The 67,912-nt window shown below is 32.9% G+C and overlaps 11 protein-coding genes and 1 non-coding gene across 20 annotated transcripts in view; 6 read left to right on the top strand and 6 right to left on the bottom strand.

The window, feature by feature from the left end:
* The window catches only part of LOC114421892 (protein CELLULOSE SYNTHASE INTERACTIVE 1-like), an 11,302-nt gene extending 5,543 nt beyond the window's left edge, over positions 1 to 5,759 (top strand). For all 3 annotated transcript variants that reach the window (XM_028388009.1, XM_028388008.1, XM_028388007.1), the window contains 4 exons: positions 121 to 2,665; positions 3,678 to 4,132; positions 4,840 to 4,956; positions 5,225 to 5,759. In XM_028388009.1, the coding sequence (XP_028243810.1) occupies positions 121 to 2,665; positions 3,678 to 4,132; positions 4,840 to 4,956; positions 5,225 to 5,365 (3,258 nt within the window). In that variant the 3' untranslated portion in view covers positions 5,366 to 5,759. The remainder of the gene's footprint in view (positions 1 to 120; positions 2,666 to 3,677; positions 4,133 to 4,839; positions 4,957 to 5,224) is intronic.
* Positions 5,760 to 11,758: 5,999 nt separating this feature from the next.
* On the top strand, positions 11,759 to 13,241 carry LOC114421889 (heavy metal-associated isoprenylated plant protein 23-like). 2 transcript variants are annotated; one of them, XM_028388004.1, is made up of 3 exons: positions 11,759 to 11,966; positions 12,381 to 12,545; positions 12,644 to 13,241. In XM_028388004.1, exons 2-3 carry the CDS (start codon positions 12,383 to 12,385, stop codon positions 12,940 to 12,942), a joined length of 462 nt encoding a protein of 153 aa, XP_028243805.1. In that variant the 5' UTR covers positions 11,759 to 11,966; positions 12,381 to 12,382; the 3' UTR covers positions 12,943 to 13,241. The 2 variants fall into 2 exon arrangements, with proteins under 2 accessions (XP_028243805.1, XP_028243804.1); XM_028388003.1 differs by lacking the exon at positions 11,759 to 11,966 and having other exon boundaries at positions 12,199 to 12,545.
* A 1,351-nt stretch (positions 13,242 to 14,592) lies between these two features.
* Positions 14,593 to 16,599, bottom strand: LOC114421888 (photosynthetic NDH subunit of lumenal location 4, chloroplastic-like). 3 transcript variants are annotated; one of them, XR_003668587.1, is made up of 6 exons: positions 16,227 to 16,598; positions 16,047 to 16,139; positions 15,902 to 15,962; positions 15,735 to 15,803; positions 15,321 to 15,457; positions 14,593 to 14,892 (listed from the first exon to the last, which is right to left on the bottom strand). XR_003668587.1 is itself a non-coding variant. In XM_028388002.1 (5 exons), the coding sequence occupies exons 1-5, from the start codon at positions 16,548 to 16,550 to the stop codon at positions 15,375 to 15,377; spliced, it is 630 nt and encodes a 209-aa protein (XP_028243803.1). In that variant the 5' UTR covers positions 16,551 to 16,599; the 3' UTR covers positions 15,051 to 15,374. The 3 variants fall into 3 exon arrangements, 1 of the variants encoding a protein (XP_028243803.1); XR_003668586.1 differs by having other exon boundaries at positions 14,593 to 14,897; positions 16,227 to 16,597; XM_028388002.1 differs by lacking the exon at positions 14,593 to 14,892 and having other exon boundaries at positions 15,051 to 15,457; positions 16,227 to 16,599.
* A 270-nt stretch (positions 16,600 to 16,869) lies between these two features.
* On the top strand, positions 16,870 to 18,430 carry LOC114422962 (fasciclin-like arabinogalactan protein 21). The gene is made up of 2 exons (XM_028389534.1): positions 16,870 to 17,412; positions 17,563 to 18,430. The coding sequence occupies exons 1-2, from the start codon at positions 16,912 to 16,914 to the stop codon at positions 18,382 to 18,384; spliced, it is 1,323 nt and encodes a 440-aa protein (XP_028245335.1). The 5' UTR covers positions 16,870 to 16,911; the 3' UTR covers positions 18,385 to 18,430.
* Positions 18,431 to 19,592: 1,162 nt separating this feature from the next.
* On the bottom strand, positions 19,593 to 22,649 carry LOC114424489 (L-ascorbate oxidase-like). The gene is made up of 5 exons (XM_028391347.1): positions 22,287 to 22,649; positions 22,094 to 22,186; positions 21,708 to 21,914; positions 21,431 to 21,607; positions 19,593 to 20,739 (listed from the first exon to the last, which is right to left on the bottom strand). Exons 1-5 carry the CDS (start codon positions 22,581 to 22,583, stop codon positions 19,783 to 19,785), a joined length of 1,731 nt encoding a protein of 576 aa, XP_028247148.1. The 5' UTR covers positions 22,584 to 22,649; the 3' UTR covers positions 19,593 to 19,782.
* A 3,285-nt stretch (positions 22,650 to 25,934) lies between these two features.
* Positions 25,935 to 29,549, top strand: LOC114421887 (bifunctional aspartate aminotransferase and glutamate/aspartate-prephenate aminotransferase-like). The gene is made up of 10 exons (XM_028388001.1): positions 25,935 to 26,188; positions 26,256 to 26,475; positions 26,542 to 26,635; positions 26,712 to 26,815; positions 27,619 to 27,867; positions 27,963 to 28,076; positions 28,210 to 28,293; positions 28,537 to 28,707; positions 28,819 to 28,932; positions 29,237 to 29,549. Exons 1-10 carry the CDS (start codon positions 26,085 to 26,087, stop codon positions 29,375 to 29,377), a joined length of 1,395 nt encoding a protein of 464 aa, XP_028243802.1. The 5' UTR covers positions 25,935 to 26,084; the 3' UTR covers positions 29,378 to 29,549.
* Positions 29,550 to 31,553: 2,004 nt separating this feature from the next.
* LOC114424477 (protein NEN4-like) lies at positions 31,554 to 33,384 on the top strand. The gene is made up of 5 exons (XM_028391333.1): positions 31,554 to 32,068; positions 32,173 to 32,219; positions 32,460 to 32,523; positions 32,637 to 32,810; positions 32,942 to 33,384. The coding sequence occupies exons 1-5, from the start codon at positions 31,616 to 31,618 to the stop codon at positions 33,032 to 33,034; spliced, it is 831 nt and encodes a 276-aa protein (XP_028247134.1). The 5' UTR covers positions 31,554 to 31,615; the 3' UTR covers positions 33,035 to 33,384.
* Positions 33,385 to 33,970: 586 nt separating this feature from the next.
* LOC114422856 (sulfate transporter 2.1-like) lies at positions 33,971 to 41,044 on the bottom strand. Of its 2 annotated transcripts, none has more exons than XM_028389403.1 (12): positions 40,575 to 41,044; positions 40,399 to 40,447; positions 40,080 to 40,287; positions 39,820 to 39,994; positions 39,126 to 39,191; positions 38,792 to 39,022; positions 38,487 to 38,613; positions 37,024 to 37,310; positions 34,975 to 35,168; positions 34,769 to 34,860; positions 34,505 to 34,588; positions 33,971 to 34,418 (listed from the first exon to the last, which is right to left on the bottom strand). In XM_028389403.1, the coding sequence occupies exons 1-12, from the start codon at positions 40,899 to 40,901 to the stop codon at positions 34,381 to 34,383; spliced, it is 1,878 nt and encodes a 625-aa protein (XP_028245204.1). In that variant the 5' UTR covers positions 40,902 to 41,044; the 3' UTR covers positions 33,971 to 34,380. The 2 variants fall into 2 exon arrangements, with proteins under 2 accessions (XP_028245204.1, XP_028245203.1); XM_028389402.1 differs by having other exon boundaries at positions 34,512 to 34,588; positions 40,575 to 41,043.
* Positions 41,045 to 43,273: 2,229 nt separating this feature from the next.
* Positions 43,274 to 45,311, bottom strand: LOC114424643 (protein UPSTREAM OF FLC-like). Of its 3 annotated transcripts, none has more exons than XM_028391504.1 (5): positions 44,790 to 45,311; positions 44,632 to 44,701; positions 44,426 to 44,538; positions 43,665 to 44,343; positions 43,274 to 43,596 (listed from the first exon to the last, which is right to left on the bottom strand). In XM_028391504.1, exons 1-5 carry the CDS (start codon positions 44,983 to 44,985, stop codon positions 43,485 to 43,487), a joined length of 1,170 nt encoding a protein of 389 aa, XP_028247305.1. In that variant the 5' UTR covers positions 44,986 to 45,311; the 3' UTR covers positions 43,274 to 43,484. The 3 variants fall into 3 exon arrangements, with proteins under 3 accessions (XP_028247305.1, XP_028247306.1, XP_028247307.1); XM_028391505.1 differs by having other exon boundaries at positions 43,665 to 44,340; XM_028391506.1 differs by having other exon boundaries at positions 43,665 to 44,337; positions 44,790 to 45,309.
* Positions 45,312 to 52,469: 7,158 nt separating this feature from the next.
* On the top strand, positions 52,470 to 55,219 carry LOC114423035 (probable glucan 1,3-beta-glucosidase A). Its single transcript, XM_028389637.1, has 8 exons — positions 52,470 to 52,743; positions 52,905 to 53,024; positions 53,145 to 53,342; positions 53,494 to 53,655; positions 53,745 to 53,914; positions 54,020 to 54,169; positions 54,362 to 54,705; positions 54,856 to 55,219. Exons 1-8 carry the CDS (start codon positions 52,561 to 52,563, stop codon positions 55,035 to 55,037), a joined length of 1,509 nt encoding a protein of 502 aa, XP_028245438.1. The 5' UTR covers positions 52,470 to 52,560; the 3' UTR covers positions 55,038 to 55,219.
* A 2,929-nt stretch (positions 55,220 to 58,148) lies between these two features.
* TRNAA-AGC lies at positions 58,149 to 58,221 on the bottom strand. Its single transcript has one exon. It is a non-coding gene; the product is annotated as a tRNA-Ala (tRNA).
* A 3,739-nt stretch (positions 58,222 to 61,960) lies between these two features.
* LOC114421884 (inositol-3-phosphate synthase-like) lies at positions 61,961 to 66,330 on the bottom strand. Its single transcript, XM_028387992.1, has 10 exons — positions 66,025 to 66,330; positions 65,821 to 65,889; positions 65,545 to 65,680; positions 63,732 to 63,979; positions 63,405 to 63,631; positions 63,203 to 63,318; positions 62,837 to 63,013; positions 62,560 to 62,748; positions 62,408 to 62,470; positions 61,961 to 62,306 (listed from the first exon to the last, which is right to left on the bottom strand). Exons 1-10 carry the CDS (start codon positions 66,210 to 66,212, stop codon positions 62,187 to 62,189), a joined length of 1,533 nt encoding a protein of 510 aa, XP_028243793.1. The 5' UTR covers positions 66,213 to 66,330; the 3' UTR covers positions 61,961 to 62,186.
* Between the last annotated feature and the right edge of the window lie 1,582 nt (positions 66,331 to 67,912).

The following is a 67,912-nucleotide window of genomic DNA, read 5'->3' as shown; positions in this document are numbered from 1 at the left end:
AGTAAATATTTACTTCTTTGCACATTAAGGCATCCTTAGCTGTAAAACTGAAACAATGTTACTATATGACAATTATTTCTGTATATAAACCCTGTTAGCTCCCTTATGATGAACATGCAGATTGAATACAAAGAAGATAGCAGCATGTGGATTCATGCTTTGTTGTTGGCAATATTATTTCAAAATAGAGATATCATACGGGCACATCCCACCATTAAATCTGTACCAGCACTTACCAGTTTATTGAAGTCAGAGGAATCAGCAAACAAATATTTTGCTGCACAATCAATAGCTAGCCTTGTCTGTAATGGTAGCAGGGGAACACTTTTGTCTGTGGCAAATTCTGGGGCAGCAGGTGGACTTATCTCTTTGCTTGGCTGTGCTGATACTGATATACAGGATCTTCTGGAATTGTCAGAGGAATTTTCTTTGGTGCGTTATCCTGATCAAGTGGCTCTTGAGAGGTTGTTTAGAGTTGATGATATAAGAGTGGGAGCCACTTCTCGGAAGGCAATACCTGCTCTAGTTGATCTGCTCAAACCAATTCCAGATCGTCCAGGAGCACCATTTTTGGCACTTGGGCTTTTGACTCAGCTTGGTAAAGATTGTCCTTCAAATATGAGTGTAATGGTGGAGTCTGGGGCCTTAGAGGCACTTACGAAGTATCTTTCACTGAGTCCACAAGATGCAACTGAAGAAGCTGCTACAGATCTGCTAGGAATCCTGTTTAGCAGTGCTGAAATACGAAAACATGAATCAGCATATGGTGCTGTTGCTCAACTTGTAGCTGTTCTACGTTTAGGAGGAAGAGGAGCAAGGTATAGTGCTGCAAAAGCCTTGGAAAGTTTGTTTTCTGCTGACCACATTAGAAATGCAGAGATTGCTCGGCAAGCTGTTCAACCATTGGTGGAGATTCTCAGTACCGGTTCAGAAAAGGAGCAGCATGCTGCTATTGCTGCATTGGTTGGGTTACTGAGTGAAAACCCATCAAGAGCACTTGCTGTTGCTGATGTTGAGATGAATGCAGTGGAAGTTCTTTGTAGGATCATTTCATCAAATTGTTCAATAGACTTGAAAGGGGATGCTGCTGAATTATGCTGTGCTCTTTTTGGAAATACGAGGATTCGGTCCACAGCAGCTGCTGCATGCTGTGTCGAACCACTTGTCTCTCTCCTTGTGACTCAGTTCAGTCCCGCTCAGCTTTCAGTTGTCCGGGCATTGGATAGGCTTGTTGATGATGAGCAACTGGCTGAATTAGTTGCTGCACATGGTGCAGTTGTTCCTCTTGTTGGTCTACTGTCTGGTAGGAACTATATACTTCATGAGGCTATTTCCAGAGCTCTGGTCAAGTTAGGAAAAGACAGGCCTGCTTGTAAAGTGGAAATGGTGAAAGTTGGAGTTATTGAAAGCGTACTTGACATCTTACATGAAGGACCTGATTATCTATGTGCAGCTTTTGCTGAACTGTTGCGTATATTGACCAATAATGCTAGCATAGCTAAAGGACCATCTGCTGCTAAAGTGGTTGAACCCTTGTTTTTGTTGTTGACAAGACAGGAATTTGGGCCTGATGGACAGCACAGTGCATTGCAGGTTTTGGTTAATATCTTAGAACATCCACAGTGTCGTGCTGACCATTCATTGACTTCTCGCCAAGTTATTGAACCACTTATCCATTTGCTTGACTCTCCAATTTCAGCAGTGCAACAGTTGGCTGCTGAGCTTCTTTCACATCTACTTGTAGAAGAACGCCTTCAGAAGGATCCAGTGACACAGCAAGCCATTGGCCCTCTCGTTCGAGTTCTTGGTTCTGGTATACACATATTGCAGCAAAGAGCTGTAAAAGCCCTAGTTAGTATTGCACTAACATGGCCTAATGAAATTGCTAAAGAGGGTGGTGTTATTGAAATTTCCAAAGTGATATTGCAAGCTGACCCTTCCCTTCCTCATGCTTTATGGGAATCTGCTGCCTCGGTTTTGTCAAGTATTCTGCAGTTTAGCTCTGAATTCTACTTGGAAGTTCCTATTGCTGTATTGGTAAGGTTGCTTCGATCAGGCTCAGATAGCACAGTTGTTGGTGCTTTAAATGCTCTTTTGGTGTTGGAAAATGATGACGGAACTAGTGCAGAAGCTATGGCTGAAAGTGGTGCTATAGAGGCTCTCTTGGAGCTCCTACGATCTCATCAGTGTGAGGAAATTGCTGCAAGACTTTTAGAAGTATTGCTGAACAATGTGAAGATTCGAGAAACGAAAGTAACAAAGTCAGCTATCGTACCATTATCACAGTATCTTTTGGACCCACAAACTCAAGCACAGCAGGCAAGGTTGTTGGCAACTTTGGCTCTTGGGGATCTGTTTCAGAATGAGGCTCTTGCTCGAACAAGTGATGCAGTTTCAGCTTGTCGTGCTTTAGTGAATGTGCTTGAAGAGCAACCAACAGAAGAAATGAAAGTTGTAGCCATATGTGCTTTGCAGAATCTTGTGATGTACAGTCGATCAAATAGGAGAGCAGTTGCAGAGGCCGGTGGTGTTCAGGTTGTATTGGATCTGATAGGTTCAAGTGATCCAGAAACATCAATTCAGGCGGCAATGTTTGTTAAACTTCTCTTCTCAAATAATACTATTCAAGAGTACGCTTCTAGTGAAACAGTCAGAGCAATTACTGGTGAGTTTTTCTTTGCTATTCTTGCAGTTTTTACTGCTTGGCTTATTGAGCATCTTAATACTTTTTTCCCCCTTCAAAATTCCTACAAAAAGCTGCATAATAACATGCCCTCATTTTACTTTCTAGAAAAGGCAGCCTTGATACTGGTGTAAAGAGAAAACCTGATTTTATTGGAATAACGAAAGTTTTAGAAACTGAACAAAACAGATATTTAAACAATAGTAACGATTAGTTCTTTGACAGTAGGAGTGAATATAAGTGGTGAGTCTTTGTGTGCATTTTTTATGATAATTTTATGCTGGTTTAGTTATAGTTAAAAGTTAAAACATAATATTGAACATTTTGGGAAAGTTAGAGTTATAAGGTTGGCTTGGAGTTGGAAGTCATGGGTTTGAATCCTCCCACTAACAAAAAATTAACAATTAACAACTAACATTTGCCAATAAAAAAACATTTTGAGAAAGTTAAAAATACACTAAGTTAGGGAATACACTTCTACTTTTGTTCGAACAAATTGACATAAAATGATCTTTTTGCTATTTTTGATGTTATGATGAACATGGTAAATGATTTTTGCCTTGCTATCATAAAACAAGGCATAACTTGATTGCTAAAAAAGAATTATATCAAATACCATTACATATGAAGAACAAATCTTTTGATTAATAGAAGAGCTAATTTTTAATTGATTGTGCACCTAAAATTTATGGAAGGAAACATAAATTAAAGAACTTGTGTCCTGTGAACTTCAATCTATTGTCACATTATTTAAACATCAAGACTGCAGTTGTGCTTATATAGCCTCTTGTAGCAAAAATAGACACTTATTGCTTTTTAAGTATTCAATTAATGTAATTTGAACAATTACAGATTGCACTTCAAAGCCTAATTTACATGTATATAGTTGCAGTTTTTTCACAGAATTGATTGATGAACAATGGTGATTCATTTAAGCAGAAACACATCTACCCCTCCCCACTTTATATTTCTAACAAGGTTTTTATTCTTATAGCCGCTATTGAGAAAGATTTATGGGCTTCTGGAACTGTGAATGACGAGTATCTGAAAGCCTTAAATTCTCTATTTACCAACTTCCCAAGACTTAGAGCAACTGAACCAGCAACCCTTAGCATTCCCCATCTGGTTACAGCCTTAAAGACAGGTTCAGAGGCTTGTCAGGAAGCTGCATTGGATGCACTTTTCCTGCTCAGACAAGCTTGGTCAGCATGCCCAGCTGAAGTTTCTAGAGCTCAGTCAATTGCAGCTGCAGATGCAATTCCATTGCTGCAGTACTTAATCCAGTCTGGGCCACCTCGGTTTCAGGAGAAAGCAGAATTTTTATTGCAGTGTTTGCCAGGGACATTGGTGGTGATCATCAAGCGTGGTAACAATATGAAGCAGTCTGTTGGAAACCCAAGTGTTTACTGCAAGCTTACACTTGGCAACACTCCACCAAGGCAAACCCAGGTCATTTTTTTATATTTATGATTTCATATTTTTCTATTAGCTTTGAATCTTTTGTGTTGTTATGGGGAAGAGGGGCCACTTGATTTTGTCTGTGTATGCACTAGGATCCAGTGACATGGATATAAAAGTACATTTGGGTTTTGTCTCTCCATGTCAGTCATCTACAAATTTAACCTATGAATGTGTTTCTTTTGAATGACTTAATATTATCTTCCTCTTCTCAATGAAAACCATGTCAATACCAAAAATACTCAATTTGGATATTTATTTTTAGAGCTGTTTCCTAGATAGAATTTCAGTTGATCATCTACCTATTCTGCTGAGGTTTTGCTACACATTTATTGGCAGAATAACCGATTCATTTCACTTAACCAAAATCATTTTTTTTCTGTCCCTTTAGAATAGGTTTGCCTTAATTGTTGGTTTAAAATTTTTCTGGTCCCTTGCTCTTGGGCATCCTATCTAATGCCACTTCCAAATTGTATTTTGACCTTGAGTTTCACGATGTACATGCTAGAGTTCGAAGCTTGTTGAATATCATAAAGGCAAAGAACATTGTGTTTTCTGCTGAATATATATAAAAATTGAGGTTTTTTTTTTTATGGAGCTTTATTTATTATTATCACATGTTGCATGCTGTATACTCTTTTCCTGAAAAAGTGAATATACTAAATTACTAATATCCTTTATGATGATGTGCTGATCAGGTGGTTTCAACTGGCCCTAATCCAGAGTGGGGTGAGAGCTTTTCATGGACCTTTGAAAGTCCTCCAAAAGGCCAGAAGCTTCATATTTCTTGCAAAAATAAGAGCAAAGTGGGAAAGGTAAAATGTGCAAAAACATGAACTATATGCACTGTATTCATCTTCAAATATTTTGTTTCTAGGCTTCACTAACGAGTGTCTTAAAGGCACTAATTAAGAAATATTTAATCGGTTTTATTAAATATTTTTAATTACTTTAAAATAAATATAAGTTTATTAAATGTCTTTTATCTTTGTTTTTCTTAATCAGTGTTTTAAGACCACTTGTGTGCATTTGGTCTTTGTTTTTACACTTCCACCTGACCCCTCTTTTGTGATTTGATGACAGAGTAAATTTGGGAAAGTTACAATCCAGATTGATCGAGTGGTAATGCTTGGATCAGTAGCTGGAGAGTATGCTTTGTTGCCTCAAAGTAAAAGTGGCCCCCCACGGAATCTAGAAATAGAATTTCAGTGGTCTAACAAGTGATACCATCCAGCTTTCAAATTGGAACGTTAAAGATCAAGCTGGAAAGAAATTTTTGGATTTTTTTTTTATTACACCACATGTATATAGCTGTTGTTTATTTTTGGTCAAAACAGATTCTTTTGTCATAATATTCTTTTGTAACTTGATCTTTCATTCCTAGGATAAACACTAGGAGCACGAAGATCAGGCCAGCTTCGAGTTTCTTGTATGATTCTTTGCTTGTTGTCAATTTAAAGTGATATAGCGAGTCTGTTTTTGTCTTTTTTGCTTTGGGGCTTGTATGAGTACGACGACTTAGTATAATTATTTGACGCTAAATTGAATGTAAAATAACAGTGACAAATATTGTCGTACTTGTAGTGTGGATCCATAATGGAGCTTGTGCTTGCCTTTACTTTTGACTGCTTTATGTTTTAGTTTTACACTGTTTTGTTTTCACACATGTACGTATAAGCATGCATAGTATTTAGCAAGAGGTAAAACAGAGTTAATCTTGATTATATACTTACATATGGATGATTAAACTTTTTTAAATTTAATTTTGATTATCCATTTTGATCGCGTGCTCAAAATTTACTCTTTTTACACTTATATTTGTATGGTAAGCAGCATACATTATTTTGATTGCGTGACCAAATTTTAATTTGATTTTTCATTTTGATTATACCAATTTAAAATCCAGAGTTCGTATTCTATGGCAATCAGGTGGGTGTGGATGGACTTCCAAAGTGATTTATCTTTTTTTTCCCCTCTTATGCCATTTTTTTGGTAACAACTTACGTAATTTAAGATAACTTTTAGAGAGATTAGTACATACTTCCCTAAAAATTAATATATAATATTGAAATTATTTTGATGGATTTTTGTTGTTCAACTTTTAATATGAATAACTTATCACGGATTGGATTGCTAATGTTGTGTCTGTTGAGGGATTCCTAACAATAATAAATTACTATCCTATTAGGCAATTTAAAAAGAGACGGCACTTACACTTTGAGACAGATGGTAGTCCTCTTTAACATTTTAGGTAAATAGAGTAGAGAATTAATTAACGAAGTATAAACTTTCTTTCCACTCATAACACAAAGGCAGCAAACATGGTGAGCAAATACCTTGCATCATCTGCTTCAAGTATGTATACCATATACGTGGTGTGACATATTTGGGCGAGAAAAACACTGCTAGAATGACATTGTTTTTTATTGTATTATAGGAGTATATGATATGATGCATCAAATGAATCCTAATGTGACAAAAGCATGGATCCATGTTGTGGTTTTGACAAAAGCATGAAATGTGACAAATTGAGGAGTTCATTATGTATAATAGAGGGCAAATCCGAATGATGATCCTAGAAAGGAAAACCCGATTGTGACCATTAGCGAATCCATGAATATTGCATTGCGTTATACTCTCACCTAATTCTGTTTAATATTGCGTGCCAGCTGAACTTTACGTGTATTTTTATTTTGTTTCTTCCATAACCAAAATGATTCATTGGACAACTGGTTCACAACATTTAAGAGGGAACAAATAACCATTGAACAGTCTTAAAAAAAAAAAAACCCATTGAACTAACTTGAATGCGTTTCGCAATTTGATTATGACCTGAGATTGAGGGCACCATTTACACACGTTATAGATATATATGTGATGTTGACTTGTATTTTTCCATTTTCACTCATGAAGATGCTACTGCATGCTAAGGTGTTATTACTCATTCTGAGTTCTGACCTTTAAAAGACAGAAAGGACGGAATAAATTAAATTACGGTTGTATGATTTTAATATCAAATCATGTTTCATATATATAATTACTTTACATTTAATTATTCATTTTTATCGTTTCATATACATATATTTTAGAATTTATAAGTTTGATACATTACTTAGTATAAATATTTTTACACTGTCTACTAACTGTGTCATTTTATATATGATTTTTAAAAGTAAATATTACAAAATTGAGAATATTATCACATATAGCTATCCAGATTAGATAATATCGTAGTCGTGTAAGAAAAAACTTTTACATTGTTAGGATGTGTTAGTTTAGGGGCAAAAAGTGAAAGAAAAAAAAAGTAAAGGAAAAGAAAATGGAAGAAAAAAAATTAAAGAGTAAAAGTAAAATAATTTTTTAGATTGTTTGGCAGGGAATAAAAGAAATAAAATAATTTATTAAAGAGATGCATATGGTTAAATAATTTTAAAAAAGTTTAAAGAATGGAATTATTAATTTTAAGCAAAAAAAATTATGAAAAAAGAGTTGATCTTATTGAACCAGGACGAGGCCTCATTCTTAAGGAACATGATACTTATCAAAGCTGAGGAAGAATAAAGTACAATATAATGAAGAAGAAAAAAAATACATTTCAAAACTTTTTTCCCCTATACTTTATCCTAATTTAGCACACGATGTTAAGAAAAGTATGAGAAAAAAAAAGACGTTCAAACTTGATTTTTCTAAACAAGTGTGTAATTAAGTGATCGTTCTGGGAGGGGATTGGGAAGAGAAAACAAAACACTTCTTGATGCAGCCTTTAGCTGCACCTTCCATCCCCATTTCCTAAAGTAGTTCCTTTTTCTCATAATAAGAATATAGAATCCAAAAAGAAGAAAATAAAATACAAAAAGCTTGATGCAGCTTTCCCTTGTTAGTACTCTTCCTGTTTCCTTCAAACACGAACATCCAAAAGATATATGAACAAGTAATTGCTAATATCCTATCCCCACATGTCAATATGCCATTCTAGGCATTGCATTCCAAAGGTTTTTTTTTTTTTTTTTTTCTGTTCAAGAGAAAATCATCATCAATAGAGAACCCGATAAGAACATATAATTGGTTTGATCTTTACAAAACTATAGGTTCTTCTTCTTCACATTATCATTGTAGTAATAATAATAATAATAATAAAGTTTAATTTGTTATTGTTGTTGTCCTTGAGGTTAATTTGAAGGGTTCATGCTCCCACCTAAAAGCTGGCTATGAGGGACGTCAAAATGTTGACATCTGTGTTTGTTACTTTGATTTCAAAAACACGTGCTTATATATAGTTTATGCTAAATTTTTTAGCGTATGTCACAGTTAATCCACCTCTAGCTAGTGGCTAATGTTTTATATTTCCGCCACTAAAATTAAGATTGCATTGATGTTCTGGTGTTATGATACTTGTTTCTCTTCTGAGTTCCCACCTAGCTAGCTACCATATGCTATGAGTTCATTGGTTTAGTTTTTATTTATTTTTTTGTTTGCCTTTCTCTTTGCATCCTACTTTTCCCAAAAGTGAGAACTTTCTGTGCAGTGTTGCTTTGAAGTGAAAAGGTTCTCATGCAGTTTGGTTAAATTATTCAATTAATTGCTTCATTTGGATCCCGTCTGAAAAAATATATATAAGCAATGAAAGTTGCTGTTATGTTAGCTTTCGTTAAAAAGCATAATTGACTAATCAAAGCTAATAAACAAGAGGATAATTTTATTTTATTTTTCTTATGAAAACAGAGATTATTTATCTAGCACCAAAACCATGGTTGCCCCTACCACCCCGCTCTTTATGCTAGAGAGAAAAGGAAATATAGTACTTGAAGATATAAATATTACTAATTAATTTAATTTTTTGAAATTATAAAAAAACTATTTTAGTTTTTAAACTTAACTATTAGTCATTTTACTTTATTTTATCAAATGATGAATGATGAGGTTATATGTTCTAATCCCAATCAGACTTTTTGTACACAAAAGAAAATAAAAAATAATGATCTTTTTCTTTTATTATTCATCACTTTTTCCACAGAACCATGATTAATTTTCATGGATACTCACTCTAATAAGACTTCAAAGGTTATCGGTTTTAGTTTTTTTTTTATATATAAATTGAACTCAAATCATATTAAAAAGATTTATAATAATTCATACAAGTTATTCAACTCAATGAAATAATTCATTTTATATATTATAAGATGTTTTCACAATATTTTTTTCGTTGATGTTTTCACAACTTAAACCTACAACATTCAATTCAATTCTCCACCAAGTCTTAATCCTCCCAAACTATGAGCCATTTATTTTGGAGAAAGAATAACCAGGACTTACTATAGTGATGGCTTTGTCCATATGTATCCACTATCTATCTTTTAGGTGGAGGCAACAATTTCATTAGTGCATCGACACTTTTGAAGAAATGTTTATTTTAGGTATATTGATCCATCAAATAATAGACTAAGTGACCAGTCATATACTAGAGTAGAGTCTATCACTGTAGTAATACATGCATGGGAGTGTATGATTGAGTGGAAAGATATGTTCATGGGGTTGGTGAAAAGAATGGGGCTTTGTTAAATCACATGCATTCAAATGGATATCTACTGCCATAATAGCTGTAAGAGGACAAAACCAAACAGAGAAAACGACATGCTACGTACATTTATTATGTCTTATTTATCCATTTGTTATTATGTATGTTATTATGTGTTCGAAAGTTTTAAGAGACAGGCATCAGGACATGCTATGAGTCCAGCGACATGAATAAATAAATAAAAGGGTAACAGTATTATATAGTTCTATATATGGAAACCAATTATTGAAACTAGTAAAATAGGTAACAGGAAAGCCAAAAGAAAAGAAAAAAAAAAAAAGAGGTTAAGTTTGTAATGATGTACTTGTAAATTAAGTGCAAACAAACTGATTAATTTTTCCCCTTAGTTTCTCCCGTTTTTGACGAGAGAAACCATAGTAACGGACAGGAGATTCTTAGTTTAACACATTATTCAAAATATAGTATAGATATTAAAAGATATGCTATTTAAAAAAAAACTTAAATTTAGAATAACTAATTAATTAGTTTTATTGTATTTCCCCCCTAATTAAAATAACTAGTTATATTTTTTTAATACAATAACAACAATAAGATTAGAATGAATAAAACTTATGACCTTGTGCAAATTACCTAATCCTCATCGGTCTATTTGATTTATAAGTTATTATAAATCTCATCATACTTGCCTTTGATTTGATTCTTAATATGATTTTTTTCCAACCCTCCTTCGTTAGACCAAAATTATTAGAAATTAATTAATTGAATAATTTAAGCAAACTACATGAGAGCCTTTTTCACTCTCGATAACAATGATCAAATATCAATCAATATATAAGAAAGGGAAGCAATTTTATCAAACCACTGATCCTTTCCTTTTCTCCAATTAAACCTTAAGAACCAAAAAAATTAAAGATGCGTTTTTTTTTTGGGCTGAGAAGGGGGATCAAAGAACCTTCCAAAACAGTAGACTTCCTCAGATTGTTGGATTAAAATGATTTAAATACTCGTTTTTGAATTCATAATTGTGCAACAACACCTCGCAACAGCTGTGCTGTGTATGAATGCTCCCAACCAAACGCGTTCGTGGCTTCTGTCATTGACCAAGAATTTGTTACAAAAACAACTTTGTAAAGTATAATGAATCATTTGAAATTAATAACTCAACTCTTGCCCTCATTGCTAATTATACTGAATCGTAACATAACAGCTCTGTAGTGGTATTCAACTTATGAAGATGATGAATTCAGTGTGCGCTGAAAGCAAGAATAATATAGACATCAAGCATTTCGTCAACCATGGTATTCACGAAAAAGAAAACGCAAATGTGATCCGACATTTGCATCAAGAGCCAAAGATATTCTATAGGGTATCAAAATATAATGTGTATTTGGTTGTCAACTTCATTGGCTTTAACGTGGAGTGAATTGCAGTGTAATTGAGATAAAAGAACATATAATACATGCAATATCCTTCAATTACAAATGATTATCATATCACAAATTTATTGATTTTTATGATAATTATATTAAAAATTATATTAAAAGTAACTTATGATTAATTAACTGTGTAATTTTCTTCAGTATATATGTACTAAATTCATTTTTTAATTAATTATTATATATGCTATTTTATTTTATAAAATGTAAAGAAGTTGAATTTATTTTTCTTCTAGGCTTTTAAGAAGGGCGCGGCATGTAAGGCTGGCCATTTTTACTTTTTTCACAGAATATTTCCTTTTTAAAAGGGCACTATGGTTTAAATTTTCTCCGGTAAGAATCCTCTTCTTTTTATGTTAAGAATTAAGAGAATTATTTTTTATTATCATGATATTGGTATAATATTACAAAATTTGGCAATTATTGTCATTTTAAAAAAATCTAATTATCTTTATTAATTCTCTCATCTCAACTTTTTTTTTTTTTTCATTCAGGGTACTCCAACTCCTCTGGAACATCAGTTTTACTTAAACTATTTACATATTGATGAGAGAACCCATTTTATGAACTAGAATTAATTAATAAATATCAGCCAGCAATGTATTGTTTTCCGGTTATCGTAAGGAAATAATATCTGTCGAAGGCAAAATCTGGGGGTACGATGAAGTGTTTTATTTTCCGGTGTTGTGGGGGCCACGATCTTTCCTCTGTTTGAATCTGATTAAACGTCTCTATAAGTAGGCTGCATGTAGGTCTGTGACTCCCTGTAAGTAAAAGATCTCGAACGTAGTATGTAACTTCTCCACAGCGCAGAGCAGAGCAACGTTTTTTTATTTATTATTATTATTAGAAGGTAAGGAACGAATCCATTTATTTTTTAAGAAAGAAAGTAAGTTCGATGCAACTACTTCTTTTTTGTTTCAGAAAAGAGTCTCGGATAAGATAATTAAAGGGACAGAGAGATATAAAATAATAGTAATAATAATGTTGTAAAAAACATTGTACAAAGTTAGAAAATGATCAATCTATGTGCTATATATATATATATATATATATATATATATATATATATATATATATGTATGCTCCCTTGCTTCACTCTCATCAAACACCACCTTTACTCAACTCCTCCCAATTAAAGTTCTTTGGGACACATTCAACAAGTTTAGTTCACCAATCAACCTTGTTCCTATATTCACATTCATATCATATTATAAATTACATTGACAAGCCTTCTCCACTTTTTTTTCCACTTCTAAACATTCAGAAATGGGAGTTGGAGGCACACTAGAGTACTTGTCTGATCTAATGGGCAGTGGCCACCACCACCACAAGAAGAAGAAGAAGCAGTTCCAAACCGTGGAGCTAAAGGTGAGAATGGATTGTGATGGTTGTGAGCTTAAGGTCAAGAACGCTCTCTCCTCACTAAGTGGTGAGTGACATAAATTGTTATCATGATCTACAATGCATTTATCAGTACTGTTATTCAACATGAAGATGATGAAATGAAATGTTGATTAATTATTGCAGGGGTGAAATCTGTGGAGATAAACCGAAAACAGCAGAAAGTGACAGTAACTGGGTATGTTGAACCAAACAAGGTGCTGAAGAAGGCGAAATCAACAGGGAAGAAGGCTGAGATTTGGCCCTATGTGCCTTACAACTTGGTGGCTCATCCATATGCAGTTCCTTCTTATGACAAGAAGGCTCCTCCCGGTTATGTGAGGAGAGTGGAGGCCCCTGCTCACACTGGAATCATCACAAGATATGAAGACCCTTACATCACCATGTTCAGTGATGACAACCCAAATGCATGCTCTATCATGTAGACAAAAAAAAGATATGCTTTTTCTCATAGCACTGTAAATTTTCAAATTTTAATGCAGTGTTTTTTTTTTGTTCTGCTCTATTTTCAAGTTCTTGTTGCTTTCCTGGAGTGTTGTCTTCTTTTTTGGTTTTTACATAAAAAGATGAGAAGAGACGTTGCTGTGATCATTGTTTTTCTATTTTTTTGCTTCAGTGTTCCAGATTGTACACTGTACTTGCCTCCTTGTAGGTTAGCAGTAGGTAGTTTCGGTGGGCCTTGACCTTGACCTTGAGATATAAATATGATATTGTTTTTTTGTGGCTATGGCCTTCTTTTCTTTCTACCGTAAATGAAACCGGTTTGGGAGTAAAACATCAAAATTCATAACAATCATATATGTGAATTAAGCCGGTAAGGGTGAAATAATGGTGAATAAAAACAATGTCTGCTTGTAATTTAAGTTTTTAATTTTTCTGTTTGCGTGCTTGGAGTTAAAGAGAAAAGTAGCAAATACGTATTAGTAGTGGAGGTGGAGGGTGAAAAAAAAAATGCTATAAATGAAGTCAAAGAAAGGACGAAGAATATACTGTTAAAATACTCAAAATTGCTCGCAGTTACAGGCATTGAACATTTTCTTGTAGACTATAATATACATTAACAGTGGCATTCCGGAGCATTTGGACCCCCCTTATCACCAAAAAAGAAACATTGACAGTATGCATTGGCATTGGGGCTATTGTTGAAAATGCATACATAATTTAAACTCAATTCCAAAAATACGCTTGGTTCCCAGAAGAAGCTGGAGCAAAGAGGAACAATGATGCTCAAGGAAGGCATATCCTTTTCCTCTCAATTAACGTGAGGCAGGAATCGGCTTTACTTTTTCCGTTTCCCTCTCCCTTTACCAGATCCTCACAAAGTGTAAAGGCACATGCAACCTCGGGATAGTATAGACTATAGAGGATTTAACTGAATTATACAGATGATTATTCTCATCATCATTATTATTATCACCACACCAAACGTCATCATTTGTAAGAAGATATTCAACGGTGCAACATACGGATACGGATATGTACAAGTGTTTAAGGTTGAAACAATCCATATATGCTTACCAATATCAAAACTAGTCAATCATACCAACTGGTGAGCACAAGATTGGGGTGCTGTAACTTTTATTTGGCATTTCCAAAATGGAGAGACATAAATTTTAGATTTAAAATTTGCGCTACTTGTATAAACGTATAAAGGTCTAATTACGATCCAAATGTATTCACAATGAACTATTGTTGTTCAAAAAAAGAAGAAATTTTAGTTCGGCAGGGCCATGCTTATGACCTAGTGAATCACTAAGATCAAGCCACGGTCACTGAGTTAGCTAGTGTGTGCCTGGGCTAATTAACCTAATAAATTGAACCAGACACAGGAGCACAATTTGCATTTGAGAAAATTACAAATTAGGATATCTTTATGAACATATTTCTAACTTTAGATGAATTACCTGCAAACGGGTGATTAATCAATTCAGCATAGAAATCATATTTGAACACGTTTAACTGCTAATTCTGTTAATCTTTTGAAATTATGATTCTCCCTTTGCATTTTACTGCTCTAAGCATGTAGAGCCATGCCTATTTCAGACAGGAAGGTGAAAAGGGTAAAGCATATCTCGTATTAGAGACAGGCATTTATCAAATGAAGAATTAACAATTTTTTATCATTCAGAGCAGTATTGAAATTACATTTACACTAAAGATGCACAAACTGTTCGCATGTCATGTGCAGAGATACACATGAATTATCTTAATATATCACCAGGAAGGATTGCTCATTACTCTCAAAAGGGATATCCAGGTCAATCATGTACAACTCCACTAACCAGGAACAGTAACTTGAGGTAGTTGTAATCAGGAAGAAGATTCTGCCAAGCAAGTTGATCCATATTCTCAAGCAAAATGTCCATTTCATTGCTCTAAACTATACATAAGAAATTAGAATTATACCTAATTTAGATAATTCAGGCCAGAGATAAAAAGACAGCATACAGTAAGTGTCACTATCATCATTTCCCCCTTATATGTTACTATAAGAAGATATATAAATTTATAAATACGCTGGCCTACTTGTACCTGCCATTAAACATATATATAATCTTAATTCTTAAATATCACCCGGTCATTAAACAACATGTTGTAAATTTTACCCTTAGTGTATGTTTTTATTCACGACAATAAGGAAAGAAAGTAATCTGAACACAACAATATATAAGGAAAGAAAACCAACAAGTTTAGGGGACAAGCATACACAAAGTAATCTGAACACAACAGTATGAATGATTTAACTATCATTTCAACCGTTATTTTAAGAACATAAATATTCTAAGGAGATCTTGAAACTCACCCCATCCATCTGTGGTTCATATGTATATATGTATCTGACCAGTTTTGACTGACTTCACTTTGATCTGTTCCCCGAATAAACCTCAACAAAATTAATATCATACAGAAGAGTGGCATTGGCGGGTATATTGCAGTCACCTATTGAATCAGTGACAAGCATGTCAAAATCTCACAAATTTAAGGCATCTTTTGATAACATTCATAATACACTTATCTAAAACTCAAGTAATGAACTAGAAAATGCATGCCCCCTGTGATAAAATATAAAAATTAAGCAATGAAAAATGATTTCTCCCTTCTCTCTGGTGTCTATTCTACTACTTTATAGGTGTTGCGGATTGGCGAAAAAGAGTATTTCCTTGTTTAAGACTAAATTAGATGATATAGCAATTTCCAAAGTGCGATGAAACATAACCTGAGAAGCACCCTGCAGGTTCAGGGCCATATGCTAAGTGCGGAGGAATCTGCAGTTTGCGTTTCCCACCTGGGTAAAAAAGGTAAATTAGAAAGTCTATAAAGGGACTAGAAAATTATGAATCATGATTAAAGAATCTTAAAATGCTCCAAAATTAAAATTGGTACCTATCCGCATTGGAGGTACTCCTTCACCCCCTAAAATCCCCTGATCCAGTCCCTTGATTACCTGGAATCGATTGATACACTCTGATAAGTTACAACATAGCAAAACGATGTTAGAAAATACTTTAGGATAAAAAGAATTGTATACCTTGCCCACACCAATGCGCATGGTGAGAGGTCTAGCACGTTTATAGCTGCTATCGAATACTATCCCATCAGCGAATCTCGCAGTATAGTGAACCTGTAGTGTATAAATATATATAGCATTCATTCATAACAAACGAACTAAGAAACATGTTTGCATGCTGAAAGTGAGTGAGTAACTAACATTGATAAGCTCACCCAGTGGAGCTTCGTCACCGAAGCCCTCAGCAATATCGCAGTAGCCGAGGCCAGACTTAACATAGTTGTACTCACACAAAGGCTCTGCCACTGTTGCGTAGTATTCGATTCTCGTGGCGTCCGCATCCAATGCAGTTAAACCCATCACACAAGACGTTACAACCCCAATACCGATTCCAACCAACGGATTCTTATTATCATTGTGAGCTGCACATGACACCTTAGTACGCTCTTTGCAACTCTTGCCATTTGGTTTCCAAAAACATGAAGGAACGCGTACGCATGAGGGTGAGGAGACTGAGAGTGCCATTTTCCTTTCAGTTTCACGTTATCTGTATCTCTATTAATTCAACTCTTTCTATGGCTCACTCAGGATATCAAACCCAGCCATGGGTCCACCTTCAGCCAACAATTAACGCTCTCTTTTTTCATTTTCTTTATTACTAAAATATCTTTTTTTTTGGGCTACAAAACTTAGTTGGGCCAAAGCCCAGAATACAAATAATTATTAATTATTAATTAATAAAAAAATCAACAACGTTCTGACCTCTATCAACCACGTAACTAACGAACTTCTCAAAGCCGTTGCGTTCCCTCCCTCACTCGCTTCATTTCCCGCTATTATATTCACTCTGAAATCGAATCATCACTTCTGCAATTTCCTCTCCACCATGGAAAACTCCTCTTTCCCTCGCCGATTCGCCCTCCTCTTCGCCATCTCCTTCACCCTCATTCTCTGCGGCCACATGATCACCGCCACCACCGAAGGATTCGAAGCTCCCCTCGCTCACTCAACTCCTCCACCGCCTCCGCCCGCTATCCATGAACACTCATTCTTCTCCCACACCGCGCTCCTTCCTCCGATCTTGTCTCACCTCGGCTTCCACCAGCTCGCAACGGCGGCGCCGTCGCTCTCCGACACCGCTGCCACTGGTTCCGCAGCCTGGACCGGTCCTTCCACTATTTTTGCTCCCTCCGACGCCTCTCTCCGCACATGCTTCTCTTGCTCCGTTCCGAACCTCCTCCGCGAACACATCGTTCCCGGCCTCTTCACCATCGATTATCTCCGGAAACTCGCTTTCGGCACTAAGATCGAGACCTTGAGTCCAGGCCATTGCATCACCGTAACCTCCGATACGCTCCATCGGAACACGAACAACACCGCCGCGAAGGTATTCCTCATATGTTAACTCATAGTTAGAATCAGTTTTATTTTCTCTAGAGTTTAATTTTTTCAGTTATATATTTCCACGAACAACACCGCGCGCGGCGAAGGTATTTTTCAGTAGTGTTTTAGTTATTTTGTTTCTTCTTTGGCGAAGGTCTTCGTCGGAGGCGTCGAGATCACGCAACCGGATCTGTTCAACAACGGCATGGTCGTGGTTCACGGTCTTCAAGGCTTCGTCTCTCCGTTATCTCCGTTCTCTTGCGACGTGGAGAGAATGAACTCGCTCTCGTTTCCGTTCCATCCAGATCACCGATCCGGTCACGCTCGGCATCATCTCCACCACTCCAACAGCCCCACGGCGCAGCCTGCTGCTATGATGCGCCTGATGCTCCGAGACGCGATGCTTCGTCTCCGCAACAACGGCTTCAGCATCCTCGCCCTAGCGATGAAGGTGAAGTACGCGGAACTCGTGACGCTGAACAACATGACCGTGTTCGCCGTCGATGACCTCTCCATCTTCTCCGGTTCGCACGCATACATCAGCAACGTCAGGTTCCACATCGTGCCAAACCATTACCTGTCCATCGCGGATCTCGAGAAGCTTCCGGTCGGAACTGCTCTGCCGACGCTGGAGCAAGGCCAGTCGCTGCTCATCACTACCTCAGGGGGAGGAGAGACCTTGGCGCCAATGAGGATTAACTACGTTAGGGTTAGGGTTTCGGATGTGATTCGCAACGTGAAGATCGTGGTGCATAGTGTGTACTTGCCGTTTCCGCATATTAATCCTGTGGCTGCCGCTCATGACAGTATCTTAGGCGGCAGTGAAGGAGCGGAGAATATTCCAGATTCTGCAGAGCAGACGACGCAAGGGACGTGCTCTGCTGTTGACGGACGTGGAAGTTGCGTCGTGCCTCCTATGCCTGATCAGGTTCAGGTCAAGCCAATGGTGGAGATCGAAGACCACCATGGCCTGTGAATAATGGATCATCTTCTCTGAAGTGAAACTTTGTCACATTTGTAGTTAGTTCAATCTGTGTGTTGGTGTGAAATGTGAGTGTTGTTTAGTTTGAGCGTTTGTTGTGTATACGGCATAGTCAATACTGTTGTTGACTGTTGTTCTTCAATAAAAACTTGTTGATTCGAACTTCACGAATATTGGTGGCTTGTTTCCATTATCTTGTTTTTCTAAAACTGTATATCATGCATACTCAATGAAGCTTTTTTATGGCAGATAATAGATTTTCCGAGTGGTAGTTGTTTCTTTTGCTCTCAACTTTCGATTCTCATCGCAGTGTGCTTATTAATATTGACTTGAAAGGTTCTCTTCTAATTTGTGAGATATTTTACCATGTCATTAATTAATTCGTCCTGAAAGTCGTTTGGTTAAATGTATTTTATTTATTATTGTTTAAATTTTGTGGAAAATTACAAAATTTGAGTGAGTATGTTTCTTATTTAATGAACTCGTAATCTTATAGTTTTTAATAATTTCTTATAAAAAAATGTTAGAGTGTTATTGCCTCTTCTTTCATTTTTTTTTTAATTTTAGTTAAAATAGAGACTTGTTAAAAGGATAATGTTTTTTAAGATAATAAAAAGTCGTCACTTCTAATTTTAAAGTAATTTTAATATACATTGTCATATTTTTTACGTAAAACTCTCCTAAAAGGCCGAACTGATAAAGGATTCACTTACGAAAGTATAAACCTTTCCCCTCACGTAGAGACTTTCTTTCAGTCATCAGGTAGACTTTTCTTTTTCTTGGTCCTCATTAGGTTCTGGTTGGGCCGATCCCAGATTAACTTTGGTCTTGGTTCAGATCTTGTCCTACTATAGTTGTTATGTATTTTTAACTTTGAAGTGCAAAACCTACTATAGTTGTTATGAATATTGGAAATGATATAATACAAGATGAGCTCAAATGTAATTGGCTTTTCAGTCAAACAATTACGCAAGGGATACATCCAGTGTATATATGTATACATGCAAGTTGGTACTCGATGCCAGGTGCCAGAGACCGTGAAGTTACAGATTTTGTTGATCCTATTTCAACCTTTAATAATATATTCACTAGTTGATTATTTTTTTATAAAATAAATACTGATTATCTCATTCTTTAAGATTATAAACACAAATTAGTACATTAAATGAAAAATATTTAATAATTTCTCAACTGCCATATATAATCAAGAAATTACTAGCACAATTACAATTTACAACCTAATGAAGGCACAATTTGTATAATACATACACACTTCTGGTAAAAAAAAAAAATACATGTCATGACAATTTTTTTGGGCACATTGCAAAAAGAATTGAATTAAACCGAATACAAACCAATTTCTCCCAAGAAATTGAAAAACAAAATGTTCGATTATGGCCCGTGAAAACCTCTGGTTTGACCACAACCCATGATAGATGAAGGCAACTTCCCAACCCTCTCTACCCCTTCTTCAAAAACCACTCCCATCCCCATATAGAAGTGAGACTCTATATGGCAATGAAAAGCCCAAACTCCAGGATTATCCGTCCTAAACCTCAATGCGGTCCAACCAAAGGGGTGCACCGGAACCGTGTTCTTCATAATGGGGTTCTCCAAATTATATTTTTTGGTGTCATTGTTCACGTCAAACTTTCCCTTCCCATACCCAAGAACCCAAAAGTCATGCCCATGAAGGTGCCACGGGTGTGTCTCGCTATTCGTTTTGGTCATGGTGTTGGCGTTTTGAAGTATAATATCCACCGTGGTGTTGAACTTCAGTCTATAAATGCCACTACTAGAAGTTGCATTCGCGTTACTAGCCACACTGAAAATGTCATAGTTTGCAAAGTCATAGCCATCAGGTGGAGAAGTGGAGTCAAACGCACCGTTAATGTTCTCTTTAAGGGCAATGAGGTAAGGGGTGTGAGGGAGTGTGAAAGAGACGTTGTTCACTGACCAATGGCGGTACTCGCTTATGTTGTTCTGCGTGTTGAGGAGTACTATGACTCTGTCCGAGGTTGTCGGGGGTTTGTGGATGTACCCTTGGCGTGCCTTGATGGAGAAGCTTTGTGCCAGCCTTGGCTCAACGTCATCCCAAGCAGGAGGAGAAGGTGGAACCGTTGGAGGGGACCGTTTTGGGTGGTTGGGGTAGTAGTTGAACATGCCTAACCCTGCTGGGGTGCTTCTGTTTCTGCTTACCACGTTTGAGGTTATCCAATAGTTCCTTGATGGATCTTGATCGCTTTTCACAGTAACTGAATAGGTCTCACCAGAGTATATGAACAGCTTTTTCACCACAAATGGTTCCACATAGTGACCATCTGCTTCAACCACTGTCATGTTATGGCCCTGCATTATAACATATCACAAGTTATTGGAGATATAAGATTGAACTTACCAAGAATGATATAAGAAAGAAGAAGAAAAGAAATTGTGTGTTCCAATCTTTCTAATTAATATTTTTAACAAAATTAATATTTGTTAATTAAAAAATAAATCAAAATTAGAATTACCAAGAATAAAGTAACAAGCAAAAGAATAACATGATTTTTGTCTTCTACAATATATGATAAACTTATCAGTTAAGAACTCATATAAGAAAAGAAAATAAATTAAACTTTTATTATAAGTTAAAATTTTAATTATTCATTTAATCTTTATAGTATCTAAACTTATTTCTTTTAGTCTCTATAGTTTCTAAACTTATTTCTTTTAGTCTCTATAATTAATAAGTGAATTTTTTAATTCTTAAAATTTATATTTTAATTCTAAAAAGTTATTTGCCGTAAAAATTAATGAAGTTAAAAAAATTTAAAGATAAAACCTTTTCAGAATTAAACTTCAAATATTAAAAAATCCACTAAAAAATCCACTTAAAATCAACTTTTACACCAAAGTTACACAAGAGAGCTTCAATCAAAATTAAAATTGTAACACTTTTACCTAAACTTTTAATTTATTTTACTTCCTTATTTTCTTGGATTCTTTTGCCATAATGTTTAAGAAAAAGTTTGTTTAAACAAGACATTTATTTGATTACCTCTATTTGGAAACTAAGTGCTGATAAAGCAGTCAAACTAGCAATTCTGAGTCGGTATGTTTTTCCTGGGATCACAGTTTGTACAAAGGGAGAACATTTTGATGCGTCACAAACATCAGTGCTTAAGCTTGGGGATTTAGAGCAGTTGAATATTCCTTTTCCATGAATCAGAAGTGACTGAGGAACCAAATATGCACAAAGAATAGACAATTGAAGAAAGAAAGAAAAGAAAAAAGGAGGCCAGGTAGATTTTGAATTGAACCGTTAATATATTTACCTGAGGTTCTCCCACCCATCGAAATGGAATTGAAGACAATCCAGCAGCTTGTTCATAAGTGCTACTGTGGTACCAATCGTTGAGAATAATGCTTCGGTCAAGGTCATAAGCAAAGGGTTCAGGGTCACGGGGTGCCACCCGCATCATCCCATATAGCCCTGCTTCCCTTTGCATTCCATAGTGAGCGTGGTAAAGATATGTTCCAGGCTGTGACATAAAAGGTGAGAGTAAATTAGATACCATAAATTGTTTTCATGTTATGATGAATGGATTACAAATATAGCTTGTTCTGTTTACTTTCAATTTCTAGAATTTAGATTAGAAGACCAAACAAAAAATAAGGAATTAACATAATTACTCATGTGGGTTAGAATTTTATAACTTACCCTGTCTACAACAAACTGATAAATAAATGTGTCTCCAGGCAATATGGGACACTGAGTTACCCCTTCTGTTCCATCAAACCAAGGAGTTCCAATCTGCCATGCACATACAAAGTTACAAACCATACACATGATTAAAGAAAAAGTCTATATTATTTAATATTTATATTTTGGACCAGAAAATTAAGCCCCCAACCTGTCTGATCCCGTGCCAGTGGATGGAAAGGTTTTCTGTGACTAAACTATTGTTAACTTGAACAATAATGGTATCACCCTCCTGTGCCTGGATGCTGGGTCCTGGAGTTTTGCCATTGATTGTAATAACCAGCTTCTTAAAGCAATCAGGGGACCTAAACTCATACTTCGCCTCCCATATGTAATGTCTAATTCTGGCCTCAGCTTTGTGAAAATTCCCCAAAATGACAAAGAAACACAGAATCAATAGTCTTGGCAATTGCAAAGCCCTTAAGCTAATTAACCCAAGCTCAACCATGCCTAGCTACTAGCTAGTCAAGTATATATATATATATATATATATATATATATATATATATGTGCGCCCGCGTGTGTCTGAGACTGAGATTGAGAGAGCTGATAGAGTTTTAGTTTAAGATTTAAACTTTTTGGTGTTTGATGTGTGTACATTTATGGAGCCAGGATTGCCTTTATATAATGGATCGGCACTATGGAATTATATTATTTATGTATTTTATTGTTGGCCCTACCTTTTCAAACTAAGTTGTTCATAGAAATATCTCAAGAGTGAATTTTTTACTTTTTTGCACCGTGTTGACCATGAGCTAGCTAGCTCCTCCCCTTTGCCTTGCCTCGAAGTTTATCTGCGATTCATTGTATATAGTTTTGTTTTGACTGTCTCTATGTAGATTGGAAAAGTACTGTATTGATTCCTAACGTTGATATTGATGTACTTTCCTATATATAAAAACGGTGATATTGATGTTTTCATTCACAAGAAAAAAGAGATATAAATCATGGAAGTGTAAAAATATAAGAAATTGTTAATCATATTTTTTAATATATTTCTTCTAACATATGTTATCATTAGTTAAATTTATTTGAAATTATAAAATAAAAAATATAAATTATTAAATAAGATGTGAAATTAAAAAAAAAAATATTTTTAATTCATTATAGTTAATAATGATATTGTGTTAAAAAATGTGTTTAAAAGATTGTGTTATTAGTATTTCTCAAAATATAATGTAACTATCTTTCTTTACAAAATAATCTTTAAGCCTCTTTAAAAATTAAAAGAGTGTGTTTTAGATTCTTTAGCATCTTCGATAATTATTTTCTTTTTTCTCAAACGTCAAGTGTGCTTTATTATAAGACAAGTCAATCAAGATGTTTATTACTCAGCAAGAACATTTAAATTTCATGTTATTCGCCATGTTTTTGAGTCTATTAATTCCTCATTGTATTAAAGGTCTTATGAAGAATGAAATAATTAATTTTTTCTTGGTGTAAAAAAAAAATTAAAATAGCAATCTTCTTTTATGCTGATTTTAATAATTGCTAGCCCTCTATTTCTGACTTGGACCTTACTTAGCTATCAATATATATATACCAAAAAATGAAATTGTAAGCATATAATTCAAATTTCCTTCAAGCACCTCTCTCTCTCTCTCGGTTACATCTTTCTCTCTTCTTTGCATAATGGCACAGTGCGTAAATAAAAAAAAAAACAAAAAGTTTCGGTTGCTCAGTGTCTCATTGACGCAACTTGTAAAGTTTTTTTTTTTTTTTTTTGTAAATTAAGTATACTCCATAAATAACCTTAAAAAACTATACTCCTTAAATCATTAAGTTAAATTCTTAAAAAAATACAACATGGTACTTATCTTCAACAGTATTGTTAAAAACTTAAAATAGAGTACGACGCCCTCAAGGAAATCGCAGGTTCGCAATATGTGACTTGCATATAAACTATGAGAAAATCTCCTTTCGGAATGAACACCGGAACACGCTTTCCGCATAAATATATATAATATATGCAAGGAATAATTGAAGATACATATAAACTATTTATCTTTCTCGAAGTCAAGAAATAGTTTTTTTATATAATTTTTCATAATTTAACTTGTAACTTGTAACTTGCAACTTGTAACTTGTAACTTGTAACTTGTTATGATGTTTGTCACAAGGCATAAGAGGTTTGAGATTCAAAGAAGTGCAGAGAGGGAGAGCAGAGACACTTAAAGAGAAAAGTTTGCGTGGGATGAATGAATGACGAATGAAATTTTTGATGGAGATGAAGGAAGGCCTACTCTCCATTACAGTATATAAAGAAAATTAGTTTTTGATGCCGAACGACGCTAATGCATGTGCTGCGTTTTTTAACGCGGGTGGCGATGATGACGCCACGTCGTATTTGCCGGAAGGGTTTGTTTGACGTCCTACAATTAATAAAATAACGTCATGTTTGGTTTCCCTTAAAAAAATTCTGTGTTACGTGGAAGTTAACTGGGTTTGCTTCAAAAGCAACAAATATTGGGGGTTGCTTCTCCAAACCTCAGTTTATGAAAAACAAAAAATGTCCACTTCCTCATAGACTTGGATATTCCACATTGATCAGATGGTGTTTGAAGGAGACTCTGCTAGCTCATATGGTATTTCTTCCTTTGCTTGCTTTCAGTATTTTGGGTTTGTCACTCGTGTTTTGGCATCTAGTCAGCCTTGCTTTGGGTGAGATGATATTATATTTCTTTTTTGCTGATAAAAAATAAACGGGGATGCTATTCAAAGAGAGCCTATAAAAAAATAACATTAATATTACGTTATAAATTTCATACCATTTTCAATAATTATGCATTTAAAAGTATTTTTTATAATATTATTCAAACAAATTTCATTTCATCGAATATACTTTTTTTAGTGAATAAATATTCAAACATAAATGTGTGTAAACTCTTTTTTTTTTTATTAAACTTAAGTTCACTAACTTTAATCCAACTATGTTATGTAATGGAATGGTTGTAATAATACACTCAATATTTGGAGTTCTGTCCCCAATTTGACTATAAATAAAAGTTTAAATATCCTCTGTTTTAATAATAATAATAATAATAATAACAATAGTGCACTTAATATTTGACTAACCAGGTGAGATTTTTTGTGGAATACAGGTTGTTTAAGTAATTTACTTTTTTTAAAAAAAAAAAAAGAGGAATGTACTTAATAAAAAATGAAATTGGATATAGTAAAAACCTTTTTTTTCTTGAATTGACAATCAATGAGCTCGGCCCATTAGCAATAATTGGACCAAAATGAAATTTTATCTCAAGATTAACTCACTTTTTTTTATAGGAGATTAACTCACACTTAGTCACCTAATTATTTGTTATTTCAATTTTAGTTTGTCTAGATAGTTTTTTTTTGCTAAATTATTTTTTTGGTATTTAATTTGATCTTCTAAATATTAAATGGTTAATTTAGTTCTATAATTTTTAAAAGTGTTTTAATTAAGTTATTCCAACTAAATTGAGGCTAACGACGTTATTATATATGATCATGGTTCTTTATATAAGATATTTATTAAGCTTTGAATTTTTGCAAAAAAAAATCAAAAGTTTGAATTAAAAGAAAAAGTTGCTCATGTTTTTATCAAACAAATTAATTAAATTTAATATCTCTTTAATATTATATAAGTGTTACAATGTGAATGTCGGGTTAAATACATACTTGATATGATATCTAAGTGATTGATGACATTGACATTTTTCTATGATAAAAGTATATAAGAATTAAACATTATTAAAACTGTAGCAAAACTTTTCCATGAACTTTTTCAATAGAGTTAAATTATCAAATTTGAAATGAATGTGAAGGTGAAGAAGAGTTTCACCAACCCACCCCACCCCATCCCACCAAACTCCCTCTACCTACCGCTATTCAACCTTCTTCTTCTTCTTCTCATCTTCTTATTTTTCAGTAACCCCTTCTCTCCCAAAATCTCCCTCTGTTCAGTTTCAATATGGCGAACACACTATATAACGGCGCCACATGCCGAATCCCTCTCCGTGATGAATCCCTGGCCTTCTCTCGCCACGTTTCCAGATCCCTCTCTTTCCTCCTCAAGTGAGTTCTCTCCTCTCCTCTCTTCTCTTCTTCCCTCCAATTTCTCTTTCTCATGTCACCTTCGCAGAACACGTGCGGGAAAACAATCATACGCATTTGCGGTTAAGGCTTCTTCGCACTCTGACTTCGACGTTGACCTTTCGCTCAGTCCACGTGTCAATGCCGTCAAGCCTTCCAAAACCGTCGCCATCAGCGACCACGCCACCGCTCTCTTCCAAGCCGGCGTTCCCGTCATTCGCCTCGCCGCCGGCGAGCCCGATTTCGACACGCCCGCTCCCATAGCTGAGGTTTTCTTTCTGCATTCCCCTTTTCATTCATAACTACGTGTTCTTTCTTTAACACTGTAATTGCAGGCTGGGATTAATGCAATTCGCGAAGGTTACACGAGGTACACGCCCAATGCCGGAACCATGGAACTGCGCCAAGCGATTTGTCGCAAGCTTAAAGGTTGATTTGAGTTTTCATTTATGTAATTATGTTATTTGTTTGGATGTTTCTAAGAGATGAGGATTTTGAATTGCAGAGGAGAATGGGATTAGTTATACTCCTGACCAAGTTGTGGTTAGTAACGGAGCCAAACAGAGCATTGCTCAGGCAGTGCTTGCAGTTTGCTCCCCCGGAGATGAGGTAAGCAAAAATAGTTTATGCTCTAACTCTAAACATAACCAATAGAGTAACTAACTACTTATGTTATGCTGCGTAGTCATTGGCTAGGTCTCAATGGATGATTTAATTTGACCTAACTTGTTTGAATTATTCAAATTAGTTTATCGTTTGCTTGCCGAAAATCTTTGATGATTTTGAATTTTCTGTCTGATTGACAACGGTGCCAGACTTGTTTTATCATTATTCAATCTGTCTCAAGTCTGAAATTTTTTACTTGCATTTGTTTGTTCAAAAGATTCTTCAACTGGCTTTTCAGCTTCTAAAGCTTTTTTTGCTGTTTGTTTTATGTCTCTGATAGTCTGTTATAATTACTTTTGTTGAAATTAAAGAAAGCTTTTTTTATTCTTTGATAAATGTACCATGTTTATATACAAGTCTGAGAGACTCAATCTCATAAATTTAGGGATTAAAATCAAGGATTAGAATGAAGCTGCATATATAAAAATAATAGAAAGAGAGCAGACTTTCCCTATTTACATAAATAGACAATATTTCCCTAATTATACGAAATATCTCAATAGTATTTCCCACAATATCTCAACTACTTTATTATGAATGTATCATTTATTCAGGGTCCGGTAATATGTTTGCTGTGGTAAAAGTCACAAATAAAATAGTCACTCCTTACTGTGCACATATTTCCATTTATAAAATTATGGCTGAGTTGTTTTTGGACAGCTTAATGCTTATCACATACTAGTACTCCATTTTTTTTTTCCTTTTGCTCACTACAATGGCTTTCATTTATGGCATGAGTATTTCAGGTTATTATTCCAGCTCCATTCTGGGTTAGTTACCCAGAAATGGCAAGGTTGGCTGATGCGACACCTGTGATTCTTCCAACCTTAATATCTGATAATTTCCTTTTGGATCCCAAACTTCTTGAATCCAAAATTACTGAAAGATCGAGACTGCTCATTCTTTGTTCACCATCTAACCCAACAGGATCTGTCTACCCTAAAGAATTACTTGAAGAGATAGCCCGGATTGTTGCAAAGCACCCCAGGCTCCTGGTATAGTCATACATCCATGACAAGATCACAAGTGCTTCAATGTGTTCAGCCTAGATGATATTTCCTTTCAAGATCTTAGTAGTTGTTTTATGCAGGTTCTCTCCGATGAAATTTATGAACACATAATTTATGCACCAGCAACTCACACGAGTTTTGCATCTTTACCAGGAATGTGGGACAGAACTCTTACTGTGAATGGATTTTCCAAGGTTAGTCTGTAATGTTCTATTTCTGTTAAGAGTTGCCGGATGTATTGTTGATTCCTCATTCTTATTTATACTCAATTGCCCACATGGAAGCCTCCAAATTTTATTATGACACTTTTGAGCTGTTTTTCTATAGGCCTTTGCAATGACTGGTTGGCGGCTTGGATATATTGCTGGTCCAAAACATTTTGTTGCAGCATGTGGAAAGATCCAAAGTCAGGTATGCTACATTTTTTATTGGCCACTTTCGTAAGCCTTACCCTACACAAGTATACATCATACATTTTTTTATTTCCTTTTGCTACATCCTCCATGACATCTTACAGATTCTTAGGTTTAACAGATTCAGCATTTGAGAGGAAACTCAGAAATTTTCTAGCCTTCATTTGGAATTAGTTGGACTATTGCTGCTAGTTAATATTATATGCAGTATATACTGGCTGATGCATCTTATTGAATTTAGTTCACTTCAGGGGCCAGTAGTATAGCTCAGAAAGCTGCAGTTGCTGCATTAGGACTAGGCCATGCTGGTGGGGAGGCAGTTTCTACCATGGTGAAAGCATTTAGGGAGCGAAGGGATTTCTTGGTAAAAAGTTTTAGAGAAATAGATGGTGTCAAGATATCTGAACCCCAGGTGCTAATTCTTTTCTTTTATTCCTTAAACAATTCTCCTCTTTTTGTTTTGTCTCTTACTTTTCCTGTCTCCTTTTCTACTCAAACATAATTTTTCTCTTTTCACCCGCAGGGAGCATTTTATCTATTCCTTGATTTCAGCTTCTATTATGGAAGAGAAGCTGAAGGATTCGGTAAAATTGAGGATTCTGAGTCCCTCTGTCGATATCTACTGGATGTGGGCCAGGTATACTCATTTAATGGCTTTAAAGACTTCTCTAACAGTGATATTTGATGAGCAGGAAATTTTCAAATGGTCTTTTATTTTAACGTATTCCCTATAAAATAGTCGAGAGAGAACTATAGAATTACTGTTATTAGCAAAAGGCTAAAACAACAAGTATGTTCTCATTTTTTTGAAGTATTACCCAATAACTGAGACTGAAAGTTAAGCTTATATGTATACAAAGTTGAAAAAGAGGGGAAAGAAACATCGTATAGTTGAACTTTTAATGTCTCATAACATTGTCTTTTGCCATTTTGGCTTACAGGTAGCCCTGGTGCCAGGGAGTGCATTTGGAGATGACACTTGCATCCGCATCTCTTATGCAGAATCCCTTACTACCCTACAGGCAGCTGTAGAAAGAGTTAAGAGAGCACTTATCCCGCTGAGCTCTGCTGCACTTGTTTAATATTGCTGTTTTGTTGTAATGGGTGTATTTTATTTTTATTTTAATTTTGGCAATGTGTAATCTGTTTATTCTGAAAATATTAGGCTTTGGATATTCTTCCATAAAATGAAGTGATACAACTGTCTTTAATGGTTTAAAATTATAATAACAAAATTGTCCTCCTTTTATGTTACATATGTCTCGAAGCGAAGGGGAAGCAAATAAACTGGCGTTCAATGGCTACAATCTGAAAAGGGTGTGGTAATTTTTGAAGTAAATTCCATTAAGAGTGTGTTTGGATGAAGGAATTTAAAATTTTGAGAATTTAAAATTCTAAGAATTTCAAATACTTCAATTAAAATTTTTTTATTTTCAAAATTGTGTTTGAATAAAAAAAGTTAAAATTATGAGGGTGAAAAAAAATGAATGAAAAAAAAGAAAAGATGTGATTGATGTATTAGTTACAATCTCTCTTGAAGAAGACTGGAAGAAGAGAATTTCAATTTCTCATTTTTTATAAGGAAATTGAAATTCCAGATTTTTAGTTGTTTAAAATTCTGTTTTAAATTCCAAAATTTTAAATTCTTCAAAAAAAACATCCAAATAATGAATTCTAGATTACAGAAATTTAAATTTTCTCATAAATTATTTTCTTCAGTTAAAATTATCTATCCAAACATACTGAATAGCGATAATTTTCTCGGGCATTAGCTAGCACTTGTGGAATATTTGAATTAGCCACAACCAAAGAAGCATTGATAACTCTAGCCAATGGTAAATTTCATGTTTCGTTTTAGGAGATTGAATTTGTGGCGACTCCATCTTTGTTTCTTTTTTTCTTTTTTGCTTTGTCAGGAGATGTAAATTGTGAAAAGTGGTGCGTTTCTAATTTCATACAGAATCAAAACTGACCTAACGAAACAATAAAGTACACCCCCTCCCTCCCCCTTTTGGTCAAAGAAGTGCACCCCTTAAGTCGGGCCTCGGAAGCAAAACTTCCATTAAGTTGTAAGCCCTATAAGATGTTTAGGCCTTCAATTCTTTTGTTTTTTCCTGGGTATCGAGGGAGACCAGTTGGGCTTGTAAGCGTACGCTCAAATTATAATATATTTAGAAAAACAAAAATAATTGCTTTGCGCACCCAACCTTTTTTCTTGTACACCTAACATTTTTTGTTATTTTTAAAATTACCCCTAGCAAATTTACATATCCATAATATGTATGGACCCATTACGGATTCACAACCCGTATGGATACGGATTGGCCCATAAGGATCGCATAGGAATTTTTATTTTATTTTTTGTTGAAAAATGTTTTACAAATTAATTTAAAATTAATAGCTCAGGTTATTAACATGATGCTCTAATTAACTAAACTAATATGCTAATTATGTTATAAAATAATTACATGTACATTAAATATACATTATAAATTTTATTGTTATATATAACAACATTAATTATTTTATAACATAATTGGCTTATTAGTTCAATTTGTTAGAACATCGTGTTAATAACGTGAACATACAAATTATCAATCTGTATGAACATATAGACTGTCGATCCATACGCACGACAATTCGTATGAACATACGGATTGACAATCCATAAGCGTGCGGATTACGAATTCACAAGTTTACGGGTTACAAATCCATAAGTTTTCCAGGGGTAATTTTAAAAAAATGAAAATGTATTGGGTATACAAGCAGTTTGCTGGGTGCGCATAGCAATTCCCAAACCAAAATGCTAACCCGTTGGGAACAAATACATGGATAATTAATTAATTGATACAATTTGCGGCATATGATATGCTTGCTTCGGCATAGAATCAATCCCAATGTAGGAGGAGATTGCTTGACCTGCCCCACAACCGCAAGTTTTCCAATAGGTAAGGACGTGAGGTTAGGGTCTCATTAGAAGTTTCCTGTTGGAAAGGCAATGCAACAACACATACAAATACAAAGAGCGTGGGAGGGAAGGAAGGTAAGAAGGAAAGAAATCTTCACTAAATATTCCCATCTACACCAAAGTTTAACATTCTCAAGAAACTAAGGAGCTCCAATTCCCCTTCATGAATCTTGCATAGTGACTTCAACCTGGAGACAATCAACCTTTACACACAAGAATTGGGTTTCCTCTGCATGCACTTTTCTATTCCAAAAGTACCACTTTCCCATCTAAACTTCATCTATATATAGTAATTAGTAAACATAGGAAATCAAGTTGGAGAGAGACAAAAGAAAACAAAAGCCTTGTGATCATGGACGTCTCTTATTCATGCAATGAACAACAAGCACCCGAGATCGTTTTCTTTGATTTGGAAACTACAGTGCCCAAAAAGGGTGGAGAGCGTTTCTGGGTTCTGGAGTTTGGTGCAATTGTGGTCACACCCCACAAACTCACCGAGATTGAGAGCTACACCACGCTGATAAGACCCAAAGACCTATCTGTGGTGTCAGTGAAATCCAGCAGAAGTGATGGAATAACTCGTAAAGCTGTTGAAAATGCACCATCTTTTGAAGATGTTGCAGACAGAATATTCAGTATCTTGAATGGAAGGGTGTGGGCGGGGCATAACATCCAGAGATTTGACTGTGTTCGAATCAAAGAGGCCTTTGATGATATCAATAGGCCAGCACCGGTTCCAGTTGGAATCATTGATTCTCTTGGGGTCCTAACTGAGAAGTTTGGAAGAAGAGCTGGTAACATGAAGGTATGTAAGAAATAGAAGCAGCCAGTGATTAATTCTTCTCACAACAAAAACAAAACCCTCATAATTATTTCAAGTTCTTAATTGCTATTATTGTTTATGGGCAGATGGCAACACTGGCTTCTTATTTTGGCCTGGGCCAACAAAAACACAGGTACACTTTTCTAACTCTATTGTATTAATTTGAGTATTATGCTTAAGAGTTTAATTTTAATACATTAACCAATTAAAAATATGTTAGATGTGACTTATTGTAAAAGTTAACAATTTTTATATGATAATTCATGATTGAAGGATTATATATATATATATATATATATATATATATATATATATATATATATTATTCAATTAAATTCTATATATGATATATACTATGACTATTATGAAGCAGGAGCCTGGATGATGTTCGCATGAACCTGGAGGTGCTTAAGCACTGTGCAACGGTGTTGTTTCTGGTGTGAAATTAATCTCCATGTTCAATTCTACTTGGTTAATTACCTTTGAAAAGAAATATTCCAGCTAGTAGTATGATTCTCACACGTTTGTTATGGCTTATGGATGATGTTAGGAATCTAGTCTACCAAACATGTTGCATAGCAAATCGCATGGATCTCCCAGCGTTATGACGCGAAGCAGAAGCAATGGGAAATCACCCTGCAAGGAAGAGACTAGCAGAAAATCTCCCCCAGCTACGTTAGGATATCAGAGGACAGTCCCCTATGCTAGGGGAAGTTTGGGAAAGGTTTTACTTTTATTTTATACATTGACATAATATTTGATTTTCAAGTGCATGTTTAGTACACATTATTTTTGGAAATATATACAACCTCAAATACATATGGTATAATGATAATGGAAATTCTTTGAATGTAGGTGACCGAAAGTGTGAAGGGATTGTTGTGTAAAGCACAAGGGCAACCACCACTTCAACAACTACTCAAGCATTCTCATTCATTACTAAGGTGAAGAAGAAGAAGTGACAACATGGATATGCCACATTCAGAAAAAGGCCTCAATTGGCGATTAGGAAGAGAAGAGAAGAAAGGCCTCACGTTTTGGTTTTGTTGATCGCTGGCAAATTGAAAGGAAGAAGTCCATGCACAAGATACCAAAATGTTTTTTCATGACCCATCTCCACGTGTTTCAAGAAACCGAGTGGCAGCCCAAATTCATTTGTGTATATAGTTCGATTATTTGATCTGCATATGCTCCAAATTCATTTGTGTATAAGCATACTTCTTCAATGAAAGACGCTAATAACACAAGCATTTGTAAGTGAAATTAAAATAATATTAACATCAATATTTTCACAACAATGAGCTTCGGATACAACCTTAGATCTTGCATTCCACTGAATCACAAATATATGGTGATAAAAGTTTGTTTGTAAGGTGGAGGAAAGCAAAGCAAAACTAAAATGCAGAGTTTTGTGGCGTTAAACTAAAATAAGGATAAATTCTAAATATTACAAAAAAACGAAATTTAACGAGTCTTTCAATACGCAGAAGTAGAGAAGAGGAAGAGGAAGAAAAGAGAGGAAAGAGAAGAGAAGTGCTAGGCCACTATTCCTTTGATGCAATTTCAATATACAGCCGTGAAAAATAAGATTGGTAATAAGATGAATCGAGTCAAATTAAATCCAGCTTAACACAAATCGATAAGAATTTATTTGGTTGGTAACTTGACTTAAATTTGATATGATTTTTTTTTTTTCAGGTCAGACTTGTTTCGATCTTAGTCGCAAATAGCTTGGTTTAATGTTAAACTCATTAGTTCAATTTGATTTGAAATTTTGATTGTGTTACATATTTTTATATTACCTCAATTTGATTAATTATTTTGATTGTGTGTCTTATTATTCATTTAATGCCTATTTTGTGTTACACGAGAGGGAAACTATGATGGCATTTCCAAGATAAATTTCACACAAACCATATAGTTCTTTTATTACATCATAGGCGCAAACCAATAGAGTAAATAACACAAATTCCACTTTGTGAGTGGCTAAACAGGAATGCGAAGACTTATTGTTCTGTCCCAGAACTATATTGTACATGAAGTACTCCGGGGCAGGAAATCTAAACACACAAAAGAAGCATCATACATGAGTAAAATTTTACAACATTCCAATTCAAACCAGCCATGAAAAGCTAAGATTTTATTTCCACACACGAGTTCTATTAACAAAGACAGAGGTACAACACTCGGTTCAATCCGTAGCAATTCAGAAATCCAGCTTGCAGTCAATAGCTTCTCCAATAGTCAAGAAGACCCTTCCTCCAATTCTTGTGACAAAGTTGGTCGCCTTTAGCTTATAAATCACTTGCCAACGAGGATTGGCAATTGCTAGCTGAGCGAAATTAACATTAGGAATTGGTAAATAAGCACAAAATTAACCGCAAATTATAGTGTAAAACCTCAAAGCAAGTTCGGTACCCCTTACATGCTTCCCACTTGAGACCAAACTCTTGTGCAGCTCCTCAAGAGAAGCAATTCCTGAGGTGTCAATGCTCACCAAATCTACCATAATAATATAATAATAAAATAAACTGTTCAGTACTTGCCTAGCCACAATATTGTTACTACATATAAGTACTATAACAAAGGTAATGAAATATTATATAAATAAACAAGCAAAGGTAATTTATTAATTAACTCGTTAATTTTTCTCTCCATTTGTCAGAAGAAAGAAAAACTTACTAGAGGTGTCAAGGATTACGAGCTGAATTATGCTTCCGGTGTTGTCTTCTATGTTTCCCTTGGCTTCTTCCCGGGATATCCATTTCAGGATCCTTAGAAACAAACAAAATTAACTTGCCTAATTAGTTACCACTGAAGCTCGATTTTTATTTTTTTTATTTAACATGAAATGGTTTGGTTACAAGTGCCTACTATATTGTATATACCTTTCTCTGACTGAATTTGCATTAGAAAAGCAAAGCAATGAAGACTTGACGCGTATTATTGCAACCCCAGGAATCTTAACAGCCATAGGATACTGTTGTGCATCGCAGAACACATCTGTGCCGGGAAGTCTTCCCAGAGTTTCTGTGCCTGCTCCAATTGAGATCCATATTATCTTTGTAAAAGATATACCCACCTGAAAATAAATTTGAATCATCTCAGTTCATTCTTTCTTAATTTGCTTCATTCATTTTGACAGTGGTCAAAAAACTAAAAGAAAAAATATATATTGTAAAAATTATAAGAGAACTTAAAAAAATCATAGACAGTTTAATTTTACATATTTTAATAAAAATATTTTTCTTTTTAGTTTCTAAGAAGACTGATTAACATTTTACATTTATTTTTAAGTCTATTTTTTTGTGCACTTTAATCTCAATGCATGGTATTTTGCTACAAATCATTAGTTAATTTCTTTCTCAAGACAAGAACAGGATCAAAGTAGTAGTATTACTGTAAACTGCACATTAAATCACACATGCACACGGATCAGGGCACCTGATCAACACTATTAGACCTAATCAAAAGCACGTAAGTTAAAGTTGCTAGAGAGTGGGGCTTTCTGTTGAAGTGCGGCCCAACAGGAGAGCGTGGATAGGACCCCTGCAATAGCACTTAATCTTTTTCATCATGTTTTCAATGAAAAAAACAAAAAAAGAAAAAACTGATCATTTATGAAAGAGATGTTGGTGGAGCCGTGGAGGTGTGGCGTACTTGTGTTTGAGATGTTATAGATAGGATCAATTAGTACACTTGCAGGTTTCAGAGAATATGTAAGTCTCAACAATAATAAAGAGAGGTCGCGAGGTTGCTAAAGATCAAAACTCTTTGCATAATAGTATATCACATCTTTTTTTCAAAAAAAAAAAATCCTATAAAATTCCCAACACTCTTTTGATGCCACTGATGTCCCGAGTCATTGGAGTTTCCAAACGCATCCTTTGAGTGACACGTGATGGACTAACATTCAATGCTTTATAAAAAATCAACTTTGCATATTAATCCAATAAGGCAGTGCAAAATGGTGACGGTTTTCTGTGCAATTGAAAACCAAGGCCTCTTAGAATTGAAGACGTACTACTACCTAAATTTCTTCATTGCCAGTTTGACTGGGAAAAAGCAGAAGAAATTGCATGCATTACACTAGTTAGATATCCTCTCAACTTGGCCACAAACTTTTATGCAGCAGATATTGTTGAAAGATTTTTTGAATCCCATGATTGCTTAATAACAATGTTTGGTTTTACGTACGTATATGTACCTCTTTGTCACTGGCTCAAAGATTAAGCTTTGAGTTGGCAAATTAATCAATACTGACCTAATTAATTTTTAATTTATAGTGAAGCTAGCTAGCGTTTTCAACGAGTGTAAGATTCCATTGCATAAATTAGTGGTGATTCTGAAAGAATATTCATTGGTGGAGGAAGGGAGGCCCGCGACGGTGACTACACAGTAGTACTGTGAATGAAATTTGTGATATTTTAGTGCGCTACTGTTGCTTACAACTACGTTCCCTTTAAAATATATAGTTGACACGGAACTAGTACTCCAGCATTGTCTACTACTAATTAATATCAGTAACAGTTAGATCGTGATCAAATGATACGGAATGTGATTGAATAAAATGATCAATTGAAATAGACTGAAAATAAGTTCACATTGTATTGTTTAAAAATAATTTTTATATGGATGAAAAAAACACTATCAAACAATATGTAACCAAAAAATATTTCATTCCATTTTAGGTATACCAGAGGTAAAACGTGAAGAGATTTCTATCAATAAGAGTAAACCACGTATGAACTAGATACCGTACTTAATATAGGATATATAGGACCAGAAATAAATTGTTGAACATAGCTGTATATCTTTCTGAAATTCATAATTACAGTTAAATAAAAACAAGAAAGTTTATTCCATTAAATTCTATCGATTCAATAATAATAAGTATTTGCAGGTGACAGCAATATATATAAAAGTGGTGCACTTACAGCCACTAGCAGACCAAGTTCCACTGACGCAAAGAGCACCCCGAAGAAGGCTCCAACACAAGCAAGAAAATCAAGCTTATCAACTTTCCATATTTTGTAAGCTTCATTGATGTCAATGAGTCCCGGGAGAGCAGAAAGGATTATTGAAGCGAGAATAGCAGTTGGGGTAAAGTACAATAGCTTTGTCAAACATTGTAGTGATATCAAGACCACAATGGCCATCACAATGTTCGACGCTAATGTTTCACAACCCGCTGTGAAATTAACCACCGTGCGGGAGAACGAACCTGTACATAATTAATTAAGTAAAAAATCATTACTTAGCCCAATTAATGCTACTCAAATTATGTTCTGTCTGTATTTGTAATCCTCTTTAGTTTAACACCTCCATCTTTAGACGAGTTTTTACTTTGGACATCGATAACGCTCCTCTCTCATTAAATATTTCTAAATGTGTATTAAATGACTTTTTCATAATTTCTAATTAATTTAAGACACTCACACAAAAGAAAAATATGCAATTTTGTGTATATAATTTGTAACAATGATAACAAGTATTTTAAGGACATTAATTAAGAAATTAAGAATAAATTTTTTTTATTGAAATGTGTAAAATTATAATTTTCATAAGTTCTTTTATGTTCTCCTTTTAATTCTTTAAAGTATTTTAAAAAACAAGTGCTAAATATTTGTTTTCTATAATTCTTTGTTTATATTTCTTTAACTAATACACCTTCTAATTATATACTAATTAAAAAAATTAGTTAATATCATTTAATTTTATTGATCTCAGATAAGAAAAAGGAGATTATTTTTAAAATGTTTTTTTATTAGAACTTGATATTATTAATAAAAAATCATTGAAGAAAAATTAAAATTAAATAAAAAGTATTTTAGGAATTAAAAAATAATTAGATTTATTAATATTTAAATCCAAGAATAAAAATCATTTTTTTTGTTTAGGAGTCTGGATGGAGTATCGATCTTAGAATATTATTTAGCATTGTCCTTTAACTTTTTAAACATATAGTGCTCCATGAGTGTTTAATTTCTTTTGTGATAATTAATAGAAGATTAAAATTATTGCCTCTTGCGTATTAAAGCACCTTCCCCAATAAAATAAAATAAACACACACACAGTTACACTTCCAGTGGCTAGTTTAATATTGTGCTTTCTCAAACCTTGCCCGTGACAATGGAGCATGCATAATATATATTCTTTTCCCCCCACTAACTGGTGAACTTATCTGATGATTGAGTAACTTTAGTTGTTGTGCCATCAACTGATTCGACTAGGTACGTAGGTATAAAAACTATACGTATAAGAAGAATATCCCCAAATATCTTCATTGATTTTTTAAGGAATTTAATGTGTCAATAATTGTCATGTTAGTGGCAAACTTGGACGTGAAGTTTTAAAAATAAAAGCAGTTCATTCATATTTCCTTGTGTCTCTAACTTACCAGTTGCAACATAGCATGAGGTGAAGCATCCTATGATGTTCATGAACCCTAATGACACCATCTCCTTGTTTCCATCTAGATGGTATCCTTTCATGGATGCAAAAGATCGGCCAACAGCAACTGATTCCTGTAATCAACAAGATAAGAATACACTTATTGCGAGTTAGTTCTATATAAAAAAGTCATGTATTCAAATACAATTTAATAATGTATATTTACAGTTCTAATTTCTTAACATTAATAGAGTGTTCTAACACGAGTCTCTTTATGTATAATTGAAATATGAAGTGTAAATTGGGACTAACAGTGAGTGCAACAGCAGCAACAACTAGTCCAATTTTGGCCAATGCTCCAATATGGGGGCTGTTCAAGTCTATCTGATTGATAGAGCTTGGGTTCAATCCTCCTTTTATATGTCTCACAATATTAACTCCACTTTTGTCGGCTCTTGTCAGAAAAACAATAAGAGTTGATAGCATAACTGACACAAGAGGGGATATTGCTGGCAGCCAGAAAAGTTTCTTATTCCTTTTACCCTGCCATATGGTGAGTTTGACCCGCATTAGACAAATACATATTTTAGAAATTGTTCAGGAAAAAAAAAATCAAGATAATTTCTTTTTCGTGTATATGACTTACCAGAAATCTGGTAAACAGGATGAAAATGAAGAATGAACATCCAAGGACAAAATTGCGAGGATTCCACTGCAGTTAAACAATTGCAAGGATTTATCTGATACTTAATAACCTTTTTTTGGTTAAAATTCTATGGCAGCATGTAATTGTGTTTAGACCGCAACATCGACATTTGCAAGGGGAAGAAGAATTTTCATGTCTTTTATATTTCTAAAATATCTTCGGATGTGGATTGGTACAATTTAGTAGTATAACTCTACATTAGAAGCCTAAGGGGTGTTATTGGTTCCGTATTATCCTTATACAGTTTCTTTTAAAAAAAACAGAATATATATATATATACACACACACAAAAGTTGCATAACAACAAAAGAAAAAAAAACCTATGTTTTAACCATATAAAACAGTTTTTTTTATACTGTAATCCAGTTACATTAGTATGAGTTTTTTATACTGTTACTATGGGAAGACTAGATCTCACGAGCTAGTGCAGTATGTGTAATATGCGGTTAATTAATAGATCTTTCTTTTTTCTTTCTCTATAAAGGACATGACCCACAAAGACACAAGTCCTTGGTAATAATAATTCTCTTACGACAAAGTAGCTAGGTTCCATCCAACAAAAGGCAGTAAAAGCTAACCAATAGAGTAAAACCACATGCTGACATGCAACTAAATGGATAAGTGTAACACTTACGGGATGATCAACCGATTCCCAAACGGATTTCATGACAGAGATTATGTCTGTTTTGTTCGTAAAATGATTGATCCCAAATAGTCCCTTCAGCTGTTGTAGACCAATTATTATAGCTGCTCCCCCCATGAATCCAACAATAGCAGCATGAGACAGAAAATCCACAAGGAACCCCAACCTATTCATTGGCACGATTAATTAATTAAAACGCAATTGCATGTAAATTATAGTATTTCACTACATCATATCATAGTTATACCCACCTGAAGAGTCCAAAAGCAGCTTGAAATATGCCAGCAAAGAAAGTGGTAGTGAAAACAAGCTTTCTATACCCATTTGGATCAATGGCAGGGTCTATTAATTTCTGAATCATTGATGACAAAAGAAGCGATACCACGGCCACGGGTCCAATTGCTATTTCTCTTGAAGTTCCCATTAAAGCATAGATAAGAGGTGGCACCACACTCGTATCTAATTTGTTCAAAGCATAATTGATTTCAAATTTATATATATAATTTCAAAATATAACAATTAATTCAAGTTGATTTTTTTTTTCCATGAAGACAGGGACAAGGAACGTACAGAGTCCATATTCAGGATCAAGCTTTGCTAAAGTGGCATACCCAATGCTCTGCATCCAAACAGAAATACTAAGAATTATGGACATGTATAATCCAGCGAGTGTTTGAAAGAGCGTAAAAATGTTTCAGCAAGTGTTTTATGATTTATTTGTATGGCGTGTTGTAATTGTATTATACCTGAGGAATGCAGAGACTTGCAATGGTAAGACCTGCAAGTAAGTCGTTTCTGAATTTGGTTGGTGAATAATTACGACCCCAATGAAGAATAGGAAAAATGCTCCGCAAGAAGGAAAGCACAACTTTGGGTCCAGGTTGGCCTCTTATATAAGAACACATTTTTTGGTACGATGAAATTGTGTTCCTCACAGAAGCCATGAGGTTGTGCCACGTGGATGGGGGAGCAGGAGCATTGAGCACCCACTGAGACCTTTCTGCCATGGAGGTTTCATTGGCTGGTAAAGCCATGTTTGATTGAAGTGTTTGGGAGAACTCTGTTCTTTGCATAAAAGCCTAACTAACTAGTCTTTTTCTTTTCTAGCAGAAAACTTGCCATGAACAAGGTCGCTCAAAGTCTGTGATCGTGAATTGTTTTTGCAAGCAATGTTTCGAAGGACACGTTGTGAATGATGAGAATCGAGCACCTCTTTAAAAGGAACGATTCTACTCTCACGTCATTTTTATACAATTATTATTATAATTAACAAAGGAATGAAAAGGAGAAAAAATGTGAAATAATGAGTGATACAATACAATGGAAAAGAAACAGAAAAAAATATATATATATATTATGAACAAGTGTTTGTAAAAATTGATGCCAAAATAGCTTATCTCTTTGAAAAAGTAGAAAATCCGATTAAGAGAAAATAAATAAGTAAAGGAAAGCGTGTTGTGCAGAATTGATTAGTCTTGGTCATTAGTAGGCAAAAAGGCAATCTTAGAGCATCTTAAAGGTGCAAATGTGCAATTATCTTTTCGGGTTTTAATTCATTTTGTAGATTCCACTATATTACATTAGAATTAAATTTTTTAATATTTTTTTATTTCAACGATATAACTATTTAATAATTTAAATGAGTCTTAAATGATATCCTGTTATTTTATATTTATATTTTTTTATTTTAAAATAGTAATTATATTTAAGAATATTGGAATTTTATTTTTGCAGGTTGATTTTTTAATTCTTCATTTAGTTGATTTTAGATTTCTTACTGGTTACATTTGGCTAATTCCGTCTGGTTATTGTTCCTCTAATTGATTTTGGTTGTTTTTTCTTCTCCATTTTTACATGCGTATACTGTTTTGTTTTGTTTTTTTTCTAATAAAAAATATTTCTTAAATCATCTCCCTCGTTAGAATAGAAAAAATGCGTTATTTTTTCAAAAAGTAATTCTACCCTCGCGACGGCATCCCTTCTTCAATGACAAACCCACATTGATGACACTCTTTCCTCTTAGTCACCCCCACCCCCCTCCCTCATTTTTGCGATTCCTCATTCCCCTTCCTCTTCTCTGAAGGTAAGTAACTCCTTCATCATTCTCTTCTTTTCTCTTTTCTTTTCTTCCTCCTCCTTCTCCCTTAATCAAATTTAATTAATTATAAAAGCTTTCAAAATGACCTTTCTATAAACAAAAATTCTTTTAAAAGGACCTTTCTAGGAGCAAAAAATACTTTCAGAATGGTCTTTTCATAAGTAAAAATTGCTTATGGAATGATTGTTCTAGAAGCATTTTTTTGCATACGAAAAGACCATTCCGGAAGTAGCTTTTTTAAATCCAAAACAGTCTTTCCAAAAATGTATTTTATATATTTTGGAAAAGGGATTCCAAAAATTATTATTGTACTTATGGAAAGCCCACTTTGAAAGTAACAACTACAATCGGGAGTAGCCTTTCCAGGTGTATGTTATATCTTCCCAAGAAGGTGTTTCAAAAAACACTATTTTAACTTATGGAAGAACCATTCAAGAAGCAAAAATTGCAATCCATAATAATATTTCTGAAAGTACATTTTGTATCTTTTGGAATGATCGTTCTAGAAACACTATTTTTGTTTAAATGTGTTCCGTAAGATTTTTTCTTCCTGAAGAGCCATTCCTTAAGGATATTTATACCCTTACGGAATAACTATTCTGAAAACAAATCCAAAACTCAAAATAAGAATGTCAATTTCAAGAAAAAGAGATGAGTTGAGTTGAGAATAAGAGTTGAGTTGGAGAAGAAGAGAAGAATAGGAAAGGGGAGGACCGGGACTTGCACTGGCTATGGGAGAAAGAAGAGGAAGAAAGAAAGTAGAGGATCAGAAGAAGATAAAAGGGGTAGGTTAGAGTTTTTAAAAAAAACTGAGAGGTGCAGGATGCAATAAGGGAGGTGCCGAATTCAATTGCTTAGCGACCCTGTTGCGCTGTGATGTTTTGGGCTTGGAGAGAAATATTTGAGAGGAAGGAAGAAAATGGAAAAGTCCGCGTGAACCCTATCCAATAAGGTTTCACGTGACTCTGTTCATAAAATAAAATACTGTAAATGTATTAGTAAAGCCTAAGGCAAAGGAGTTAATAATAGAAAAGTACAATTTTTACCTTTACTTCAATTATTTTTATATTATGTTCAGTTAGGAAAATAATACTTGGAGTCTTGGACACCCAACATCCTAATCCTAATTGACACGTGAGAGAGGAATAAAAAATGTATATAAATATTATAAATGATATGACGTGATAAAAAATAATAAATGTTAAATAAATACTTTTAAAAAATTTAATATTAAAATTTCATAACTCATTATGTTATTATAAATATCATTCAGTGAGATTACATTTTTTGTTTTCTTTCAAATCAAATAACATACTATTAAAAAAAATTATTTTGCTATCCAACCAAGACATAAAATGAAAGTTAATGTTAGCTTATGCCCAAGGGGGATAATACAAGGTCAAAGACAAAATTAAAAAAGTGTTCATGATTTCTACTTTGAGAAACATTATCTTAAGGGAGGTTAAAGAGGTGAAAACAAACAAATGATGCATGCAGGCAAGAAGCCCTAATTAATAGCTTACTTTACTTACAAATCCCATAATATTATAGATTCCCATCATTTCCTACTAGTCTTGGGGGATTTGATAAGAGGGATACATTTGTCTTTCATTCCTCCCTTCACCACCTTCTTCTTGTCTTCTTCCGTCACCATCCCCAGCCTACTTCTCCTGAAAATAAAGAAAACAAAGATATGAATATTTAGAAGAAAAGAAGAAGTAAATAATTAAAAACCAACCTTAGTTCGTTATAGGAGTTGGACTTGTTGAGCACAGGCTCACCCTCCCGGTGGGCTTTGATTGAGTCGACCAAGCTACCACTAAAGTACTCCTTCTCCTCTGTCTGCAAATTCCCCAACAACCTGGGATTCTCCGACATCTCAGTCTCAGCCTCCTCCCAAAACAAAGCCTTCTTGTCTCTTTCTTTGGTCCCCACGTCGCTGAGACGCGGCCCCTGCTTCCCCTTCATGTACTCCCCTGCCCCACCCCCACACGCTATCAACTGCAGCAGACCTGAATAACGACTCGACCCCGACCCATCACCATCCACCACCCTTCTCTTCACTTTCTCTTTCTCTCCACTTAAATGCTTCTTATTATTTCCGCCTGCACCACCACCACCACCCTTCTTCTTCTTCTTGCTTTCTTCTTCCTCATAAACCACTTCTTCCGTTGATACCCCTCTGGAGCAACCAGAGTGTGGGGTTGTTGTGGAGCTCGTGTAGCTTGTTTTCTCTCCCTCCTCATACTCCTTTTCTTGCTCCTCGTATTCCTCCAACTCTTCACTCTCTCTCTGCTGCTGCTGCTTGTTGCACACACCCAACGCCTTACTCCTCGAATCGTAACTGTAATTGTAATTTGCCTCTGCCTGTTGATGAATTCCCTGCTGCTTGTTTCTCACATTAAATCTCTCTGCTTCTTAATTTAATAATTAGATTGTACTTTTAGAACTGTAATAATCTTTAAGACGAGAAAGAAAGAAAAAAATAATAATAATTACCAGAGCATCCTTCGACGAGTTCAGAACCTTTGAGAACATACTCGCCTCCTTCTGCGGGATGTATTATATCCTTCAGACCCAAGTCGTACCACACATAACCACTCTTATAGTTCCTGAAATTCAACTCACATTTTTATTCCAATTGAACAAGATCATATGTGTGTTTGTAGAACATGATGAATTAAATCGATTTCCCACAAGCTTACCTTTTACTAGACCATGAATATTGCAAAGGCATGCCAGTCCCACGGAGAGCCATGAGTCGGTCGAAGACATCTTTATGAAATGACCGAAACAAGTTATAGTAGTGGAAGATAATTAAGAATCATATATGCAGCTATATAATACAAAAGTAGTTAGTTACCTTTCAAACGGAGAGGTTGATTGGGCAAAAGGGTGAGCTCCATGAAATGGGGGTGCTCCAAAAGACCGTTTCGGGAGAGATAGTAAACGACTTGAACTTTTCTAAAGGGCTTCACTTTTTGGTTCATCCTGCATATTTTCGCACGGTCTGGGCTCGTGTCTCTACTACTACCTCTTTGTGAACGAACAACGTCCATGCTCCAAACCAAAAACTTGTTCCTCTTCTTAACACCACAAATATTCACCCACCCTAGCCGAGGAATGAATGTACCTAATAGGCCGGCCCCAGAATACCTCTTTATGCTCGCACCAGAATGAAACTGATTCAGAAAGAACCAGGAAAAGGGAGAGACTCACACAGTGTGTAATTAATGTTGCACTGCATGGATAACAGACTCATTTACAAACTTGGTACCATAATTATAAAGTACATTTTTTTCTTTTCTACTATATCAGTTATTATTATATTTTTTATTTTCTCTCTCTATCTTTTCTGCTATACATTTTTAGTAGATACAATGCATTTTCTTACTGTTATATTGTCAAGATGAAGGAATTTAATAAGTGAAAGAAAACTAGAGACATCTTATAGTTAAAACCTAAAGCACCATAATTATAATTATACAATCGCCTTATATAAGAAACTAAAAAAAAAGCAACACACAATTAAGCCTTTTTCTTAATAGTAATTAAACAAGAATGAATTTTTCAATTTATTTTACATATTTCAATGCATGAGGCATGAGGCATGAGGCATGAGGCATGAAATGAGACGCAGCAGTCTATAGTCCATAGACCTTAAAAAAAAAGCGTGAAATCAGGATGGTACGCAGAGAAAGATTCCCTTTAAAAAGGACCGTTAAATAGAAAGGAAGACACAATGGGAGAAGGTGGAGTGGGTGAAAGCAAAAGAGAAGAGGCTGAAGGACAAGGTCATGGTCTCAATCACAATACCATAAATGAATTTAATTTTGACTTTACTCTCACTCTGTTCCTGATTTGAGACAACAGTGACCTTTGCCAGAGATTGCTTGGTACGGAGAGCTTTACTTCACTTCACATCGTTGACGCAATATTCATTTTATCATCACTTTCTCTCTTGTTTTTATCTACCAGCTCCACTTACCACTTTCTATTGGTTCACCGTTCACCACAGTCTGGCTCCAATGCTCCATCATTTCTTGCTTACGCGAGTAGGGGTAGGGGGACAGGGAAGAGAAAAAAAAAACAGGAGACAAATACAAACGACGACGACAACAGTATAATAGTAATAATAATAATAATAATAACAATTTCATCCAAGCAAAAATATCCATAGTCATAACGAGGCAAACGAATTAGTTAATATAGTAACATATTTGTTTTGACGTACGTTGAAGCTGTTTAAATGTCTGTTTAACTCAATAACGAGAGACATACCTTTCTGTTGGATTACATTGAAAGTTGTGTTAATTTTAAACCAAACACACATTTAGTATCCAAAAGTAAGGTGACTAGTGTTGTTAATCATCAATAACCTACTTAAAGTGAAAATATGGATTTTTTTTGTTTAGCATTCTTTCACAGATAAACATTGTTTTCCTTCTTTCTATTAATTAATGTACTGCATTTTAAGTTTTGTTTCAAATGATATCTGATAAATATACCGCTCAAGAAAATTTATAGAGCTATTTTATAAATTAGTTGATTGATGAATTTAGTTTTACAAAAAAAAATCTTGTTAATCATTGCCATTAGAATATTAATATAAAGATTATAGGAGTAAAAAAAAAGTCTGACAAACAAAATTCTGCTTATCCCAATAAAAATATTTTTTATTTTGATTCTTTAATTGATGTCTAAAGGACATTCATCAATATTTATCCTACAAAAATAATTAAATAAGTAACAATATTAATTTTTGATTTTTTTATGATTATGTAATTTATTTGAAATTAAAATTAGGTGTTTTGTTTATGTGTAATGTTTGAGTTGATCAACAAGCATGTTGGATCGTGTTGTAGTCTTGTAGAGGCATGCCATAAAAGATAAATAATTAGATTATTTTAAGATCACCTGTTATCTTTCCTTTCCTAGCACTTGAATTCGCGTTTTTCTTGACCAAGAGAAGAGAGCTAGAGAACGGATGGAATTATTGGGGGTACACACATGGCATGACATCGTTCTGAATTTCTTTAAGGAATATAATTCGTCTATGAGATGTTTTTAGTAGTATATGATTCAAACTAATAATCTTGATGTCTAAAATCCTAATATAAATTACATCGTACAAGTTTAAGATCGTATATCAAAACATTTTATTTTAGGTTTAATTTTCAAAAATTAAGTTTGAAAATTTAGGATTTGCAAGATTTATATTATAAACTCTTTTATTTTTCAAGTATGGAGCTTCGCTTGTTGAAACCAATTACTGTAGTCTGCACAGCTGTACATGCAATTATTTGGGAGGAAGCTAGGAGACTGATCATGGTCTCGCACGGAAGATAATCCCTTTTGAATCTTGGGGTTAAATTTTTTTTTTTTAAAAAAAAGGGTCGAATCTTGAAGTTGGTGATTGATGAATGCAATGCGTGCAATGATTTTGGACTGATCCAACTGTATATCATAATCATTAGAACAAATTATACTAGCACGTATGATTTTTTTATAAGAAAAAAGGTAATAAACAAAAAATAAGAAAGACAGAAATAGACAAAATAAAAGTATTTAGTTTAAGAAAAATATAAAAGAGAAATAAAAAAGAGAACTATCATTATTATTACTGAAGAAAAATAAAAAGGCATAAGACTAGTACTGGTACTTTTTCATTTCTTTCCTCACTTATTTCTTTTCAATTAAGCATACATCATGTCCTATTTCTCCTTATTTTCACAATCTTCTCCCTATTTTTTAACCACTTCATCCCTACCAAATAGTACTCCAGTAGTTTTATGAGATAATATGCATTTTTATTTGCTCAAAATAATATATGATATATAACATGAAGTATCAATATTCCAAACAATTACGGTAAACTACTGAAAATTAAAAAGACGGAAATTTTGGGTAGTATCTCAAAAAATCATAAGGGTATATGCAATTTGCTCAACAATTATTATATTATTCTTATAATATTTTTGTAATATTATTTTTGTTTATCACCCTGACATTACTTTATAATATCTTTCTTGCATTCTTAATTTCTTATTACTCTCTTTTTTGATAAAAAAGATTATATAATTAACACTTCTCGTCTTAATAATAAGCCAAATATTCAAAATATTTTTTACTAACAGTGATAAATAAAAAAATATCAATGTATAAGCACTGAAACTTTTAATTTTAAATTTTTTTTATAAACAATTTAAATGATAGAATAAAAATTTAACAAGGATTTACAAATATGTGATTATGCTCTGAATCAATTAAAAAATTAAGTATTAATCAAATAAATAATTAAAATAAAAAAAAAAGCATTAATCAAATAATTAAGGAAATTTGTTCGCTATTTTTAGACATTGGGCAACAGATTTCGTTTTCGGTAGCTATCTTTAAAGCTTTCAGCGATCCAAACATATAAGGTAGCTGTATAGCATATTTAATATTGGTCGCAAACTAAATATGACATTCAGTCGCAATATCCGTCTCTGAAAATGAATAGAAAATAAGTGTCGCATTGTGACAGATACAGCGATCGGATATTCTGTTACTAATATACTCGGTCTCTGTTTCTGTCGCTAATTCCAAATAATGACTATATTAGACTGGTAGTTTAGCCGGCTGCTAACAAAAGATTTTTGCGACTAAATATTTCGGTCGCTAAGTTTGTGGCTATAACTTCAAAAACTAATTTAATTTGATAAAAAAAAAACTACATTAGATGAAAATTATGTATAAAGATTATTAAAAAAGAGTATTACATTGTTTTATTTTACTTAAATATATTTTAGTCTCTGTATATAATATACTTATTTTCATCTCAGTTACCTACAAATAGTTTTTAAAACAGTCAATTTAATATTTCATTTTTTGCCATTAATACCCATCATTATCTACCTACCATTAATTGTTACTATGACTAAAAGAAGGTTACCTTAACACATCACACGATAATACCTCACTTTACATAAAAGAACTGGCACAAATATTATTTTCAAGAAAACGTAGCAATTTAAATTTGAAAAGGAAACACTAAGGAAAAAAGTTTAGTTAATAATTTATAATATTTTAGAATAATAAAATTAGGGGTGAAATTGTTTTTTGTTATATTAATATTATATAAGACTAGAATAATATTCAGCATTTTTGTATTGAGAAATGTTATTTTAAGGTTAAAAAAAATTTTTTACAATAATTTCGAAAATAAAGAGGAAGGTAAAAATAGTAAGAAAGATAATCGTGTAATAAAAAAGAAAAAGAAAAAAAATGATAAGAATAACGTTATTGTTTTGTGTTACGTGGGTGGCGTGGCACAGTATGTGGTCCCAGTTATTATTCTCAGCGAGGTTGCAGGGTGCATTAATGAATAGATGATGATGAAAAGGGAAACATGAAGCAGAGCTCGTCGGGTAGAATTGACATTGCATGTTGGATCTTGGAAGCTCCTGTGGCTGTGCCGGATGGATCCATAATCCATAATGTATACAACACAGCTACAGCGTAACAGCTGTCGTCGTCAGAACTCAGAAGCAACCCTTTTCTGCCGCTACTTCTCATTATATACCAAGTCAATGGTAATGCTATGTTTCTCTTTAAATATACAACATTTCTTTTATAAATTTATTTCTTTATTTATGAAAATGTCTTATGTATTCACTCTACGCTTATGTTTGTTTATGATTTTCCACGGCCACTTCTTAGTTCTTTACACTTCTCAGTTGAATTAAATCATGTTCTGGTCGGCCTTTTCTGTTTCTTTTTCAGGTTGGCCCATTCAGTGCAAATATGTGGCGGAGGGTTTGAATAAGCTGGGCTCAGGGCCCTAACAACAACTGTATTTTGTTTGATGTGTTACATATAAAAAAAAAAATCTATTGAAAAAGACATTTAGAAATTCTGATTGAACCTTTGGATTCATTTTGTCTCCCACTCTTCTCATTTTGTATGCACACACTTCTACGCACCAAATCCTTATATTTATCAGATTAGATTAGTTTTTTTTTGTTTTTTGTTTTACTTTTTTTATGGGATTAGTCATACAAGAACGACCCATTTTTTAATAACCATGAATAATCAGAAAATCAATAAGGACTCAATATTTTTAATTACATTTCTGACTCTTCAATCGTGTTCATGCTTTGAATCCTCCACCACCTAATGGGTGTAGTAAAATTCTTGTATGAGGACCGCTATGACATCTCTTTAATTTAGTTTTAGTGTCTTCTTGTCACCCACAAAAAGCGATTAGCAACTTTCAATATTTGTTCAAATTCTACATCAGCATCTTGTTGACTCCTTTAAACAGCATTGCATGACGTATATTGTCGGTGAGAATTGAGAAAGATTGAAAATGATACCACACTTGGGTAAGCAGTAGTTATCCGCGCCTAACAATTTCTTCTTTGATTGATTCGGAAGCAATTCACGTTACATGGGTTTGCTTGCATTCACGTTAACTAACGGAAAAACAAAGATCGCATAACTACTCTAAGAATTTCGAAGTCATCGATCTTAAAATCATATACTATTTAAGAGTTACGAACCTCTATTCTATTAACTACCGATCGAGGGTGAGAGGGCTTTCCACTAAAATGCATGACCATATCTTAGCGGGTTATAGTCTCTTACTAGTTACTTCTGAATATAGAGCATTCACTCATCTAACCAAAAAGCAAAAAACATGTCTTCTGTTGCTTTTTTTTCTCTCTTCAAAACTCTAATTAAATAATTAATGATTATTTGAAAGAATATAATAATTATGAAAACAAATTTATCAACTTAAAGAAAGAAAAAATAGCATAAGTGTCAAAATATGATTAAAAGGATAAAAATTAACATATTATAAACTCAAAGAAATAGAAGATATTGTTCCCTTTTATGCATGGCTCTCAGCAACCGCGGCAAGAATTCCTTTTATGTGGATCGAAAAGAAACTCTAAATCATTTTGATTAGATAGATACGTGACAATGAATTCCAAGCTCAATTTACATGAATTTGATTCGATTTAAGCTCAAACTTCAGTTTACTCGTATGGTTTACCAATTCTTTTAAAAAGTGAAAAAAAAATGGATATTTTGGTTCTCTTAAAAGAAACAAATGTGCAGATTGGATGGCAGGTTATTAATGGAACTATAGCTACCCTAAATATGACACCGACTCTTACTATAAATTACAGTGGTCCTCTTGCTCTCTTTTCCTCATTAATTGTCAGCTAACTAGACCGAGAGCTAGCCAAGGAGTGGGAATAAAAGTAGTGGATAATTGAAGGGCAAACTGCCAAAAATATATTAAAGTGTGGGGCGTAAACAGAAAAATTAAGCTTTCAAATGATTAATCAAGACAATAAAATAAATAATATTATATTTTTATCAAGGATTACAAGTATCTTTATAAAAGATATCATCAGATATTGAATTTTTTTTATAGATATAAGATTCTAATTCAAATTACTTAAAGAGAATCAGTAAGGTATCATGTTAACTAACCATTTATTGGTAGATAATAATAGAATGATTTTACGACCGTGAATGTTTCTTTTTTTAATTTTTGATATGATTGAACCAACAACACCTGTATGACGCATCACTTGAAATGTGGGAAAGATAAAGTGGGAGGGGGTGAGAACTCCTTTGTCTTTGAAAGGAAAATTTTCTTTCTAGAATTAATGTCTCTATTCTATAGGGATAGCAAATAAGTTGTAAGCCAAGCACACTCATTTTAGTCATTTTCATGGTGCTTCTCTCAGCAATTGTCATTGAACTCTTTGGCGAACAAGCATTGTGTGTGCCTGTTCATTTGTCTTCCGTTATATCACTCACAGCATCGTGCATGGTCCCGCCGTTACAAGAGACACATTATTTAGTTTACAAGAGAAGGAAAGTGAAGAAGAAATAAAGAAATTTATTGTTAGATACTTAAAATTATCAAATAAAGATATTAAGTTCGGATAATTAATTAGTATAATTAGTAGTATTAAGTTAGATACTTAAAATTTTCAAATGGGTAGTGGATGGACTTTATAATTCTCCATTTCTACGAAAGTGTTGTATGAACAACGAATTTAATCTTCTGTATTTCATTTTTAATTAGAAATGATAATTTAACAAAACAAAATTAATAACTAAGAAGAAAAATATTATTAATTAGCATCAAAAAACATTTTTTGTTTAAGTGTCATTTTTTAATTAAAGAAGTAAAAAATAACCAGAAACAAAGATGATCTAAATCCACAAATGACATGAGGTGATATTGTCAACCTATAAACTTACACATGCCACTGGTGAATCATTTCATGTAAAAACTTCCGTGACACATACCACTTCTCATTTGTTATCTTTAAAGGAATATGATTGAACCTTTTTCTATATATTTTAGGCTAATTTTTAATGTGACTAAATCCAAAACGTTGGTTCCTCTCTTCCGATGGAGACAGAAAATGATATACGGTGATGGGCAATTTTCAATATACTCCCACGTACGTATAATAAAGCAGGATGATCAACGTGACAATATAACACCAATTGTATAAGTAAAATTTAGGCGAAGATATCTGTAGACTGTGAACTCTATATATGTTATAGACACTAACCTCTTCCGTAGCACTCACTCCACACACACCAAAAAGTGTAGTAAGATGAGCAACCAATTATTCTACGCAAACCTTGTGCTCGCCTTTTACCTCTCATGTCACTATGCTCTTGCTCAGACTGAAAATTTCCCTTTGCCACTCAAAGCTGTGAATCTTGGAAATTGGTTCGTTATTGAAGGGTGGATGAAACCTTCTCTCTTTGATGGAATAACCAACAAAGATCTTTTGGTATGTTTGATCATCTCAATCACTTATTATTCATTAATAATTTCCTATCCTATTTCAATCTTTTGGCAATGCTTTCTATTCCCAGGATTAAGTTATTTGTCTATAGTTGAACTTAATTCCTAGTCCCTTAATTAACTGTAACATAAATTTGGTCATTTCAGGATGGAACTCAAGTGCAATTCATGTCTACAAAGTTACAAAAGTATCTCTGTGCAGAACATGGAGGAGGAAGTGTTGTTGTTGCCAACCGCACCAAAGCTTTGGGTTGGGAAACTTTCAGGGTTGGTTCCTCAACATATATATACTTTTAACAGTTTTATTTATTTAATTTATGTGTTACATATTTATAATCTTATAGGAGTATATTTAATTAGTAGCATTTTTTGCGACCAATAACGCAGTTGTGGAGGGTCAATGAATCCACCTTCAATTTTAGAGTTTCTAGTAAGCAGTTTATAAGATTGACAAATCAAAATGGAGGAAGCAATTTAGTGGCTGATTCAGATTCACCTAGCGACATGGAAACATTCGAGATTCTGAGGAGTGATGATGACCCTAACATGGTTCGCATTAGAGCACCAAATGGCCAGTTTTTACAGGTACTTTGGTCTTATTTGTGTTATTAATTGACCGCATGATGATGATGATGATTTTTAATCTTCTCAATCTAATGTTTAGCTAACTCTTATTGCCATTATAGATTATGTAGATAGTAATGTTTCTATACTACTCTTAATATTGTTTTATCAGGCCATATCTGAGAATGAGGTGCTTGCAAATTATGAAGGATCTAGTTGGGATGATAGTGACCCTTCAGTCTTCAAAATGAATGTTTTGAGTGGAAGCATTATAAGAGGTGAATACCAAATTACAAATGGATATGGCCCAGATAAAGCTTCCAAAATCATGAGGGTAAATATCTGCTTTAAAGAGAACAAGGGACAGAAACTTATATCAGAATTTAATTAATGATTAAGCTACGTGGGGGCATGCACATGCAGGATCACTGGAACACGTATATCACTGAAGATGATTTCAAGTTCATGTCAGAAAATGGCTTAAATGCTGTGAGAATTCCCGTGGGATGGTGGACAACCCTAGACCCAACACCACCAAAGCCATTTGTTGGGGGATCCTTGGAAGTGTTGGATAATGCCTTCACATGGGCAGAGTAAGACCAATTAAGGGCTGGTACCTTGTCAATTTCGTTACCATGAAAGTTGGAAAAAAGCCACTTTGTCTATCACTTAATTGTCACTCTTTAATGTCATTGCAGAAAGTATGGAATCAAGGTAATTGTGGACCTGCATGCTGCTCCAGGCTCACAAAATGGAAGACCTCACAGTGCCTCAAGAGATGGATATCTAGAATGGGATGATTCATACATATCTGACACTGTGGCAGCCATAGACTTTCTAGCTGAAAGGTTCAATTTGTAGCTAATGTCCCTTTTAATTTTCTAAAAATACGTCACCATCTTGCGCCTTTATATATAAATACATAATGGTATTACACTATTTGTTTTGAATGTTTATTCATGTCATTTAATTAGTCTTTTGGGGTGCTTCTTATCCGGTTAACTTATATATATGTATCTGACTTCAAAATTGGTTTTCAGATATGCTAACAGTTCAGGTCTAGTTGCAATAGAGCTAATGAATGAGCCTCAGGGAGTTAATTTGGAAAGCCTTAAAAGCTATTATCAAGCAGGTTATGATGCTGTGAGGAAACACACTTCTAGTGCCTATGTGATAATGTCTAACCCTCTTGATAGAGATTCAAAAGTGCTTTTGTCCTTTGCTGGAGCTTTCAGCGGAGTGGTCATTGATGTGCACTACTACAATCTCTTTTCGGATAGGTTCTCCAACATGAATGTGCAGCAGAACATCGATTTTATTAAAAAGCAAAGAGTCTCAGATCTTAGCTCTCTCACCACATCTAATGGACCCCTCATTTTTGTTGGTAAGTTTTCTACTTTTACATACACAAGAAAGTAGCATTATGAATGCATTATCATATTCTTGGATTCAGTGATAGCCTTCTTTTAAATCTTCTATTCTAAGAAAAGTATAGTATAGCATATCATAACATGTTGTTGGCGGAATCTCGCAGGGGAATGGAGTAGTGATTGGAAAGTTCAGAGTGCATCAAAGATTGACCAACAAAAATTTACGCAAGTCCAAGTGGATGTATACTCTCGTGCCAAATTTGGATGGGCTTATTGGGCCTACAAATGTGACTCTAACTTCTGGAGCATCAAGTGGATGATTGAAAACAATTATATTAAGCTTTAATTAGTATTTTACTATTTTAGATGTCTATTCAAATTGGAAGTGTAATTTACAAAAATAAAGATAGCCTACTACTGTTTTACAAAAACATATAAAGTTCGTTCTACACTGCATTTCCAAAATTCACTGTTCCTATTGGTAATTAATTCTATGAAAGATGCTGCAAATTTCGGTTCTTTGCTTTACCTCTTTAATCTTAGATTAGTCAAAGACGGTCCCAAATATGAAATAAATGTTAAAAAGCTTAAGTTCTTTGCTAAAGTTAACTTATGAAGTATTCTTTCTTCCTTTTATTGAGCCACCTCCTAAGTCCTAAACTAGAATGCAGTTAACAGACACAATAAGATAACCCAATTACCGGGAAGTCATAATGCTTGCTGAAAATGTTGAATATTAGAGATTCCTCTTAAATTTCTTTGAAATCACAATCATGATTACGATTACTTATGAGCCTATGATCAGTTTCGCAGCCAAGCGAGAACGAAATGTTGTGATTGACATTTTTTTCCTTAGTAAAATAAAAGCATAGAAAATGAGGCGTTGGAATAAAAAATGTCACAATTAACCATCCAATTCTGTGTGCAAATTGAAATTTTAAATCCGTCCAAAAATTCTGCCCAAATCTGTCTTTCAGTTTTGAGTAAAAAGAGCAGTATAATTCAAAATGCTGCTTAGTTAGTTAGCTTTTCAAAGATTTTGATTGATTATTAGAGCTCACGGTGCCCTTCGTTGTGTGATTTCGACATTTTGACAGATTTTACTATTTTATATTAGAGTAGTGGCATTTCTGCCAAAGCCTTTTTTTAACAGAAAAAAATGTAAACAAAATAATTATTTCTATAAAATAAGCATGCATTATAATTTTTGTCATTTAGAAGATGACAAAATCCATATTTTGATACTTGAAATCACCCCATCATTAATTAAAGATAATCACTAGTATATATTAGTGTCATGTATTAAAAATGATCACTTCATATTAATGTATTAATGTTGTATTTGATATTTCTTTTTTAGAACTCATTTAGTAGAAATTATATTTCACTAAATTTGTTTTGTAATAATTATTTTTTAATATATTTTAAAATTTTACATTTTAAAATATTTTAAATTTTAATTGTTTCAATTTAATTTTACCATGGGAGTTATTCTAGTTTTGTGATAAGAATACTTTCCAATATTATTTATTAATGATTTGAAGAGGTAAAACTAAAAGTGGAGGAACAAATTACAATGATTTCGAATCATAAAAAAAAAAGAGTTAGAATGATTCAACGAAGGCTATTGACACATGCCGGTCGTGTAGTATGGTTAACTATGGAAATTTTCTTTCTGCACACAACATTTTTTTTCAATACACCTAGTAATACAAGGAAAAAAAATCAAAAATACCCTTACATATATCAATGGATTAGTAATTCATGTGAGACTTACAAATTGATGGATTACCAAACTGTAAGTCTCATATAGATTGACTTTCCGTATGGGATTTACGAAAAATTTATATGTAAAAAAATATTATTATATTAAAATTAATTATTATAAAATTTATCATGTAAATTTATATGTGTATTAAATATATATTAAAAAATTTAGTGGTATATATATCAATGTTAATTATTTTTTAACATAATTAATTGATTACTTCAGTTGGTTAGAACATTGTGTTAATAATAAGAAAATCACATTTTCAAGACCTGAACCATTAATTTTAAATTATTTCGTGAAATATATTTTTAACAATTTTTATGGGCTCATACAAATTAGAAGTAAAAAAAGGGTAAAGTTGAAATTTTAAAAAATATGGTGGGTAAAGGAAGAGTAACCCTTACGGAAGCTGCCCAAGCCCAGCTACAAGGTTTTTTGTGCCTCTTTTTGATGGGCTGGTTAGACTACAGATATTTGGGCCGAACTATGGAGAAAGGCTGATTAAATGGCTTATTGATTTGAAATCTTTTTTTACTACAGCTTATTGATTTGAATGTAATCAAAGTGATAGATTTTTGCATCGATTTTTTAAAGATATTTAGAATTTTAACTTTTTCATTAAACAATTTAATTTTTATATAATTAATATTTATAATAAAAAATATATTTTAAATATAAGTTATATTTTAGATTTTTTAAAATATGTTTTTGGTCTCTCTAAGTTTTTCAAAGTTCAATTTTAGTCCTTTAAAAAAAATTATTTGTTTTTCATTCTTATAATTTTAAAATACACCACTTTTGGTCTTCAACGCTACCTAAACCACTTTTTCCCTCTATAAAATGTTATATAAACCACTTTGAAGATCAAAAGTAATGCATTTTGAAATGTGAGAGACAAAAGTAAACAAAAAATTTAGAGGGACCAAAATTAAACTTCAAAAATTTTAGATGCATCGTACACATATTTTACCTTCTATATTTCTAATGAACAATTTTGAATATAATATAAGGTTATTTTAAATTATTGATGAATTCCTTTAAAATTTATTGAAATTAAATTTAGAGATAAAGATAAAATATGGTAGATTTGAAGGGGTTGATGGTTTAGAAAATAAAGTATAGAAAAAATGAGAGTGATTTCATATGATTGAAAGAAGAAAAAAATGCTATTTGCAAGAGTAGTATGTCCTAATGATAGAAGACATAATAAGAGAATAGCAAGAGTGAGCGTCTCACATTCCGAGTTATGTATTCCAATTAATAATATAGAAGTAAATTTTAACATCTCTCAACATTATTATTCTAAAACTATCTTTATCTAAAAAAATAGGCGAATTCATGTTGGTTTTGAAATTAAATTTCTTAACTTGCACAACATTCTTTTAATAAATAAACTATAAAACAAAAAAGCTTTAATTTGCATATCATTTCAATAATAATTAGTAAGTTAGCGAGTTAGTTAAAATAAAATATGTGGGTGAATTCCATGTTCAAATCCTCACTTTATAATATTTTGTTATAAGACAAGAAAAGTTTCCTTAAACAAAAAAAGAAAAAAAGACAAGAGAAGTTTTTTATTATTTTCCTCTCGGGCCCGCATGTTAGTTATATTCCACTTGGGCCGCAACTACAAACCCAGTAAAATTTTATTGTACAATAAATAAGACAATTAAAATAAACGAAAAATGGAGATGCGGGGTATCGATCCCCGTACCTCTCGCATGCTAAGCGAGCGCTCTACCATCTGAGCTACATCCCCATATTTGTTAATTATTTATAACCATAAGTTATCAAATAGTCAATGTATTGAATAGGTTTTCCTTCAGTGTACTTTATTTCTTTCCTTAAAAAATGTCGTCCTCTCAAAGTCTGGCCAAAATTAAAAATAATGTTTGTTGCATTTTATGTGTTCCAGGGAGAATGTAAGGTTAATTTAAATTGAATTGATTGTGTCTTTCTTTCGCATGCAGAAAATACAAAGATATAATAGAATGATTAGGGTCAATTTCGTAATGAAATGTTATGCTCTGTCAAACTCTTTGTGTACAATATGAATGGTGATTACCTTGACTGCCCAAAATATCATGATAGTATCATTTCTTAGATGGAAAATAAATATTTGATATATTATTAAATTTCTATTTTTTTTTTTACTAATTTAGAGTGCACACATCATATCAAAGAAAAGAGAAAAAAATAAAATTAAAAGGTGATGCAAAGAAAGATATCTAAATCATTAATTGCAAGTGTGGAACATAATCGGTGCAAAGAATGAACCCTATGTTTGGAATGAGGAAAGGAAAGAGGATAGAAAAAAATTGAAATTTAATTTAAAAGGAAAATGGAAAGAAAATGTTATTTTATTTTTTCATTTTTTTCCCACTTTTTCTCAATTTTAAAAAAATATCGGTATTGGTGTTTTTCTTTCTCTTTATTTTTTTTTTACCAAAAATATCATAAATGAAAAGAAGATAAAAAAAAAATCAAATGGGGGTTAAAAAGGAATCCTGTTGTATCCTAAAATATCTCGAACATATTGTACCATATTAAAATTTTCAGAACATTGTCCATAAGTGGATTAATCAGTATTCATCAGCAGATGATTAAAGGGATATCCATGTGTGATGCCTAGGGTTGGGCCAAATGGTCCAATTGTATACAATGACTGGTACAATAATATAATGGTAACATGTGCATTATGGATCGTGTATTATCTATGCTCTTGGTTATTTGCCTCTCACATAGCTGATCGTGATATCCTTGTTTCCATTAACGGAAAACCATAATTGTCCTTACATTAACGGTATGCTCATAGACAGTAGTTTCCAACACCTTCCTGATAATATTAAGAAAATGGAGTTTTAAAAACATTTTATATTATATATATATATATATATATATATATGAATATTTATATTATTATTTAAATGAGTTATTTATCTTAATTTTACAAGTCCTATAATATTATATAATTTTAAGAATTTTAAACAAAATTCGCTTAAATATTAAAAATTATTAAAGTGAATGTTTAACTTAAATTTATTTTATTTTATTAAACTTTTTCATTTTTTTATAAATACTGTAATTGTAATTTTTATTTTACGATGAGACCAGTGAGATTTCAATATATTTTTATAAATTTTGATTATTTGAGCAAGTGATAAACTTGGACTCATTTAAAAAAAATTCACCTTTTCATAAAAATGTAGTTTTTGAATATCAAACTCATTTTTTCTTGCAAACTTGGCATGTATTGGCATAACGGCAGGTTACCATTAAGTTAGATATTGTCATATAAAGCAGCTAAATATAATTTCCTAAAAAAATACAATGTAACATTATACTGATAGAACTCGTGCCTTAATAATGGGGAACATCGAATGGCCTTAATATTGGGGAACATTGAATTAATGAATTCTATTATCCCTAGTCCCTACTCTACCAGATTCGTTCCCTTCTAAACAACGATTAATGTCAAGGGATTTGTAATTATACGGACATACGGTGTACACAGACGTTTTATAAATGCCGATTTTTTTATTACCAAATACAAAAAAATTTCTTGTTCATCAACTTAATACTCCTTTAGTAGTATAGTATGAACTATATATGAACGAATAGCTAAAGAGAGCTACCCTGATTTTTGTTTACGAGATTTTTACATCATCGACATACGTCGGTGCAATAAACGACATAAACTGTAGGCACCAAGTTTGCGTGTCCAATTGGATTTCTGATTAAAGGAAGGTTAACTATACTTTTGATCTACTAGTATAGACTGTATAGCTTTATTTTAAAAAAATTATTGACTGTATAGTGTTTGAGTTATTTTGGTTATACATATTTTTAATTACTTAATTTTTATTTATTTATAAATAATATAATTTATATCTATTTATTAATTAACTTGACATTTAATATTTGATAAAAATGCAGATATGGCTGTAGAGTGTAGAGTGCTGCATTAGGCATATATGCTGATAGTGATGTGGAACATAGAGTGTTAATACAATGTATTGACATGGATTCCAATTTTTAATTATTCAGTTTTGATCTCCTATTTTTCAAATTATGCTATTTTAAATTTGATCATCATATCAACTTAACATCCAACATAAGTATAGACAAGTAATAATTCATTTAATATAAGTATGACAAAAGTATTAACCACTATTCATTTAGTTCATTTAGAGTGCAAACACGAAAAATCTGTGTTGTTGCTTGTGTACATAATTTTTAATAAATAACAAAACCTTTTCATCCTAATTTATAATTATTTTCACACTTAATATTATTTGTAAAATATTTAAGTGCTCTTTAAATAAGCTAAATAAAAAATATTTCAATTGAAATATTGAATAATTAAATAAGGAATATATTGTCGTTGTTTTGAATCACAGCAATACTATCATTGTCAATCCTATCGTGTATAGGAGTTATTTAAAAAATTTGGTCGTTTAATTTCATTTGTTTAAATTTTAGTACAAAAATCTAGAATAGTCTAATGTTTGAAATATGTATATCATTATTGCAAATAATATTTATAAAAAAAATTATAAGTTAAGTAGTATTAAAATCATTTGTTATTAATTAAAAATTACTATCTACAAAAAACAAGACTTATTTGTGTTTGTACTTTAAAGTTAAAGTAAAAACAACTACTAATTATATTCAAATCTACTTCAATATAATAATGTCTAATGTGTTCGCAAATTACAAACTAGGATTATCTGAGTAACATTTGATGCACTGAGATACAACGTAAACGAACAATTGTCAAAATTTAAATTACAAAACATTTTTTATATCTTGTGCATTAATTGATGCATAATAGAATAGTACAAATAAAATAATCTAAAATTTACTATAATATTTTTTAAATGTTAAAAAATAGTAACAATTATAATAATAATAATAACACTTCTACTGAATGATAATAATAATAATAATAATAATTTTAGTAATAATAATAACATGATGACAACGATAATAATAGTAATAATGATCATAACAAATATATATATATATATATATATATATATATATATATATATATATATTATTTTTATTTTTAATATTTTGTATTTCAAACAAAAATTGATCATGATTTCTTGAGTAATGAGAGCTTTTTTCCTCTTGATTACCATTTGATTTATGATGTCCATTACCATTTTTTTTAGCAAACCAAAAGGATGCTACATCTCTAGTTTTTTTTTTTAAGATGACTAAATCTCTAGTTTAAATATTAGTAGCTTTTGGCCAGGAACACTATATTAAAATTGTTGTTAGAAACGGCAGTAACGGTCCTTCCGATTAAACTCAATAATTGCCATTGATTTTGTGAAGAACTCTTATTGATTAATAGAATGCATTATAATTTAATGTGGTCCTTACCATTATTTAAAGCTAACACGCTCTATATTATCAGTTCCAAGAGAGGGTTGTGTCAATTCTTCTAAATACAGAAAATAAAAAGGGGGAATGAAGAGAAACATGAATTAAGCACAAAACACTTCGATAACTTTATATTATTTTACATGCATGCATAGCATAGATAGCCTGCTCTCAAATTAGTCAGCAGGAACAAAGATAGAGAGATCCAACGATCTTTAAATTTCACATTTGCCATAAATATATAACAGAAAAGAGGGTATGGGATATGAGTTAAGTTTTGATCTCATTCAACTACACTATCCCAAACCATTACTCTTAAGACTTAGAACTTCACTTGTACTCCAGGATCATGTTGTTCTCAGGAGCTAATCCAACACAAGCCCTTAGGATGTTTTCCAGCATAGCTCGCTGCTTTGACAGTGCATTAACCACTGGCGTACTCGGTGGAACCTGTAATTAAATAATTGTTGTTCACACAATTTGAGAAAATTAATCAAAGTGGGGATGAAAAAATTCACTGAACAATTATGAATCAGATACATTATACTTACCAGAGGGGCCTTGGTCAGGTAACTGAGGATGGTCGCAACTGGGTGGAATGAGTGGAACTTTCCCTGTTAAAGCCATAAACTCATTTGAGTCTTTAAAAAACTAAAGATAAGAAATAAGGTTGGAATGAATGGTTAAGCAACATATGGCAAACCTCATTTTCAGCTTTAAACTCGATTCGAGTGCTAAGCTCAGCAAGAAGGACCAAGTCCAAGATAATAGGAGCAGCTAACAGTGAATCCTCACAAGTGTTGTGCAACACAATTGTGTTCTTTCCGCCCATGAATATCTCAGAAGAGTACTCATCCATGGCCCTCTTGCTGTCCCCAACGTAAGGCACATACTGCAAAACCAATAAATTAATTACCGAAGAGTCAAATAAAGAACCAATTGAATTTGAAAGAGAGTGAGTGACTAAAAATAAAAATTACCTTAATGACAACCACATGGTCCGGATGTTCACCAGGCTCATAGAGGATGGCGTTGCTGTTGACCATATCGTCAACAACATTGCTCTTGGAAATTTCCTTCGAGCGGAAGGTTTGAGGGGCTGAGAGATTCATGCCATCATTGTTTCCCAAATGGTTGTAACTCACTATAGATGTTGGCTGTCACTCATCACCAAGACAATTAAAACATCAATTTACTTCTCCATTTTTAGCCAACAGATTATTTTATTTTATTTTAATTAAAGTTTAAGCATACAAATGATACTCTGTCCTTATTATTAACCAATAAAAGTAGTAGCACACGTGATATAGCAATAGTATTAGTAAGCAAAACAACAAAAGTTGTACCTTGATGCCGGCCCCTACTAGGAAATCCACCAACACCGATTTCATTTTGGTCTGACCACTCTTAAAGTCATCTCCTCCAATCAAACTATTCCTTTTGATGGCCAGATCAATGAGTCCTGATGAAAACACAAGTACAAATTCACCCATATATTTTTAAATTTTGTAACGTTAGCTATTTTTTGCATAATGTTTAATAATAAACCTGGGACAAAGGTGTTCTGAGGGCTTCCATTGATGAAAGGAACATTTTCCATAACACAAGCAATGGCATACAAGGTGGAAGGGGAAATCTCAGCCTCATTCCTGTCCAAGGAAGCAAAGAGGTTTTCCATGGTGTCGTTTAGTCCCACAACTACGTTGCTGTACCTCTCTGTGTTGGCTGTCCACAGGACAACCACCTTGTCAACCTTAGTGCTTTCCTTGAACTCCCTAAATTTAATTTCATAAGGGAACATATATTCTATGAGTTTCAAACTGATCAGTAAGGTGCTATTGCTAGCTAGTATAATTAGATTATGGTTCGACCTACTTAATGTCTTTGATGATTTGTTGAACTTGTTCTTTCTTTGTGCCCCTGATTACGTTAGTGGCACGGTCTCCTTGGTTGGCAGCAATGAAATCCGGGTCATAGATTCCGGGGAGTGGAACCATGGATTCCATGTACGGCCTCAACTGTTTCTGCAGGTCGATATCAAACACCTTGGCCCTGGCCATGGCATCAGCCAGGTTAAAGTTACTGATATCCCATCCCCCAAACACAACATCATCAGGGTTCACCTGCATAAATTAATTAAGACTCGTGTTTAATTATGGCATGGTTCAGAAACTAAGTATAGTTAATTTAAGAATTTTATGTTTTCAACATGTTAGAAATTATAAGAGTTCATGTCACTGATGTTCCACCTTGTGTGAAACCCACATATTAGATGTGGGACTCACCTCACCGGCCACATGTCTATACTGTCTAATCTAATTTGGGGTTGGTGTTTTAAATCAAAGAAGTCTCATCCATGTCATGTTTAGAACTACCAAGCAATTCTTCATTTGTAATCATAACTTTTATCATAATCATAACATGGTTATTTTAACATTTAATCTATTCAATTCAGAATATTTGTATATTCTCTTTATTATGTTTTTAGTAATAAACGTAAGAATTTTATGTTGTCAACAAAATAAATTTAAGAGTAACCTAATTAATTCAATAATTTTTTCATATATGATAGTATAAAACATTGTTATCAACACCCCAAAAAATAAAAAAATAAAAAAGACATTTAAAATATTGATATTTAATTAAATTATAATATAATTATTAAATGAAGTAAATATTAAATCTTTTTATGTTTTGAAATATTAGATACACTTTATTAGTATTTATTTTATTAAAAATATTTAAATACTAGTATTGAATTCATTTAAAATATTCATTTAAATATTAAACACACTTTTTTTAATATTAGGAACTAAATAAATTAGTAATATTTATCTCCACTTATCATTTTTGTTTTTATCCTCCGTGACCCACATCTTTGTGGGCCTTGTTCACTTTTTCGGTATAACCATTTCTCTGACAATTAAACTCACGGCCTCCAGGGAGAAAAGAAAATAAACATTATTTTAGGAAAAGAAAAAGATTGTGGGGCCGGGTAAAAAAAAGGAGATTCAAAAATGATGTATCATTTTCCGTGCTTCTATTTCTCAATCAAACAATAATAATTTAATATTGTTTCAAAAAAATAATAATTTGATAAAAATAATATTTTCATACAAAAATTTGAGTGTAATATCATAAATTATTTTTAGGATTTTTTTGTCAATAATTTATTTCAATTTTTTTATCCTATCAAATAAGAAAGAATTTACAAAGAAATGACACATCAAACTCAATAATCTGAGTTTTCTTAAAAATAAATATATGCACTAATGGTCTAAACTTTGCTATACTATTATTCTATCACCACAAACACAAACTATATCATATTCAATAGTCACACCATATACTATTATTCAACAAATCTTATAACAAATGAAGAAAAAGAAAGAAAAGAAAAAAAAATTGAGATGTAATAAATAATATGATAAAAAGAGATAAAGACATAAAATAATATTATATAAATTGTCATATAAGTATCATATCTCAAATTTTTATGTCACCACCACATGTCTATTAAATTCTATTATTAATATGTAAGTTGTCCAAATAAAATTCTAATTTTAGTTAATAAATACTTACCATACTTTAGTTTAGTCTTATTTTTAAAAATTATAATTATTCAATTAAAAGTACAGAAAAAAAACTACAAGACTGAATTTCGTTCCCCAAAGAGATGGTAGTATACCATTGGAAGCAGGCTCTTGAATGGAGCATATATTTCTTCCCCTTGGAAAGACCCCACTCTGATAGCTGATGCCTGGGTCAGCGACCCAAAGTAATTGGCTTGTTGAATCTTGTCCTTTGTTGCCCATGAAATACCCCTGAGAAGTGAGAAACATAATTCACATACATACATGGTTACCCTTAAATTATTTTATAGCCATTACCATAGCCACAAAAAATAAGAAGAAGAAGAAATAAATTAAAACGTTAATGATTAGGAATTGAAGATGAAACTAACTCTCGGTTAGCAATAACACCACCAGTGAGGGTTGAGCCATTGTTTCCCCCCCACCCCACAAGCATTACCCTAGCAGACAACAAAGAAACCATATCAACAAAGCAATAAAATAAAAGATGGAAAAAATAAAAATAAAATTCAAAAGAATATACATTCAAACTATTAAGGGTAACTAAGGGGAGGAGGACATGAGAACGTACTAACCCTAGTTTAGGGACATGGGTGTTGGTTTTAAATTCATATTTGACAGTTTTGGGCTTGACAACCCACTGATAAGTGCCATTCTTGTTCTCGTGAACAAGTTCAGTGGTTTCATAGTTGTACACGGACTGAATCTCAGTCTCTGTGTACTTCACGTTAGGACTCTCAACCTTGAAACTCTCGATGAACATTTTTTTTGCTTTGAGAAAAGGAAGAACTACTTAATTGGGAAAAGCGCGCAGAAAGAAAAGCAAAAGCTCTTAATAACTTTTAAGAGAAGAAGAAGAAGGTTGTTGTGTGCAGTTTCACGTAGCGAAGCAGCCTCAATATATAGACGAACCACCCATGTATGCTGCTTCACGTGTCACAAAATGAGTGGCTGTGAGTCCTATTCTCATAGACTCATACAATAAATGTGAAAATTTAAGTGCTCTCTATCAAGTAACGTTAATATTCTCGCACGGCGTTTTTAAGATGGAGGATAATTATTCCTCAAAAAAAAAAAAAAAACAGAGGATGGAATTAGTATTTTACAAGTTTGTAATATTGTTTTCCAAAATTTAATCTGTAATTATTAATAAAAATGATTATCCTTTTCATATACATATACATATTTACTATTCATAATTTATCCTTAAATGTGTTTCTTTTTCATTACTACCAATCGCTTAGAAAAAAAAAAAATATTACTGCTCTCGAAATATGCACATCTTACTTAAACTGTCCCACTCTTACACATTTTTTAACTGCTTTGACAACTTTTTTGGTTCCTCATCTTTACTGGGTCAATTTTTTTATGTTGTCATGGGACCATATATATATATATACGTGTATGACAAAACTGTTGAATATAATATTAATACGTATTTTAAAAATTCTATCTAACATAAAGACCTGTGTATAGTTATATACTAATACTAATAAAAATAATATTATTTTGATAACTCACGCCTTAAAGATCGATACCAAAATATCGGTAGGTTATTAAAGTAAACCTTTGGTTTTGATTTTGATTTTGATTTTGATTTATACGTAAATTTTGTCTTTAGTTTTCAGTAAATTTTCAAAATAAGTACAAAAAATAAATAAAATAATATATTTTTAATGTTTTACAATATTAATAAGATTTTAAATTTTGTAATATTATTTCTGCTAACAATTACCATAAAGTAATGATTGGGAAATTGAAAACATAAAATGTTTCTTAAAAGGACAATATTTATGTTGTTAATATTTATGAATTATAATTTCTTACATAGATTTTTATTTATTAAGTTTTTAATTAATCACGATCTTTGAACAATGGAGTAATATATTTATATATAAAAATAATTAAACACAATTTTACGTGATTTTATAATGAAAATATTAATATAGAAAAACCATATTGAAAATTAATATATTCTTTGTTAATATTAAGAAAGATCTATATAGATCTTACTGTTTCAATTTAATAAGCCTTGCACATAATTCAATTAATAATAAAATATACTTTGAAAAATAATAAAAATATATAATATTTGTGGCTCAATAATATTGTTTACTCTGCTAATGTCTATATATATATATATATATAAATTTTTTATATTATATTATTGTTTTCTATTTCATTGTACGTTACCTTTTATGTAACGTATTTTTTTTATTTAATTACTACTGATAATTTAATCATTGTAATTAATTGTTTTTATTAATAAGTATTATAAAAGTATCATTTAATTAAAAAAATAAAATTTTCAGTATATAATTTAACTTATGTAATTAAATATATACGTATAAAAAATAAATAATTTTATATAGAATTTAATTTTGATACAATGATAATATTTTTTAAAATTTATTAAAACTATCTTAAATATAATTTTTAAAGTATTTACTTAAAAGTTTTCCT

This window comes from Glycine soja, chromosome 8 (assembly GCF_004193775.1).
Source record: "Glycine soja cultivar W05 chromosome 8, ASM419377v2, whole genome shotgun sequence".
Classification (NCBI taxonomy): domain Eukaryota; kingdom Viridiplantae; phylum Streptophyta; class Magnoliopsida; order Fabales; family Fabaceae; genus Glycine; species Glycine soja.
This window is presented reverse-complemented; position numbering and strand designations above follow the sequence as displayed.

Coding starts and splice junctions, on each gene's coding strand:
- LOC114424477 (XM_028391333.1), top strand. CDS start 31,616: ATGGACGTCTCTTATTCATGCAATGAACAACAAGCACCCGAGATCGTT. Junction 32,069..32,172: donor GAAGAGCTGGTAACATGAAG/GTATGTAAGAAA, acceptor GTTTATGGGCAG/ATGGCAACACTGGCTTCTTA. Junction 32,811..32,941: donor CTAGGGGAAGTTTGGGAAAG/GTTTTACTTTTA, acceptor CTTTGAATGTAG/GTGACCGAAAGTGTGAAGGG.
- LOC114422856 (XM_028389402.1), bottom strand. CDS start 40,901: ATGCAAAGAACAGAGTTCTCCCAAACACTTCAATCAAACATGGCTTTA. Junction 40,288..40,398: donor TGATCCTGAATATGGACTCT/GTACGTTCCTTG, acceptor TGAACAAATTAG/ATACGAGTGTGGTGCCACCT. Junction 34,861..34,974: donor GCAAATTCAGTCAGAGAAAG/GTATATACAATA, acceptor TTTGTTTCTAAG/GATCCTGAAATGGATATCCC.
- LOC114422962 (XM_028389534.1), top strand. CDS start 16,912: ATGGAAAACTCCTCTTTCCCTCGCCGATTCGCCCTCCTCTTCGCCATC. Junction 17,413..17,562: donor CGAACAACACCGCCGCGAAG/GTATTCCTCATA, acceptor TCTTTGGCGAAG/GTCTTCGTCGGAGGCGTCGA.
- LOC114421889 (XM_028388004.1), top strand. CDS start 12,383: ATGGGAGTTGGAGGCACACTAGAGTACTTGTCTGATCTAATGGGCAGT. Junction 12,546..12,643: donor CGCTCTCTCCTCACTAAGTG/GTGAGTGACATA, acceptor TAATTATTGCAG/GGGTGAAATCTGTGGAGATA.
- LOC114424489 (XM_028391347.1), bottom strand. CDS start 22,583: ATGGTTGAGCTTGGGTTAATTAGCTTAAGGGCTTTGCAATTGCCAAGA. Junction 21,915..22,093: donor ATCAGTTTGTTGTAGACAGG/GTAAGTTATAAA, acceptor TTTATGTCACAG/CCTGGAACATATCTTTACCA. Junction 20,740..21,430: donor CACTTAGTTTCCAAATAGAG/GTAATCAAATAA, acceptor GTTATAATGCAG/GGCCATAACATGACAGTGGT.
- LOC114423035 (XM_028389637.1), top strand. CDS start 52,561: ATGAGCAACCAATTATTCTACGCAAACCTTGTGCTCGCCTTTTACCTC. Junction 53,343..53,493: donor CAAATGGCCAGTTTTTACAG/GTACTTTGGTCT, acceptor TTGTTTTATCAG/GCCATATCTGAGAATGAGGT. Junction 54,170..54,361: donor ATAGACTTTCTAGCTGAAAG/GTTCAATTTGTA, acceptor ATTGGTTTTCAG/ATATGCTAACAGTTCAGGTC.
- LOC114421887 (XM_028388001.1), top strand. CDS start 26,085: ATGGCGAACACACTATATAACGGCGCCACATGCCGAATCCCTCTCCGT. Junction 26,636..26,711: donor GATTTGTCGCAAGCTTAAAG/GTTGATTTGAGT, acceptor TTTGAATTGCAG/AGGAGAATGGGATTAGTTAT. Junction 28,077..28,209: donor CTGTGAATGGATTTTCCAAG/GTTAGTCTGTAA, acceptor GTTTTTCTATAG/GCCTTTGCAATGACTGGTTG.
- LOC114421888 (XM_028388002.1), bottom strand. CDS start 16,550: ATGGCACTCTCAGTCTCCTCACCCTCATGCGTACGCGTTCCTTCATGT. Junction 15,804..15,901: donor AGTACCTCCAATGCGGATAG/GTACCAATTTTA, acceptor TTTTTTACCCAG/GTGGGAAACGCAAACTGCAG. Junction 15,458..15,734: donor ACCTGCAGGGTGCTTCTCAG/GTTATGTTTCAT, acceptor CTGATTCAATAG/GTGACTGCAATATACCCGCC.
- LOC114424643 (XM_028391504.1), bottom strand. CDS start 44,985: ATGGACGTTGTTCGTTCACAAAGAGGTAGTAGTAGAGACACGAGCCCA. Junction 44,344..44,425: donor ACTCGTCGAAGGATGCTCTG/GTAATTATTATT, acceptor TATTAAATTAAG/AAGCAGAGAGATTTAATGTG. Junction 43,597..43,664: donor AACTCCTATAACGAACTAAG/GTTGGTTTTTAA, acceptor CTTTATTTTCAG/GAGAAGTAGGCTGGGGATGG.
- LOC114421884 (XM_028387992.1), bottom strand. CDS start 66,212: ATGTTCATCGAGAGTTTCAAGGTTGAGAGTCCTAACGTGAAGTACACA. Junction 65,681..65,820: donor GGTGTTATTGCTAACCGAGA/GTTAGTTTCATC, acceptor CTCACTTCTCAG/GGGTATTTCATGGGCAACAA. Junction 63,980..65,544: donor TCAAGAGCCTGCTTCCAATG/GTATACTACCAT, acceptor TAATTTATGCAG/GTGAACCCTGATGATGTTGT.